We start from the raw sequence: 72089 nt of genomic DNA on the forward strand, positions 1-72089 counted from the left end.
TTTTAATATCTTTTTAGGTGTCATTTGATAACAATTTTTAGACCTTGAAGTTTGAAAACATTGCTTTTCAGACATCAGAGCTCTTTGGAAGTGCATTTGAATTTAGATCTGAACTAATAAGATGGGCTGGGCTTTGAATGCGGTCATATGTGTTTCAAACTTTGGCCAAAAGTCCAAAATACCCTTAAAACAAAACATATGCGTTTCTCGAGCATCGTTCAACTTCTCCACTTGATGTAGCAGCAACCCAGCGGCGGCGAGCTTTCTCCTGCAGCAGGCACCGTTCATCTTCTATTTCTTCTTCTTCCTCTCTAGTCTCATGCCTTCCGCCTTCTCTACTTTTTCTTTTTTGATCGTTGCTGCAACTTTCAACAACGATAATCTATTTTCTCCTATTCGGCAGCAACCTTCCTCCTCTTTGGTCCCATAGCTTCCGCCTTCCTATGCATTTTTGTTTACAATTGCTATTGCAACTTCCAGTAGTGGCAATCTATTTTCTCCTCTCCGATGGCAAGCTTCTTCCTTCGGTGGCGAGCTTCTTTATCAACTTGTTTTCCCGCCACCGTTGCTGCAACTCTCAACAGTAGTAGTCTTGTCTTTATCCATTGCTCTACAACTCTCGGGGCGTTTGATAAATTATTTTAATAAATAAATATATTTTTAGTTTTTATAATCTACTCATATTTTTCAATATTTTTTTTTGAATTTAATAATTTTTTTTTATGAAATAATGCAAATTGAACTCAAAATTACCAAATAGTCTATTTTAGGGGTAAATTAGTAAAATCAAGGAATTTTAGATCTAAAAGGGTTGATCTAACACAAACAATCTTATCTATTCAGAGCCTCTAAAAAGTAGGAAAGCATTTATGCCTCTTTTCAAATTTTAAACACTTTTAATATTTTTTTTAACTTTTCAGATTTCATATCTATCAAATGCCACCTTAACTTTTAAGATTTTAGTCACTCTAAAAAGTCAAAAAACAACTATGTCTCTTTTCAAATTTTAAACACTTTTAATCGATGTTCAAAGTATCGATACATATTGGCCCATATCAGTCAATACATACTGTACTGATGGCTTATTGATATGCCCCCTCGAGGGGTTGTATCGGGTCAGCCATTGGTTCAGAGGGTGGTCGGGCCTTAAACCAATCCCTAAAAAAAATAAATAAAATGTAAAAAAATGTACTAGCACGGGCATATCGATCTATATTGATATTTAGAACCATACTTTTAATATATATTTTTTTAACTTTTCAAATTTTAGATTTATCAAATGCCATCTCAGTTGTGGAGAGAGTATGAGCAGGAATGGGTCGTTAAATCCGTTAAATTTTAACTTTTCAAAATTGGAGCTAACGGCTAACACCATTCTGTTAAATCCGCACGCGCTGAGGGGGAATTCGTGCGAGAGAACAGGTGGTGGGCTTCCATTGTGTGGGGCGCAGATGTGAACTCGGACGATCGACGACATGGTGGGTGGTGGACGACTGGCGATGAGTGACTATCGTTAATCGTCTGTGGTCTCCCTACGCCACCTGTAGATTCCTTGACAAATAAAAAAAAAAATTTGCCATTAAATGAAATCCGTGTCTGTGGATAGATACAACTGCAGAAGATTCCAATCCGACGGGCTTCGAGAAGCTTACAAGTTTACGGTAGTAGTTGCTTCAATCACGTCGCCAACGCTACGAGTCCGAACATAAATTGGCTTTGACTTCAATCTCTCAGCTTGGTTTTTTCTCCCACGGGAAAGAGAGAGAGAGAGAGAAACCTTTCTTCATCTTTGTTTCGTGGTCTTTCTGTTCGATCTGTAATCTCTTCGAGGAATTCCGTGGCGTTTATGGATTCCGGATGCAGATGCTCTTCATTCTCGTCAATCGTCATTTCCCAATCGTGCGTTGCCCATCTGATGCTTTGCCAGCAGCCGTCCAATCTCGCCTTCACGACTCCATTGACACCTTGGTTTCGAGAACTCTGGTTTAGCGTTCCCAAATAGCAAAAGCAGCAGCTATTCACGGGGACATTCCAGAAAGGTTTAATTTTTCTTTGAAAACTTTTAATTTGTTTTGAAATTTGCATTTTAATGTTCTGTAATAGAACTGCTAAATTGCGGGTTTTTAGCGTATAATTCTTTGGAATTTTAATTCTTCTTGGGAGTAGCTTAGTGGAGTGGTATCTTATAAGATTATACCCTGAAAATCCTTTCTTTTTTTCCACAGTAGCTCCATTATTATGTGTAGAGAATCTGAAGCCCATTGACAAATACAAATATGTACGGTACAAATACAAGGTTTTGCACTGTGCATTTTTTCTTGTATTTGTACTCTTCCCAAACTGAGCCTTAATAGTCGAGAGTTCATGAAAAAAAATCAACCCTTCTGTTTATAATTTTGCATTTTGACGGTTCTGTGCTAAGTTGAGGTAGTCTGTTGGTAACGGCTGAAGTTGCTGAACTGAATGACTTATTGCTTTGTCTTTTAGTGGATAAACCAATTAAATAGTAAATATTCAAGGGTATGGTAATCTACCCAACTTCAACTTCATCCATTAAAGTGAAGGGATAGGAAATCCATCACATCGACGCCCAATATTGCGGAATAAAGGGGGCGAATTTCAAAAATTTTTCTTTTCCCTTCAATTGGGAATCGAATTCCCTATTTAGAAAATCATATTTTTAAGGATCATTCTTGAACCATAAACTGAACCAGATCTGAACCAAAAGGAGGAGAGAGAGATAATACCTGATACAGAGAAATAATATCTCTCAATGGAGGTGTTCACGCCCAAGGTAGAAACCAAAATCTGCTCCCACTGAAAATGGCGTAGTACAAGGTGGAGCAGAATCAACAGTGTCCTTCCCAAGAGCTTGATTCTTCCCAAGAATCACCTGGACGGCTTGTGAATACAACTCCTACCAATCTTTTCTCTAAAAGATTGGAATCAAGATCCAATCTTGATTTCTCCCAAGCAATGGAGATCGAACTGTTATAGGCGGCCGCTGCAGGAAGGAGGCGGTTAGAGAGAATTTGCAGGGTGCGGAATTCTCTCCTCTCTGATCTCAGCTCTGAAGACTAGACTTGTGTCTGTTGGATGTTGTGTCCAAAGGCTGTCGCCCCCTCTTCCTTTTATAGACTTAAAGGGATCAACTCCTAATCCCATTAGGAGTTGCTAACTCAAATCAAAGCTGGATTAGAAGTACCTTTAAGATAAGGGATAGTCCTTATCTTATCTGCAGATTAGATTAGCCAACTCCTAATCTAATTAGGAAGTTTCCAAATCTAAATCTCATTTAGATTTTGGACTCTCTGAGTGGATAGGGTGTGGGCCCAATCCTATTAGCTGATCTTATCTCAGAATTCGCCCCTTAAAGACTAATCAAATTAGCCAAGTTCGAAATGGGCTTAAGGCCCATTTAGGGTTATGTATTCATTTAGCCTTCCAAACTGCTGCCCAGTTGGGCTTCCTTGTATGGCGTGGGACCCAAACATTGATCTACACATTAGTCACATGGGTTCAGCCTAGCCTTTGTTACAAGGCTGGACCGAATACACTGTTATGAACAGTGCACCCCCTGAAACCCATCAGATGGGCTCTATGGGCCTAACACTTACCCTAAGTGGTCCCTGGGCCAAGCCACCTTGTAACACCCAGGGATTGTGGGCAGATGCAAGATTAACCCATTAGGTATTATCCTCAATGGCCTTACAGTTAACCTCTCAGCCCATAATGATCATACATTGCCCGACAAGAGAGGACCTCTCCCTCGGCTGTAAGGAACAATGTTGCACTCTCTCATTTATGAATCCCGGGAATTAAAACATTTTGCAAATCATTTCGAAACCATAATTTATATACTTTTATATCTTATATAAAATGTATTTTGCAAAACAAGTCTCAACGATTGAAATCGGCTGCCGACAGTCTTGGTTTCCATCAGTGAGCGTGCATCCCCGATCATTACCTTTGTCCGACAAAGGGGCTGATTCTATCACTACGATCACCCACTCAGATGAATTCTCAGACTGTCCCAACATACCCAGGTTTTGACCCCCGCTAAGGATCTCACTGATTGGTACATCAAAGACAGCCCAATCCGACACCTAGTGCAGTATCATAATCGAGTCTAGGGATCGGGTGTAACTTTCCAGTTTTGCCCATCAATGTCCAAGGTTCAGGGCGATACTGGAAATCTGGTCCAGTTCAAAGATTCAATTAATCTCACACTGTATGTGCCTAGGGTCTCACCCTGGTAGCTGAGACAAACCACCCCAACCGACTTGGTGGCACCACAGTGTCAGCCTTGTCAGGATAGGTCTCCCCAGATCGACCCACTGGCTGTGAACATTCTAAACTAACATGAGTCTCATTAAGTGTCCAGTTTAAGGGTATTACACAGAAACATACCAAGGGAACATGAATCAAATATGCACTTTTATTCATTTACAATAAATTCATAAAGTACATCATTTTGATTGAAGCTAAGGGCATACAAAACTGTCTAACATAAGGAGCCTATAACCTACTTAAAATCTTGTATTTTTCACTGAAAGGGAAAGAAATAAGCTTTTTCAGTTTTGCCACTTTAGTTGTTATTCAAACGCCCCCTTATTTTTTATACTGTAGCTGGATTTTTTCTGTTGATTGGAACCATGAGGTCTAGTTTTCATTTCCAGCTAACCCACAAAGAGAAGTCTTTAATTTTATTATATTTTCTAATTCAAAATATATACCGAGCTACAAACCAAGATGGCTGTTTTCTTTGTATCTTGCATATATACTATGTCTGGTTGTGCTTCTGCTGAACCACTTGTACCTGGAGACAATTGCACCAATTTGTATTCCTTATCCTTCATTTGGATCTCAAACAAACTAAAAAAGTATACCTGAAGCAAAAATGAACCGGAATCGCAACTTCCCCATTTGCACTTCATGCATTTGCACAATCACAACTGAGAATTTCATTCGCTGCAAAGGGAGCCCTAATTTTTTAGAGGGAAAAAACAGTTTGAATAATTATCTGTTTTCTGTAGATTATATAGTTAATACTTATGACTAGTATATTTAACATTATAGAATATAGATCTACTTATTTTTGTTTTACAACCTTGATTGTGCTGGTTATTGTTTGGGATAAAGTATTACATCAAAGAAAGAATGAGCTCCAGGTACTAGATTAATGTGAATTACTAATACAACATGAGTAATTAGCCTCATACTTGAAGAGCAACTCCAAAAAAAGAACAAAAAAGTGCTTTTTATTCAATATCCCAGACTGCGTTTAGTTGTTCTCAAAAACTTCACAACATGAGTAGTTAGCCTCTTAGACAGACTTGAAGATTTTCTAATTTCCCTTACATCTTGCAATTTAAAAATTAAAAAGAAATTCACAATTCTTAATTCAGTTTTGTAGAATGAACTACTTACTTTCTCAATTTGACCACTGCTATAATCCAGGTCTTCTAGGAAGGAGCATCCCTATCGTGGCATCTACAAGACAAATTTTTTGGTCACTCCAATCTTGGGATGCATGGGAGAAGAGAGGGATGAAACGCATGAAACATAACCACAATTATTTAGTTCATCATTCATTATGATCATACATGCCATTACCAGCTCTTCAAATTCAAAGATGTCGCGGGCGAGGGGAAGATCTCCTGGTTGGGCTGCTTTTGATCTCAAGCAGCGGCAAAAGCAAGGTCTTGAACCTGAATATAAAACTGACCCTTACCCTCCCATACCAAAAAAGATAAACTCCGTGGTTCCCTCTGAAAATTCAGTTTTAGAAAAGGGTTTATCAAGAAGGTCTTTCTCATCTGTACTCCAGACATCTGTAGATTTTTCAATTCTTGTAGATAAGAGTGATTCCAAAAGGGAATTACTAATTGGTGATTCTAGTAGGAGGCTAAGCAATGAAGTTGTCAAGGGGAATAATATTATTCCAGATACTGTAAAGCTTAAAGAACTCCATGGATGGGCTGATGATAGTTTAATTGAGGATATTTTAGCAGCAGTGAATAATGATCTTGGGCAAGCATCTAATGTATTGAAAGCCATTGTTTCCACCAGCAGTTCTCAAGATAATAAGACAATAGGACTTTCACATGAGAGTTCTACTCTTGGAGAAAGTTTCCATGCCTATAATAAAAACAAGGTAGAAGGAGGTTCTCCTATAGAAGAGACAATGGACCTTACCAAATTAAGATCTGTTCTGGAAAATGGTATCTGTGTCAATAAGACAGAGCACGTAGCTGAAAATGCTCCTTTTGAAAGTAAGTTATCTGATGCTGATAAACAAGTCAAACTAGTCTCAAGGCACTTGATGTCTGTACCTGCTGAGCCTGAGTGGGAGGAGGAGGATGTTTACTTGAGCCACCGAAAAGATGCTATTAGGATGGTTAGGTATGTATACTTGATACTATAACTTGTATATTTTATTTACTTACATGAATCAAATAAAAAATAAATTTGTTAATCATGGCTCTAGGGTTATTAGAACAATTTGGGTATATTTTTAACCTTCCTAGTTCAGTAAAGCTTTGGTATTCATCTTGGAAAGGTAAAGGAATTTGTTTTATAATGTTTGTCAAATCCATTAATCTTTCTTCTATCATCTATATTGTTATATGGAGTGGATATCTGGATCTTAGTAACTAGATCTGTTTCAAGGTTGGAGAATTTAACCGAAGGTTTTGTGATCATAGTTGTCAAGGCAACTAGGCGAGGCTAGGCGACCATGGGGCACCCAGGCGCCTAGGCAGGCACCTAGGCAATGGAATCTATAAATATAAAATCTATAGATTTCTACACTTCCTAAAGGACCTAAGCTATTTTATAAGTTATATTTGCTTACTAGCTACACATTACACTAAGCATAATCAATAAAACCTTTCATATAAGTGTAACTTTCACGTGAAAACATAAAAATTGAACATTTGAGTTAAAAGAAATAAGCAATCAAACAAGTGGCTGATAAAAGAAATGCAATCAAGCAAGTGAAGTGAGAGTAACAAGTCTACTAACATGGCAAGTTGGCAACACTAAAAAAGTAAAAAACTAATAATTTAAAAATTTAGTTTCATAGAACCATACCTTTTGGATGATTAAGTGTTGATCTTGAGTATTCTTTTTTCTGCAACTTTGCCTTCAATAAGAAAATGAATTAAAAGAATTAATCAATCAATAAGAAATTAACTTTGTCATTAACAAATGGAAGAAGCACTACAAGAACAATAAAAATTTCATAAGAATTCAATATCAATTCTATAAGGATTAAAATACATACCTTGGTTGATGCTTGGTACTTGGTAGTTTATGTAGGAACTAGGAAGCCAATTAAGAAAGTCATGAAACCATTAACAAATAAAAAGCATAATAGCATATAATGAAGTAGTAAAAATCATCAGTCATCTCCAAAAGTCCACAAAAAATAAATATGAAGTTTAAAACCATAAATTTATCACAGACAATCCTTAAAGAAAAATCTCTATTCTCTAATTAATTACAGTATCTAAGAAGTAAGAACCACCAACACTTCCACTGAATGCACCAACATCATTAGCACCATACTCAACGTCTTCATCCTCGTCATCATCACTGTCATCGTCATCATCATGATCATCTTCAACATCAACATCTTTTTCTTCATCGTCATTATCTTCCATATCTTTGTTCCACATCGAGTCTTCTTCTTCTTCTTGAACAACACATTTGCCTTTATCTTGTCTTCTAGACTCACCTCTCCCATGACCACCTCCACCTCCACCTCCACCTCTACCTCTACCTTTACCTCTACCTCTACTTGCACCCCTAGGTCCCCCACTTGCATTTCCACGCCCATGTCCACTTCTCCTTGGCCTATTTGAACCTTCAAGGATTTCAAATGCCCCTAATACTTCATCAACTTGAGTCCATGTAAGATCACACCCTTCATAGACCAAGTCACTTGAGGGGTCTTTCCCAGTCAACCACTCACTGGTTTCATCTATATCATCAAAGCAAATAAGGTCAAATTGCTTTGGATTTGTGCACTTTATTATAAATCTTTCTTTGAGGCGTTGATTGTATTGAACAAATACAAGATCATTGAGCCTCTTTTGATCAAGCCTATGCCTATCCATCTTTTTTGTATGAATCTACATTCACAACAAAATAAGAAAAATTATAAAAATAAGTATTTTTACTTTCATAAATAATTTAATCACAAATCCAACCATTAGGTCCGTTACTTAGAACTTACATGCTCAAAAGTGCTCCGGATGTGCTCACAAGCAGAAGAAGTGCATGTAAGACGTAATATGCGTAATATGCCTAAGGTTTGGAGTGCAATGTCCATATTTATGCCACCAATCAGCTACAAAATAGAAAAAAATGAATTAAGACAATATAAATTTAAAATAATAGGAATAAAATATAAATATAAGTTTCAAGAAAAGAGAGCTTATATTACTTGATTGTTTCGTTTCACGTTGCCTAATTGTTAATTCTTTAGAGAAAGCACCATGAGCGTGCTTATACTCTTCCAACTGGTGAGAGATCTTGTCTTGAATTTCAATATCACTGACCATTCTCTCAATGCAATCTAAAAAGCCCATTTCAAACTTACCAATCGAGGCTTAATTTTGTGCTTTAGCCTTATAATTAGATTGAGAAAAAAACCAGCAAGGTGCAACTGATGTTGCATCATTTTAGTCCAACGGCTATCAAAAATGTCTAAAATGGGCTTATACTCCCTTCCTTTCCAACTAAAATTTTCTTTTATTTTCTCTCTTGCTCGCTCATTGCATAGTCAAAATAACCCATTGCGGATTTCTCATCACCATCAACCAATTGTAAAACCTCCACAAGTGGTTGGGCAGCCAAAAGAGCAAGTCTTACATTTTTCCAAAATCCAACAGAAAGCACAATGCTTGATGCTCTTAGTCCATCTGATTTGCTAACCGATTTACTCTTGTTCCACAAATCACCAACAAATAAAGCACACAAGGGCTCCTTGAAAGTATACAAACTTTGTAAAGTTAGAAAAGAGGTGGCAAACCTTGTAACTGCACATCGTAAAGGATCTCTTCCATTTGTTTTTTCCCTCATGGGTGCAAGAAGAAGAGGATGCCTATAAATAAAAGCAGTTACTTGTCTTGCCCTGGCAATACAACTTTTTGTAGACCTCAATTCTCTAATGTCTTCTAACATAAGGTCTACATAATTAGCAACACAAAGAGTTCAAAATAAATTCTTTCTCTTCAATCTTAAAAGATAATCGACAACAACATAAGCAGAGTGGTTATTAGTAACCACTTGCACCACATGTTCCTCCCCTACATATTCATTTACTTTTTTTCCTTTTTTCCTTCTTCAAATGACTTTCAATGCTTGTTTGAACCAATTGTCTTTTATGCCTCGCTTCAACAACTTCTTTTGGAATTTGTCTCACAAAACCATCCATAGCTCTGACATTTTCCTTCTTTTTTGGTGGAAAGGAGGAATTTGAAGTTGGAGTGCTCCTCCCACTTGAAATGGAGACACCTACTTCTATGGGTTGATTACTTTGATTGTTAGAACCCCTTTTAGATATAATTTGCTTTCATGCTCCACGATTATTATTTTTTTTGATCATCAAAGGAAACTTTTATTTGAAATTAGATTTAAAAAGTTTTACAACGTTGTGTATGGAACTAGAAGTCCCACATGAATACATATTTCTGTCCCTTTTACAATGCAGCACAAAACAATTGTTGCCTCAAATCCCTTTGTTTAGCAAGATAATCAGCTAGCCCATTTACACTCTTTCTAACCCATTTGAATTCTGCCTCTACCTCCCTTGCAACCTTTTCCACTTCCCTTATCACTTGTTTGAAGGTACACGGAGTAGTTCTATTGTTATTAGCCCAAGAGATGATCACCTTGGAATCCCCTTCAACCTCAATTTGCCTCATTCCTAGTTGCTTGGCTATCTTCAATCCTTGTAGCAGTGCCATTACCTCAGCTTTTAGAGAGTTGCCCATGCCAATAGGTCCAGAGAATAATGTCAATATTCTCCCTTCAGAATTTCTTATTACTCCCCCAATACCTGACAATCCTGGATTTCCAAATGAACTTCCATCAAAATTCAGTTTAATTCTGTTCTCATCTGGAGGTTTCGGTTCCATCCTTACTCTCTCTTCACTCTTGAAGATTGTGCTATTTCTGTCTAGGATCTTGTAATGTCTGTGACTGAGAACTCTTGGAAGATATGCAAAGAGCTTACCCAATGAGCTACTTTAACTTGGATTGTGTCAATCACCTCCTCCGTGGTTCTACTCTTTTCTAAGAATATTCTGTTATTCCTTTCTTCCCATATCACCCAACAAATAACTGCCTTTGTAGCTTTTCACATAACCTTCCCTCTTTTTTTTGATTGCCTCAAAAAGTCTCGATTAAAAAGACCTGCCACATCTTGAGGGGAAACCCACCTGCAACCAAAGAGAAGACAAAAAGAATCCCAAACATGATGCACAAAAGAACAAGATAAAAATAGGTGTGTTAAGGTCTCACCACTTTCCTCACAAAGGGAGCACATGTGAGGAGAAAGGCAAGCAAAATGCCTTCTTTTCTGCAGCATATCACACGTATTGACCTTGCCAAGGAAAATTTCCCCACGATTATTTTCAATTGTAAAATCATCCAATAGTTTCTTCCTCTTATTCTTCTGCATATATTCTTGCATCTCCTTGGCAATACTTGCAGTAGTTTTGGGACATTTAGTCACATCTCCATATCCCCGATCAAATGTTGTTTTATCCTTTTTATTCCTCATTTAACAACTTTTCCACATAATGAGCATGGAATTGCATTTTTATCTTCTAAATCATGCCAAAATGCATATTGCCATGCAGGGTCCTTTGATTGAGCCTTACGCCTAACGTTGCCACTTCCCTCTCTAGTTGTCATTCTCTATTTCTATTGAAAAAAAAACCAATTAGCAAATAAAACAAATTAGAAAACAAACAAAAGTGTTAAACTAGAAAATAGTTAATGTATTTTATTCCTCAATTAAATAATTAATTGAGAAATATGAGTAAGAGACTAAGAGTCTAAGAGAAAAAGACTAATAAAAACAAATAATAATTTTTTTTTTCATAAGTACACAAAAACAAATAAATAAATGTTAAATCAGAAATCAATTAATCTAATCAATAATTCAGTTATTCAGTTAGAAATAGAAATTAAATAAAAATTTAAAGCAAGCAAATTTCAGCTATATCTATATGATATAATCAAATTTCATTCAATATTTGCAATATTCATATATTTCATAAGTATGCAAGCAACCATTAATGCAAATCAGCAAATGCAATATTGCAATATACAAATAGAAATAAAAAAAATCAACCATAATCAAATATCAGATTTTCAATTCAGCCATATAATCAAGTTTCAGACTTGTAGTTTAGCCATGTAAAAAAATTTCAGCCATATGCATATTAATGATATAAAAAACATAAAAAAAAAACTGATAAAAAAATAAAAGAGTAGTTCAGCCATGTAAAAAAACATAAATGATATAAAAAAACATTTCAAATCTCAGATTTTCAATTCAGCCATATAATCAAGTTTCAGACTTGTAGTTCATCCATATAAAAAAATTTCAGCCAGATAATCATATGTATTAATGATATAAAAAAAACATTTGAATGAGAAGAAGAATTAAAGAAGAGAAGAAGAGTAGGCCGACTGTTAAAAACTGAGAAGTGAGAACAATGAGTGAGTCAGTGAAGGAAGGAGAGGGGAGTATAGGGCGGAGGCCCTGTTTTTTCCAAAAAAAAAAACAAAAAAATGAACTAACTAGTGACTAGTGACTACTGAGAGTGACCGACTGAGAACAGTCGTGGACTCATGGGGCAGAAGAAGAAGAAAGGGATGATGATTATGATGATGAGTGGAGGAAGGGAGGACTGAGGAGTATGGGGGTGGAGCCCCTGTTTTTTCGAAGAAAAAAGGAAAAATGTCTGAGAAGAGAAACTCAGGACTGAAATCTGGAAGAAGAAGAGAAGAACTTACCTGCTGAAGCTGAGGTGCGATGGAATTGGGTTATCCTCTCTCTCCATTCGAACCAAAAAAAAAACCATTATGCATAAACAAAAGAAAAGGCATTAGTTGTATTGTTGTCTTAATAATAAAATGATAGCTTGTAACCAGTTTTATTTTAAAAGAATAAAATATCCAATAAAATATCAAAACAATAAATTAAAAAAAAAGTTTCTTAGATGTATCTGGGTGGGTGCCTAGTATACAAAACCTGTGGCATTTGGGCGAGGCAACCATGGAAAACCGCCTAGTCACCTTGACAACTATGTTGTGATTCTATGCTTCTAGCAATAAAACCATTTTTGAACTGCAATTCTAAAAGACAGGATTTTGTTTCTTCAAAATTTTGAATTCTGTTATACCATTATTTCGAGGACCCTTATATTGGTTTGGCTGGGTTGAGCTTTTTCTTAGTTGTAAAGAGAAAATTTATTAAAATGAAAAAAAGGAAGATATATACTCAGGTAATAAGAAATCATGAAGACTAAGAGAAAAAGAAGAAGCACCCCTACTACATACGCCTTTTGTTTTTTCTTGGGTAAGTTACTATAAGCTTAGGTAATAAGGAATCTGATTATGACACTGTTGTGTGGAAGGATTAAGTTGTTATCTCACTTTTGGATAAAAGGTTTGATTTGATATTTTCATAAGCTTAGGGTTGTATTACAAATATATTATTAGGCCTCTTTGCATGATGATATACCAAATTGTTAGGCTTCTCTAGAGGAGATTGACATGCTATAGGGAGGCAACCTCACCCCATTAGTAACAATAAATTAAAAAAAAAGTTTCTTAGATGTATCTGGGTGGGTGCCTAGTATACAAAACCTGTGGCATTTGGGCGAGGCAACCATGGAAAACCGCCTAGTCACCTTGACAACTATGTTGTGATTCTATGCTTCTAGCAATAAAACCATTTTTGAACTGCAATTCTAAAAGACAGGATTTTGTTTCTTCAAAATTTTGAATTCTGTTATACCATTATTTCGAGGACCCTTATATTGGTTTGGCTGGGTTGAGCTTTTTCTTAGTTGTAAAGAGAAAATTTATTAAAATGAAAAAAAGGAAGATATATACTCAGGTAATAAGAAATCATGAAGACTAAGAGAAAAAGAAGAAGCACCCCTACTACATACGCCTTTTGTTTTTTCTTGGGTAAGTTACTATAAGCTTAGGTAATAAGGAATCTGATTATGACACTGTTGTGTGGAAGGATTAAGTTGTTATCTCACTTTTGGATAAAAGGTTTGATTTGATATTTTCATAAGCTTAGGGTTGTATTACAAATATATTATTAGGCCTCTTTGCATGATGATATACCAAATTGTTAGGCTTCTCTAGAGGAGATTGACATGCTATAGGGAGGCAACCTCACCCCATTAGTTTACCTTCCTTTCCTTGTTTGTTACAATTCCTCCTAATCAGGGGGTTATGGCAAATTTCCCTTTTTATTTTCCTTCAATTTTATTGAATGCGTTATACTTGCTTTGACAAGTAGTACATGGTTTTAGAATTCATCTTCAAAGTACTGCTAGTCTTCTGCCGTATTATTTTTGCCTTGATTTCCATACTATGCTACCTGGATAAGGTGTGGGATATAGAATTTAGACTAAAAATTGAGGTACCCAAAAACATATACCCCTTGCATAGGTATCTGGGTATCATATTTGCCAGATATTTTAATAAGATCTGTTAAAACACCCTTCAAATTGAGAGCTTTAAAATTAACTTTTTCAGTTGATATTGAAGTTCATTCATTATTATCGTTGTGTATTTTAATTATCATATTGTAAAAATTTGGCACTCATCCTTTTCCATCAAACAGGTTAGCATCTCAGCATTCAAAGGCATCCAGTAATTCCTTTCTAAAAGGTGACAACTTTTCTGCTCAACAGCTCTCACTAAAGGCCCGTGAAGAATGGAGGCTTGCTGAAGAGTTGAATATGAAGGCAGCTGAGGAAATTTTAAAGATTTGGAATAGCCAAAATGACATGTGGAAGTTGGACTTACATGGCCTGCATGCATCTGAAGCTGTTCATTTCTTACATGAGCACCTTCAGAAGATTGAAACTCAGATGCCTTTAAAACGCTCACTATCACCCAAGAGGGTCAAGCCAGAAAAAGGGATAATGTGGTCCCCATCTCTCGAGTCTGTTAACTGTATGGGCATGGAGTGGCAGGTGGACAAACATCAGGCTTTATCTAGCCACAGACAGACAGTGTTACAGGTTATAACTGGTATGGGGTTTTCATTTCTTATACAAAAGTATTTTTTTTAGCCACATCCTCCGCTTAACTAACCAACACTACAAGATAGAAATTAAGAAAAACAGTGAACTGAACAAGAATACAAGTCTGAAACTCAGGAAAAATCCAAAAGCTCTCTCCCAACTGACAAACCATTGCACTCAGCTCCAGCTACACCCCACTGCTCCATCCCCAATCTCATACTTCAAATCCAAATTAAATGATTCCAGCTTCCACTCTTGAAGCAGCACAACTGCGGACTATGACTCCTAATTAAGTTATCACCATTCACCATCACCCTTTTCTCCTCTTTCAAGTCCCTTACATTCCAGATAATCACTCCCATCCTTCTTTTCCTGCCTGTTATAACAAAAAAGGAAGCTTTGCTTCAGTCCTCCCCACTCCTCTCCCCCTTCTTCGTTCCATTCCTTATCCTTCCCAATTTTTTCTTTGTTCAAAAGCCTTTCTTGCAAATTCTTCCCCTCCCCAGAGAAATACAAGCCCAGGAATTTTCCGACAGCAACCTCCCACTCTACTAAGTTGTCAATTTCCACCTTTCCATTTCGAGTCAGATCCGAAGCCTGAGCTGCCACCCCTCTCCTCCTGTCCTTCCCCTCTCTTCCCGTCCAAACACCCTTCCTGTCCCCTCTCCTCAACTTCCCCTCCTTCCACACCCTGAACAGATTCTACAACTCTCTTTTTCCTATTGTAAACCTTCTCCTTCCTCTTGCCCCTTTCTAACTCACCGAAAGACCTTTTTTTTCCCTCCTTTTTGTTCCCCGGACAACTCTACTTCGATCCCGCACCCTCTCCCACCTCTGATTGGGGTTCATTCCCTTTCTCCAATCTCCGATCATTGTTTGAAACAGGGGTAGTTACCTTTCGTTCAAACTGCTTATCGCTGAGATCTGGGGCACCATATAAATCCCCCCTCATCGAACTCTACCGTGCAAATATTGGTTGCATTGTCCTGGTCTTCTTCCCCCAGTGAATGGACTTCCAGAACCGAGGAATCTTTAGACACCTGCTGGGAGCAGTTGAGCTTTGCCAACTCTAGTTGATTTTCCACTCCTAGCCTCTCTTTCTCCCCAGCCTTCAACATCTGTGTGCTAGGCTCTTGTCAATCTCCTTCCCTTTAGGGTGACAAAGCTCCTCGAGGAGCACTTGAGGTTCTTACAGTGTACCTGCTACCTCTTTTTTGCTGGATCTCTTTGATCCCTTCTTCTTGAGAGTTTTTTCAAAAGACCCCTCCCAAGTTGCCTTTTACCAATAACACCTCTAACTTTCCCAGCTCAACACTCCTTCCACTGCCCCTCGTCCTGTAGGCCCCACTTGCTGAAAAATCAAAATTAAAACTTCCCGCCACCTGTGTCCCTCCATGTTCCCCTAGTTCCACATGCGATTCAAGCTCCTCCTTTCTTTTACCCTCCTCCCTCACCACGTGTCCCTTGCTGAGAAAATCAGAACCTAACTCTTCCTCTGAAATTCCAGAGTTGCCCTTCCCAACATCCACCTCACTCGTGTCTTCCTCCTTTGACTGACTCTTCGTCTCCCTAACACTACTCTCCTGAAACTGTATGCCTGTGTTGCTGGTGTATTTAGCTATCTATTTTTGCACCTATGAAACCGTTTTAAAGGAAATTGGTGTAATGTATAGTTGTCAAGGCGCCCAGGTGAGCCTAGGCAACCACAGGGCGCTCAGTCACCTAGGTGACGCCTAGGCAATGGAATTTGAAAGTATAAAATATATATATATATATATATATATATCCTACTCCTCTTAAGCTACGTTATTGGTTTTTTATACTAACCAACATATCTGTACGCTAGCTATTAGCAATAAAGTCATTCCAATAAAACATAAAATGCCATAACTGGCATCCAGGCAAAAAAAAAAAGGGGGATTGCAGATAAGAAAAGAGTGAAAAATAAGGGGGCGGAGCCCCTGTTTCGTTCACAACATAAGTTGTCCAAGAGGACGATGTGGACTGTGTTTAAGGGGGTGGAGACCCTGTTTCAGGCTAAAAAAAATGGAGGAGGATTGTTAAGAAGAAGGAGGAGGAGGCGGAGCCCCTGTTTCATCCCAAAAGAAAAAGGAGGAGGAGGCGGAGCCTCTGTTTCATCCCAAAAGAAGAAGAAGAAGAAGAGGAAGGAAAAAACGAACCAGGTCTTCGACTACTTGGAAACTTCCTGTCATCATTTTCTCTTCTCAGCTCTCGTTTTCTCTTCTCTAAGACATGGACAACCACTTTATTCTGTTCTATTTGGTTAATTTGTTTTCTATACAAAAAAATGCTAGGGATGCTTTTGGAATAAACAATCATGGATCCATGGCCTTGAACATTTTCCACTCATTTCAGGGGTACTTTTGGAACAAACAACCATGGGTCCATGCCCTTGAACATTTTCTACTTAGTTTAGGTGATCATATTACCATTTTCAGACGGCAAAACAAATAGTTCTTATTGAAAGGTCGATTAAGTAAATAGGTTGCAAACTATAAGGGGTGTTTTAGTAACATAAAAACTATAGGGTAGGTTTAAGGAAATCCATGAAACTACAAGGGGTGTTCTAGTAAATGACCCTGTTTTTTTTTTTTTGGAATAATATTATTTTATTTGAAATTCATTATTTATTTGATAATTATATTTAATTTAAATAAGGTTTAAATTAAGTCTTTATAGTGACTCTTTTATTTGAATTAGGAAATTGAATTACAAAGATAAATATGGGCCCCACATTCTTTGGAGTGGATACTTTTTTCTATGGGTAGTCATGCGTCCAGTTATAAAAGAAATGTATAGTCATGCGTCTAAAGTTAGCACTTTAGGAGAGTGGAGTTAACCCTCATTTTTTCTGAAAGTGGGTAGGCATTGATAGGTCCCATTTATTTCTTTACAAATCAGTCCACTATCTGTACGTGGGTCCCCAATACAATTGATCCCTGCCGGTGCCTTATCTTGCTAGTGTATCTTACATTTCATTTGCTGATTCCTGAGTCCATGTAAAGCTTGCTCTTTGTTCTCTCTGCAGCTAAACTCTTTCATAGTGTTACTGAAGGGTTAAAGAGAGTTGGACATGAGAGATTTTATTATCTCCAATTACCCTGTATAAGCTGTATGTGTTGTACTCTTCCTCTTACTTTTAATGATGTTTTCAGTTATTGATAAAAAAAAAACCTCATAGTGTACCTATAGTGCCATGCTGCTTGAGTGTTGTTATTTTTAAGCCATCCATTTATTAATTTGGTATCCCCCTTATTCTTTTTCTTTTTTTCTTGATAGTTGTATGATAATTTCATTAGCAAAAGAGAGAATCTGTTACAATCATCCCAAAACTAATAAAATAAAATAAAATAAAATAAAAGTAGTATCGTTCAAAGTACCGATACACAAACGTGTATACTTTGAACCTTGCTTAGAACCACCATTCTAAGGTTACTCTGGTGAGGAAGAAAGTGTTTCTGTGCGATTTTCAAGGCTATCTGTCTGGTGACTGTTGTCTCCTCCACGGCTCCACTATGAACTGCTTAGCTTCCATTTTGAAGTTTTTCCTTCCACTTAGTCTCCTGCACAAACATCACCATCCTCTCTCTCTTCCATTTTGTGATGCAACTTTAAAACCAGATCACTATGAGTTTTTTTGCTATTAGATAGGTTGTTATCTAGATAGACTAAGATTTTGTAAATCCAACATGTTTTGAGAGTCATAGCCCTTGAGCCATACTACTGACTAATAGGGGGTAAGTTTTATTACAGGATTTGGTCTTTTCACTTCTTTCGGTTAATGTTGGAATTGTTTTTTGTTTGTTGAGTCATAGTTGGATCAGTAATAGATATTTAGTTTTGTTCTAAGAGTTGGTCTTTATTTCATTGTCTTTATGGGTTATTCATTGACTTCAGTCTTAGTGCAAACTGCGAAGTACAATAAAAAATTGTTTTAGGCAAGGTTCAAAATTTTGATACATATCATATTAGGGGCTTCCGGATACGCCCCTATGGAGGGTGTTTCAGGGTTTAACCCGGTTCAGGGGGTAGATAGGCCTTAAACTGACCCATCTGAATCAGGTTTAAAAAAAACTAAAAAAATAGGGGAGCGATCCCCGATACAGTCCGAATTGTAACCATTGTGGTACTAAGGAAAGTTGGAGCCTTTGTATAGGATTGATGTAATTTAATATTTAATGGAGTAATAGATTGTTTTTGAAATTAGAGTCCAATTATGGTACCAAAAAGGTATGGTACCTAAAAGACTGATAACCAATCAATAGCTTTCATCCAAATGGTAACCAATCAACTGGTATTCATTCAAATTCATGTGGGTTTCTGATTGAATTTTTTCAATTACCATACCTTTCTTTCTGGTGCCATAAAAATAGCCTTGAAATTATCTATGAGGATTGTTATTTAGAAAAATGAAACCCAAAATGGGCCAAATGGAAATGAATCAATGATTTGTTGGCATGTTAAGAGTATGACTCCTTGATCTTTCTTTTAGCTCTCTTGTGGGAAAAGGGGATTATTATATAGTTATCTGCACACGTATAACATTCTTGCTATTTTCTCAACAGGGACAGGTAATCATAGCCGAGGACAAGCAGCACTCCCTGCAGCAGTGAGAAGTTTCCTCATTGAGAATGGGTGAGATTCACCTTCTCCAGTAGTAGTACCCATAAAACATGAATGAATTTATGGCTAGTGTCGTTTCTCTTTTCTTCTGTTCAGAGTGCACTGTAGAATGTGAAGTAGTTATCTAGAACTAGATTATCTGACCAATTAATTTCATTTTGTTGCAGATACCGTTTTGACGAGACACGGCCTGGGGTAATTGCAGTAAGGCCCAAGTTCCGTCATGGGTAAAGTGCTGAAATATGCAATTCACCATGAGTTACGTTGCTTTGTTGTAAAGTTAAATCTTTTAAGTGTTTGTGTTGCAACGTTGTGCTCCAAATCAATGTCTAATTAATCTGGTTATGTAATTTTGAAATTAATTCAAATATTTAATCAGTTTGTCATTGCAAACATTGGATAATTTTGTTGGATCAATGTTTTAATTTTTTTTTTCCAAACCAACAGGGAAATTATCTTTTTTTTTTCCGCCTCTTTTTAGGATATTTTATAAAAACACCATTTTCTCACCTATGAAGAACCACTGGGTCTCTCTTGCTCTCGACTCCGGACCATCTTCCCACTAGAACTCTGCCCATGTCTACCCACAACACACTACCCCATGCATTGGGAGCATCTCCCTGTGAAAAACACTATATAAGAGGATGAGATGTTCTCCATGTATGGCTGTGATGTTATGTGGGTAGAGTTTTTGTGGGCAGGAGATCCGGACTCCTCTTCTCTCTCTATACTTCCAACCCAAACCCTAACCCTAACCCAATCTGACTTTGAGATTGGGTTGGTCCATGGTAGAACCAATAGTGACATTTGACCTCACCAGCCTTCAACACATCATCAGCATGGGAAATTGAAACACCTATGCTTAATCCATAGCCAGGAATTCATTCCCACAGACTTGAGATGAGTTTATAAACTTTGTATGAGTTTTCCTACCTTTCCCTTCCTTTCCCTACATTTTCCATCAAACCAAACATAGCCTGTACAAGTGCTTGAACATCGAAAGTTTCCATCATGGTTGCTGTGTAAGAGATGCAGGATTCAGGGCAATCTTGCATTCATGCTCAAGCTTACACAAGTTTAGGGTGCTTCGTGGGGCCCAACTCACTGATGATCTGGTGTTTAATGATATTACTGTCACTTCCCTTTCTTTGATTAAGATGGTGCAACCTCATAACCATTCTGGCAGTTGTACGCTTGGTATCCAACATGGATCTCAATTATCTGGATTACTTGAGAGTTTGTCAAAACCTTGGGGATGAGGCATTGCAAGCTATCAGCATTCTACCCAAGTTGAAGACGTTGCTTTTGGATGGCTCTGCTGATATCAGTGATATTGGTTTGTCATACTTACTTGAGACATGGGGTAATGCATTCACTAACTAGTCTCGTTATCTGTTAGAGCGAGGCTGCAAAAGACTGACACAGATGAATGCATTTCTGCTATATTTGATGGTTCTTCTGGCAGCAGTTGAAAGATTTGGACATTGGCTTCAATGCAAGCTGGTGATGGTGGGTGCCAAGGGAGCAGTTTGAGTTTGCTCTGGATGTTTATTGTTGAAAAGTAAGATGGTAATTTTGTAATTTTCTTTTATGTTTTATCTTTTGTATTAAGTGGGAGTTGGAATTAACTGTAAAAGTAAAACCCCTTTATATATCTTGTAATCTGAAACATTTTAAAAGAAAGACCTCAATAAGCTAAGAACAAATTAAAACCTAGAACTGTACGTTGGCTTTCCATCTTCTTCACTTCATTCTATATCATTTTTTCTTATACAGATTTTTTGGATTTTCTTTTGTTTTTTACCACCACACTTCCGTTGCTCTAACATTTATAGATGCGAAGGCATGCATTGCAGAGCTTGCAATCCAATGGTTACGTTGAAGAAACCTTATTTTCCATGGTTAAGATGGTTAGGACTGACAGGAATTATGAACAGGGACATGGCTGAAGCTGATACTTTGCGCATAGTGATAGCTATAAATATATAACCCTAGCAAGTGCATTAGTTATCAAGTAGTATAAAAAATATCATTCCCACGGGGATTTAACAAAATAAGTATTAGAACCACAGTCTTCCCTAATTATCTGGACAATCGAAATTCAGATTTGAGCAAGAACTATTGAAATTAAAAACTAGAAGCAAGGGTGATCACTAATCGAATATGCAATGGATGAAACCGCTAGGGCTTTTGGTCCACCTAACCAATGTAATGAACATTAGTGCATTCGATTAATCAAGATTATTTGTCATTTCCATAAGCTGATGTCTTTCCAATTTTATTCAATATTCTCTCTTGAGATATACTAAAACTACGTCCATCAGGTAATCCTTTGATCTTTCGAGTAGAGCTCTCAAGATGGAAATGCATTAAATAAAAAAAAACCATTAAATTCAGATGAATCATGTATATATATCTCTATATACCATTCAGTTCACACTATGAATTATTCAATCGATTATGTGAATTCCTCTCTCGATTCATTCACATAACACAAATCAATTAAGAGGTGGCCGAGCTCTTAATTGCATTAAGCACAATAACTCATAGACTATATGGAAATCACAATCTTGGATAAATCATAAAGATAAAAATATATTCATTAACATGGTTATGCTTTCCACAGCCCTAGCAAGAAACAAATCAGTTCATGATAAGAGAATTAAAGTAAACAAAGGGAAAGAAAGAACTCTTGAATTCACCCATGGTGCTGAGATCTCCTCTTCTCGCCGCCACCTTCTTCTTGAGATTTCTTGAATTCTTGATCTTCTTCCCTCTGTTTCTTGACTTCTTTTCTCCTCTCTTGACTGATTTCTCAATGCAATTCGTGATCCCCTCCAGAGATTGAGTGATTCAAAAGCTGGTCTGCCCCCTCCTTTATATAACTTAAAGGGGAGGGGGTGGTCTCCTACTTCCTCTTGAAGTTTATCTTACAAGAATAGAAAGTCTTATTCTAATCCTACTCTTATCTCTTTATCTAATGAATTCAATCCCTTTATCTTTCTAAGATTACATCAAGAATTTAGATCTTGAATGAATCTTCTCAGTTTCTTGTTATTGGATTCGTATTAGACCTCCTCTGCGAATTGGGCTTTAGCTGCGGATTGGGCCTTCCTATGAATTTGCCCCAACTTCGGGCCCGGATTTGACCTTGATGCAGGCTGAATCTATGAAATCCCAAAACATGAAAGTTGTGCTTTTCTTCTTATCTTTCCAATGGGTCTTGAATTAGCCCAATCAGAGTTCATATACGCGAGTTAGGCCCAGATTACTGAACAATGTCGAAACTGTGAAAAATCATCCGATTTGCCTTTCTTTGTTCGTGATGCCTTCTTTCATGTCCTGAATCAAAATACAAGAAATATGAGTCTAATTAAGTACTAATTCAGTATAAAAGACAAAATATTAGGGGATAAAATATGATAGATTTTATTCTCATCACTAGCATGTTGTGGTGAGGAGCTGGGAATGAGTGGTCCTTGGGGTAGATCGGATGGTGTGTACTTGTATGTATATATGGTCAAGACGATGAAGAATTGGATGATGAAATTGAATAGTTAGTGTTCGGATCATGGTTGAGCTGGCCTTAAATGCCAAGTGGATGCCTAGTCATCACCCAATCAGCTCGGCTAAGTCAGCACCGCCCGGCCAGCTCTGCGGCATACACCGACTCTCCAGCCATGACCACGCCACACTATCTCCGTAGCCCCCCACCTTATCCTCTCAACCACGTCAGTCCCACATCACGCAGATAAGCATGACCAAGGACAGGAGGAGGGATGAGGACAACTCCCCTGGGGATTAGGATTCTATCCCAAAAACCTAGTGGTTAACCTCATCCCTACAGCCCCGGAAGCCTAATCCGACCAGGACATGGACATTCGGCTATAGAAAGGTATCTCCCACTCAAGGTAAGTGATTCCAACTTCTAGCATCTGTACTGTTACTTTGCTCGAACCAGCACTTTCATTGCTCGGCCCGACAATCCACCACATTCTATTGACTTAAGAGTCGGAGTGCCTGAAGGGATGAGAGATCCATCATATGGATGGCCGAACCCTGCAGGTGGGTTGGGCAAAATTTCAAAAATTTCTCTCTCTCCCATGTGAGAATCACATTCCCTATTTTAGAAAACTGCATTTTTAATGATCAATCTTGAACTCAAACCAAATCAGATCTAAAACCAAAGGGAGTGGAGGGATATACCTGATACGAAGTAGTAATAACCTCCAATGAAGGTGTTCATGTCCAAGGAAAGATCCAAAGACTGCTTCCACCAAAGATGACACGGTGCATGATGAAGCAAAATCAGCAGGATAGCTCTTCAGCAAGAACCAAATTCTTCAACAAGAATATGATGGAGGGCTAGTGAGCACGGCTTCAGATTACCTTTTCTACCAAAAGATAATATCAAAAACTCTTCTTGATTGCTCTCACAGGTGGAGATCGAACTGCTATGGCGGCAAGAACAGGAGAGAAAGAGATAGTGCAGTCAAACTATGTTGTCTCTCTCAGGAATTCAACAGTCTGTTAGATGATCTGGAGGTTCGCCCTGCTCTTCTATTTATAGCCTTAAAGAGAGGTTCTCCTAATCCCATTAGGAGTTTCCTAATCCACATCTCTTATTTGGATATGGACTCTCTTTAAGAGATAAGGATAATCCCTTACGTTATCTGCAGATAAAGATCAACCTTCCTAATATAATTAGGAGTTTCTTGATCCAAATCTTAATTTGGATATTGACTCTTTGAGTGGATATGGATAATCCCTTATTCTATCTGCTGATCTAAATCCCAGAACCGCCCTCTTTTAATTAATCTCATTAAGCCAGTTCGAGATGGGCTTTAGGATCATTAAGTCCATGTGCTCACTTATCCTCCAAATTGCTGCCCAATTGGATATTCTTGTATGGCATGGGACCCAAACATTGATCTAGAGTTCAGCCACATGGGTTCAGCCCAGCCTCTGTTACAAGGCCTGGCCGAATTCACTGTAGGAGATAGTGAACCCTCGAGTCCATCACCATGGGCTCTTAATGGGCCAACATTTACACTAAATGGTCAATGGGTCAAGACACCTTATAAAAACCCAAGGACTGTGGGAAGATGTAAGATTAGCCCATCAGGTATTAATCTTAATGGTCTTACACTTAACCTCTCAGCCCATAATGATCAAACACTGCCCGACAAGAGATGACCTCTCCCTCGGCTGCAAGGTACAGTGCTACACTCTCTACTCAAATGGATCCCGGGAATTAAAACATTTTGAAACCATAATATATATGTATTATCTCTATATAAATATATTTTACAAAACAAATTTCAATGGTTAAAATCAACTGCCGGCAGTTTAGGTTTCCATTAGAGAGAGTGCATCCCTGATCACTCACTTTTTCCGACAAAGGGCTGATCCTGTCACTATGATCACCCATTCAGACGAAGTCTTGGACTGTCCCAACATACCTAGGTTTTGACCCCCTCAAGGATCTCATTGATTAGCATATCAAAGACAGCCCAATCCGACACCTAGTGCAGTAACATAATCGAGTCTAGAGGTTAGGTGTAACATTCCGGTTTTGCCCATCTATCTCCAAGGTCCAAGGCAATATTGGAATTCTGGTCCGGTTTAGGGTTTCAAGAAAACCCACACTGCATGTACCTTAGGTCTCACATTGGTAGTTGAGACAAGCCACCCCAACCAACTTGGTGGCACATCAGTGTCAGCCTTGGCAGAATAAATCTTCCCAGATCTATCCAACGACTGTGAAGATTCTAAACTAACACGAGTCTCATATGTGTCCAGTTTTAAGGGTATTACATAGAAACACACCATAATAACATGAATCAAATATGTACTTTATTCATTTACATTAAATGTCATAATCTACATCATTCTGATTGGAGCTAAGAGCATACATTGTCTAACAGTTCGCACTTGCACTTAGGTCCAATTTGGTATAAGCTAGAGTCCCATGCTTACAATGTGTTTCTCAAACACTTTGTGTGTCAGTGGCTTTGTCAATGGGTCTGCTACATTTTCCGATGATGCTTTCTTCTGAATTAGGACGTCCCCTCTTCCAACTATCTCCCGCAGTACATGGTATTTCCTCTCGATGTGCTTTGACTTCGAGTGGGCTCGTGGCTCCTCAGCTAGAGAAATGACTCCAATGTTGTCACACAACAATGGAATGGGTGATGCGTTGGATGGAACTACTCCCAATTCGTGAATGAACTTCTTCATCCATACGACTTCTTTGGTAGATTCACTTGTGGCAATGTATTTGGCTTTGGTTGTGGATTCCGTCGTGGACCCTTGTTTGCCACTTTTCCAGCAAACGACACATGATCCTATTGTGAAGATATAACCAGATGTAGACTTTCTATCATTGGGATCTGACTAGAATTCGGCATTAGTATACCCCTGGATCTATAGTGAACTAGCACCGAATACCAGACAAAACTCTTTTGTCCTTCGAAGGTATTTTAGTATGTTTTTCATAGCAGTCCAATGCTCCTACCCTGGGTTTGATTAGAACTTTCTTACCACACTCACTGCTTGAGAGATGTCAAGCCGAGTGCACAGCATGGCATACATGATGCTCCCTACGGCTGAGGCATAGGGAATGACTTTCATGCCCTCAATCTCTTCGAGAGTCATGGGAGACATACCCTTGGAGAGAGTGGCTCCATGCCTGAAAGGAACATTTCCTTTCTTGGAGTTCTCTAGGATGTATCTCTTGAATATTTTATCAATGTAAGTAGATTGGGATAATCCTATTATCCTCTACGATCTATCTCTATAGAGTCGAAGACCCAGTATGTAGGAGGTTTCTCCAAGATCTTTCATGGAGAATTGCTGTGAAATCCACACTTTCACCGTAGTAAACAATCCTACATCATTCCCAATGAGTAGAATGTCATCTACATATAGAACCAGGAATGTAACCTTATCCCCACTAGATTTTCTATAAACACAGGGCTCATTCGGGTTTTGCTCAAAGTCAAACTGTTTGACGGTAGAGTCAAACTGGATGTTCTAACTCCTAGAACACAAGGCCTATACCATATGCGTATGCTTTTTTTTCTTCTTTTTTGGATATGGATCAGTTTAGTTTACATACCATGTGTTCCTGACCTGTAGCTATGAAACCTTATGGTTGTTGCATATATATATCTTCACTAAGATCTCCATTCAGGAACATAGTTTTGACATCCATTTGCCAAATCTCGTAATCATGGTATACTGCTACAACTAGTAGGATCCTAATGGATTTAAGCATGGCCGCAGGTGAAAAGGTTTCCTCATAATCGATTCCTTCTTTCTGAGTGTACTCTTTCGCCACTAGACGAGCCTTGTAGGTCTCAACCTTACCTTCAGGGCCCTTCTTCCTCTTATAGATCCATTTACAACCAATTGCTTTTACCCTAGGGGGCGGATCTACTAGAGTCCAGACTCCATTGGTATCCATTGAGTCCTTCTCTGCTCTCATGGCATCTACCCACTTCAAGGAATCTATGTCCAACATAGCTTCCGTATAAGTCATGGGATCATCCTCACTGGTCGTGGCTACCACCAAGTAACTTTCTTGGTCATAGCCGAAATGAACTGGAGGCCTGGAAACCCAAGTAGATCTCCTAGGTTGGTCATTAACTGGAGCTTGTGGGACATCTCCCACTACCCCTGAGCTCTCCTCATCAAGAACAACTTCTTGACGATGATTGTTCAGGATGTAATCATCTTTCAAGAAATGGCTATTTCGACTATAGAACACCTTTTGTTCTCCTAGGTCATAGAATAAGTAACCCACAGAACCTTTGGGGTATCTTATGAATAGGAAACGATTGGTCTTAGATTCCAATTTGTTAGCACTCATTATTTTAACATGTGCCGGACAACCCCAAATCTTCAAGTGTCTCACACTTGGTTTCTTACCGGTCCAAAGCTCATAGGGAGTCTTCGGAACTGATTTGGTTGAAACTCGATTCCACACGTATATCGTAATCTCTAATGCGTAACCCTAAAAGGATGTGAGTAATAGGAGGAGGTAGCTGTGGTGTAGTAGGAGGAGCTAGCTATTATTCTATCCCATTATCCTTTTAAGTAGTCACTGAATTCGTTAGAGAGATACTCGCCACATCGATCTGATCGAAGGGTCTTAATTTCTCTCCCTAACTATTTTTTGACCTCTTGTCTGAATTCTTTGAACTTTTCAAAAGATTTAGACTTATGTCTCATTAGGTACACGTAACCATATTGTGAAAAATCATCAGTAAATGTTATGAAGTAAACGTGCTGGTTATGTGTCCTAACATTCATGGGACCACATACATCAGTATGTATAAGGTCCAGTGTGCCTGTCAATCTTTCAGGCTTACCGTTAAATGGCCGTTTCGTCATCTTACCCTAAAGGCAAGGTTCATAGGTTGGAGGATCTTCTATAGTTGGAAAATCTAAAGGACCATCCTTTACCAACCTTGTGATACAATCTATGTTAATGTGGCTAAGTTGGTAATGCCATAGGCATGTGGGATTGACTGTATCACATGTTCTTTTCTTGGGGTTATTATCCGATGTAGTTTTGGTTATGCTTGTTTCTAGAGAATGATGGAGAACATAGAGACCATTCTCAAGTTCTCCGTATGCGAGGAATTTGTTATTTCTTTTGACAATAATCATATTACTAAAGAGAACAAAATATCCACCCGCACATAGTTTTGAAACAGAAATCAAATTTCTTCTCAAATTGGGTACATAAAGACAATCTTTTAATGTAATTGATCATTCTCTGAAATACAATTCTACAGGCCCTATGGCTATAGCTGCAACACTTTCAGAAGTCCCCAAGTAAAGAATCACCTTTCCGTCACTCAGTCTTCTACTTGTCTTGAACCCTTGCAGAGAGTTACACGCATGAGTTGAAGCTCCAGTTTCAATACACCAGGAAGCAAAAGTTACCAATAAATCGGTCTCCCGATACTGAGGACAATTCCTCTTCTAGTGGCCGGCCTACTTGCAGAAGTGACAAGCATCTGATGCTTTGTCCTTCCTCTGCCTTTTGGTCTTGCAAACTTTCTTTTGAGGCTTCTTCTTTGCCTTCCTCTTCTTCTGGCCCAATTTTCCACCCTCATCAAGCATGGCAATGGGCTCATCCTTCTTTATCAGTTCCTTGGCCCTCTGCAACATATTGTTGAGCTCCCGGATGCTAACATTTAGCTTGTTCATGTTGTAGTTCATGATGAACTAATTGAAGGAAAGAGGCAAAGAATTTAGGATGTCATCAACTTTAGTGACATGATCAAGCCCAGATCCAAGAGACTCAAGTTCATTAATGTATCCCGTCATCTTAAGGCAATGGTCATGAACTTGCTAGTTCTTGGACATTTGGGCAGTCATGAACTGTTTCAAGACCTTTTGACGAGTAGAACGATTCTCCTCCTCATACATTGTCCTCAAACTATCCAAGATATCTTTAGACAATTTGATCTGATCGAATTGTCGCTATATCGGATTATCCAAGGAGGCTATGATGTAGCACCGGGCAAGAGAATTTTTCTCTTCTCATTCTTGATAGTCCCTCATACGGGTCTCAGAAGCCTTATCACTTAGATGTTCCAAAGCAGGGTTTTTAGTTACCTTGTCCAATTTCTCGGACGTCAGGACCAGCCTAAGGTTACGATACTAGTCAGCATAATTTGGGCCCTTAAGCTTGTTGTTGTCCAACAATTTGACGAATTGTCCATTTGCCATTTCTGATAAAGGGCAAAGCAAATACTAGTCCACAAACTTATTTGATTCTTGTTATCTACATAGATATGACTTTTAATCTATGTTCCATTTCCATTTATTCATCTTTGAGATTTCTCTCATATCTCAATGATGGAGATTGCAAATTATATCTCTAGAAATGTGGGAAATCACATAGGGTGCATGGAGCCAACTGTTTCAGTTGCATAACCCCACCACCTTTCTGTGAAGGATCATATCCATACATCTTATGAGCTTTCCCTTTGGCATCTATCAAACAAGGTTCATTGCTATTTTAGGTTAAACATTTCTATCCAGTGAGTGCTCACCCATCATATTCATGAATGCCAAGGTACCATGAGAGAGTCTTCCATTTTAGGATAGGCCCCTCCCACATCGGTCTATGACGCCTCTATCATCTTGTGAAACAATGCAACAGATCCAACAGCAAATGGATAACCCAATTTTATGGTGCGTTTCCTCATTACTGAAGGACCCATCTTCTTGTTAATGATGGAAGGCCTTTTGAGAGTTCATCATATGAATCTCCCTATCACATGCACTCATGTTTTAATGAAGGGAATGAAATATTATGCCCTAATTTAATTTAGGTCAAACCAAAGTGGCTCCCACTGACTTTCATAAGGCCAGATTTAGATGGTTCCTAAACGGCTAGGGTTTCCGCAAGATTCCTCTTGGGGAGGAAGCTGGTATGGGGCTCACAACGAAGGGAGATCATCCAGTGATCTTAAGGACACCATGGCAATGATGTGCATTCAGCCATGGTGTGCGCAAGAGCCACTATCGAATCAGCATGGGCCATGTACTTATGGCCCATGAATGTTGCACATCACATATCCATACATCACATGCATGAAAATTATAATTGATCCAATCAATTAAATAACTATAAAACCCATGATTAAAGCCCATAAAAATTCATAATATTACTGATTAATATTATCTAGTTATATGGGCTGAATTGCAGAGAGCAGTTCAACCCATATAGCTTTTATGCTGAAATGGGTTAAAGCAGTTTTAACATATTAAAACTGGGTTTTACAGATGTGTGCTGAATTGCATCTTGCAATTAACCATCAACTCCTATACTCATGAGTGAAAAATTAGGGCTGAGAACAGCCCCCGTCGAACCACAGATTCGGTCCAACTATTTTGGTCCAATCTAGTTCAAATGGTCTAGGGTTTGATTTTTAATTCAAGATTTAATTCAAGAACATGATCTGAAATTAAATTACCGATACAAGACAATAAAGAATTAGTAGGAGGACTGTTTGTAGGATTGCTACCCTACAAAACAAAAATTAGATCGCAGTATGCAGTTTCCAAAACTGTAAATCGTAGATGACCGAACCCTAATCTATGAAATTCTCCTCCTTGCACTTTCTACTTTGACTTTGAATGGAATAAAATAGAAAAACCTATTTTCTATTAATATTACATCAAAATTGAATTCCTATACATTCTATCTAAAAATTAAAAAATAATTAATTACAGACCAAGAATGAAAAAGAACAGTAAATGCACAGATTTCTTGCGCCGTTCAAGATTTCGATCTCCACCGTATGAACAACCCAAAAATCAAGAAAAATATGTAGAACAATACTAAGTATAATTCAGATTTATAAATATTTAATTTTAGATCAATTGCCCAAAATTTGGGAACAAATTTCCTAGAAAACTCTAATCTGCGCAAATCGGGTAGAACACCTCCTACCCATTTGCATAGACCCAGATTTGGTTAATTTTGGTTCAAGATTTGAACTTGGGATCTGATACCATTGAAGGTATGAGAGATCCATCATATGGATGGCCAAACCCTACAGGTAGGTTGGGAAAATTTTCAAAAATTTATGTCTCTCCCATGTGGGAATCATATTTCCTATTTTAGAAAACTGTATTTTCAATGATCAATCTTGAACCCAAACCAGACCAGATCTGAAACCAAAAGGGAGTGGAGGGATATACCTGATACGAAGCAATAATAACCTCCAATGAAGGTGTTCACGCCCAAGGAAAGATCTAAAGACTATTTCCACCCAAGATGACACAGTACAGGATGAAGCAAAATAAACAGGATGGTTCTTCAGCAAGAACCGAATTCTTCAACAAGAATTTGATGGAGGGATAGTGAGCATGACATCAGATTACCTTTTCTACCAAAAGGTAATATCAAGAACTCTTCTTGATCGCTCTCATAGGTGGAGATCGAACTGGTATGGCGGCAAGAGTAGGAAAGAAGGAGATAGTGTAGTTAAACTGTGTTGTCTCTCTCTAGAATTCAGCAGCCTGTTAGATGATTTGGAGGTTCACCCTGGCTCTTCTATTTATAGCCTTAAAGAGTGGTTCTCCTAATCCCATTATGAGTTTCCTAATCCAAATCTCTTTTTTGGTTCTGGAGTCTCTTTAAGAGATAAGGATAATCCTTTAGCTTATTTGCAGATAAAGATCAACCTTCCTAATCTAATTAGGAGTTTCCTGATCCAAATCTTTATTTGAATATGGACTCTTTGAATGGATAGGGATAATCCCTTATCCTATATGCTGATCTAAATCCCAGAACCACCCTCTTTTAATTAATCTCATTAAACCAGTTCAAATTGGGCTTTAGACCCATTAAGTCCATCTGCTCACTTAGCCTCCTAACTGCTGCCCAGTCGGTTATCCTTGTATGGCGTGGGACCCAAACATTGATATAGAATTCAGCCACATGGGTTTAGCCTGGCCTATTTTACAAGGCCTAGTTGAATTCACTGTAGGAGACAGTGAACCCCTGAGTCCATCACCATGGGCTCTTAATGGGCCTAACATTTACACTAAATGGTCCCTAGGTCAAGCCACCTTATAAAACCCAAGGACTATGGGTAGATGCAAGATTAGCCCATCGGGTATTAACCCCAATGGTCATACACTTAACCTCTGACGGGTTTGTCGAAGCCCTCAAAATTAGTATTAGTCCCACAATAAAATGTTTGCAGTAAAAGTGGTTCTAGGTCGAATCCCACAGGGAGCAAATCAATAATCTCTTAGCCGAATGGGTAAAGTAATTGTGTGGGATTAAATAACTAAAATTAAAAGAATAACAAACTAAACAAACAAGAGAAAACCAGTCTTACCGAATTCTGGTTCAAGGGTTCGGGTTAAATCGATTGGCCATCAATCCTAGGTAGAATTTAGCATTCTTGCAATTCAAGCATTTAACCTTAGATTTATTAGGATAGCCATAATAAACCTTGTGTTTTCCTAATTCAGTTGACCAAACCCAGCATTCGATCAACACTTATCACCACTCAACTGGGTACGATAGCGTTCCATGTTAAACAGTGATAGCATTAAGATTTGTGAAAACAGTTAAACCAAAATAACAATAATTGAGATAGCTGCAATTACTGAATTTTGTTCCATCGATTCTTTTAGGTTGAACCATGTTAAAACATTGGTCAAAGGCTGCCACGAACAATTGACCCAAAAAGATATCAACCTAATTGCTACTTGTACCATTATTCGTGACAATTACGGATCACCGAAATCATGGATAGCAGTAGGAAAATCAACATTAATTCAGTTTGTCAGACTAATTAACATTAATATCCAATAAAAAATGTGCATAAGAACCAATGAATACTTGAATTAAAAAAAAAGAAAATAAAGTAATTACAGAACCTCACAATGACACAATCGAACCTCCCCCCTTGAACCAGAAAAAGAAGCTTAGCTGCTCATGATCTACGCAATCTCCATGCTCTTCTTCTCCATAGCTGAACTGCTTTCTTGCTTCTTGGTCTTCTTGATGATCTCTTGGATCTTGGAATGAGTGATGTTAGAGCTGGTTCGCCCCCCTCTTTATATAGCCAAAGGAGAGGGCTGTTTTCCAACTCCTTCTAGGAGATCATCTTATCCTTAGGGAGTTTTGATCTTATCTTGAACTAATCCTATCCTATCTCTTATCTAATGCTCTAATCTCAATCTTCTTATCTCTCTAGGATTACATTCAAGAATTTAGATTTGATAAAACTCTCTCCTTGGAGATTACATTCGAAATTCGGACTCTTAACTCTTGAATTCGAGTTGGGCTGCTTCAAGGTACTTCTGCGAGTTGGGCTTAAGTTGTGAAATGGGCCTGGCTGCGAACTTGCTCCGAATTTGGGCTCGTTTTCGTACTCGATTCGGGCCGAATCTGTCAAAACCCAAAACATAAAAGTTGTGGGCCTTCCTTTCATCTTTCTAATGCTTCTTGAATTGTCCAATTCGGTGTCCGGAATTGAGAGTTAGGCCCAGATTACTGACTGTCGCCGAAACTGTGCAAAATCACCCGATTTGTCATGTTTTCTTCCAATTGCCTTCTTTATTGCCCTAAATCGAAATACAAGAGTAATGAGTCCAATTAAGTGATAAATAAATGTAAAAGAATGAATATTAGGGGATAAAATTAGGGTTCATTTTGGTCTCATCAACCTCTCAGCCCATAATAATCAAACACTGCCCGAAAAGAAAGGACCTCTCCCTCGGCTGAAAGGTACAGTGCTGCACTCTCTACTCACATGTATCCCAGGAATTAAAACTTTTGCAAATATTTTGAAACCATAATATATATTTATATGTCTATATAAATATAATTTGCAAAACAAATTTCAACGGCTTAAATCAATTATCGGCATATTAGGTTTCCATCAGAGAGAGTGCATTCCCGATCATTCACTTTGTCTAACAAAGAGGCTGATTCTGTCACTATGATCACCCTCTTAGATGAATTCTCGGACTATCCCAACATACCCAGGTTTTGAGCCCCTCAAAGGATTTCACTGATTGGCATATCAAAGACAACCCAATCCGACACCTAGTGCAGTAACAAAATCGAGTCTAGGGGTCAGGTGTAACATACCAGTTTTGCCCATCTATCTCCAAGGTCTAGGGCAATACTGGAATTTTGGTCCAGTTCAGGGTTTCAAGAAAACCCACACTGCATGTAGCTCAGATCTCACCCTGACAGCTGAGACAAACCACTTCAACCAACATGGCAGACATCAGTGTCATCCTTGGCAGGATAAATCTCCCCAGATCTATCCAACAGATGTGAAGATTCTAAACTAACACGAGTCTCATTTGTGTCCAGTTTTTAAGGGTATTACACAGAAACATACCATAATAACATGAATCAAATATGTACTTTATTCATTTACATTAAATGTCATAATGTACATCATTCTGATTGGAGCTAAGGGCATACTTTATCTAACAGTGCTTACCCGAGGATAACTCCTTGGGCCTCTGAGATCCTTTCTTGATCACAAGTTATGAAGCACGGCTCCGTCCTTCCACCTCGGCTCAGCCCGGTTGGAAAGGGCTATTTGATTGCATCCTCGATTCGTGCATAACCTCGGATGGAGCAGTATCAGATTGGCGCCATCTATGGGAAACACACAAAAAGCCTTCCCTAAATTTCACTCTCATCGCGCATTCAAGAAAGTAATAAAGATGCCCAAAAACAAGTCCGAACGATCAACATGCCGATCCCCATCTTGGGAATCTTGCTACCGCAGCTCCCCGCACCAAGAAACTCAACAGCCTCCAGCCACGGTCGAGCCTGTGCAGTTCTAGGCAGTGCAAGAAAAGGTCGATAAGATCTTTGAGATGATGCAGATGCTAGGGTTTGCAGCACCACCCAATCAGGTAGTGCCCCCTCACCTCTCGTTGGGTACGAAGGATGATTCTTGCCCCAAGGAACCCAAAACGTGCCGGCTAAACAAGAAGGGGGCGCGGTCCTATCTAGAAAAGCAAGATATAGCAAGAAAGTCCGTCTCCTCTGCCCACTCTTGCGAACCTGACAACTGTAGTAGGACACATCAAACTACACAGTTCCCTGCTAGAAGAAAGGCTAGGAAAGCGAACACCACCCTGTGTGGTCTCCATCACCGAGTCCAGCTTGGTAAAAGACTATCCTACACAGCCCAAGAAGGAGAGAGCCATGCATAATGCAATCCTAGGCAAAAGGAACACCGAGATTCAGGAGTTTTGACAACATTTGGAGGGGTCGCAGTGCTGCCAAGTTCAGAAAAGCGTGGCACTGCCTGTAGACCAGCCTGTTTAGCTAACCATTCAACCTATTAGAGAGCCACCCTTTGTCCAAGAGATAGTGGATGAGATACCTCCGGCAGGGTGGTGGGCACCTCAGTTCGACAAGTATGACAGAAATACCGACCCCGCCGACCATATTAAGGCAATGAAGGCTCAAATGATGTTTCATGGATCTTTCGAGGGCCTGATGTGTAAAGCTCTCATGGCCACACTCAAGGGCCTGGTCATGATCTAGTATTCCTCTCTCCCCCCGCGCTTCATTGCCTCATGGGAGCAGTTAGAGACCCAGTTCTTGGTGCAGTTCATAATGAGCCAGAAACACTAGAAAACTTCGGCCAGCCTCACCATTTCTTGGGACCAGTCCGTGGCCGTCACCGCCTTACAACATAAACTCCGCTCCTCACCATTCAACTTCTCCATCTCTAAGAACCCTCGGCAGACACTAGCTGCGCTGATGAACCATGCCTAGAAGTACATCAATGTAGAAGAATCCTAGGCACACCTACGGGATGAGGAAGAAAGGCATGACAAGAAGAGGGACACAGAGGAGCAAACGGTAGAAAGATCGGATCGGGATCATAAGAGGCAAGGTCGCTGGCCTGACTGCATACCACAAACACCTCCGCCAACCTATCGTAATTTCATGCCATTGAATACATTGCAGCCTAAAGTTCTGATGTAGATTCATGACCGCAGCTATGTCTGATGGCATGAAAAGATGAAGACACAAGGCAATAAGAGGAACCATGACAAATATTGCAAGTTCCATAGGGACCATGGCCACGACATGGACAACTACTTCGACCTCCGTAACCACATCGAAGACTTGATTAGGCGCAGGTACCTCAGTGGATTCATTGACAAGAATGAGAAGCCAACATAGGAAGAACTGCACGTAGAAAATGCTCGGATACCGCGCCGATCCAGGTGGAACAGCTTCTGCCCATTTGCATAGGTTCATAAATGATTTTCTTGGTTCAAGATTCGAACCTGACTCTGATACCACTGAAAGGAAGGAGAGATCCATCGTATGGACGCTGAGAATGCAACAGAATAGGGTGGGAAAATTTCAAAAACTTCTCTCCTCCCTTCCAATTGGGAATCATATTCCCTGATTTTAGAATACAATATTCAAGGATCTAATCATACCAGAACTGAACCAGATCTGAACCAAAGAGAAATGGAAGGGTTATACCTGATACGGAGAGTTGGTATCTCCCAATGTTGGTGTTCATGCCCAATGAATACTCCCAAGATCTGCTCCAACCGAAGATGATGCAGTGATAATGGAACATAACCAGCAGTGTTCGTCCAACGAACCAAATTCTTCACAAGAATTCGATGGAAGTGAAGAGCACTATAGACAATCAGCCTTTTAGCAAAACTGATATCAAGAAAACTTTCTTGATCTTTCCCTCTCAGAGAGATCGAACCAGGTAGTGAATGGTGGAGGCTAGAGGAGAACTCTAGAGATGAAGTTGGCGTATTTGCTTTTCTTCTCTCTAGGGTTTCTGAGATCCTATCTCAAATTGTAGGAGGAGTTTCTCCTAAACCCTTGGTTCGAATTCTTGTAATTTAAGATCAGGGTTTCTCCTCTTTCTTAGTGATTAAGAAACCTTCCAATCCTATTAGGAATTATCCAAATCCAAATCTGTATTTGGATAAAGAATTCTCTTAATCCTGTCTGCAGATTAGGTCAGCCATCTCCTGATCTTATTAGGAGGTTACAAGATTCAAATCTTTATTTGAATCTCAGATCCGCCCCTTTAAGCGGGTAATTAAATTAGCCAGTTCGAATACCTACCTGAAATCTAAGAAAGGTAATGTCAAAACTTGTGTCATAGAAACTAATATGTTAGTTACTTCTGTGTCCTGGTGTGTTGACTCCGAGGCTTCAACTCATGCGTGTAACTCACTGCAGGAGTTCGAAGTTAGCAGAAGATTGAGTGAAGGTGAAGTGATACTATTCTTGGGAATGACTGCAAGTGTTGTAGCTACGGCAATAGGGACCATAGAATTAGTCTTTAGAGAAGAGTGCTTGTACTTAAAGATTGTCTTTATGTCCAGAACTTGAGAAGAAATTTAATTTATGTTTCTAAACTGTGTGCTGCTGGATATACTGTTTATTTTAGTAATATGATTACTGTTAAATGGAATAGTAAATTCATCACATGCGGGGAACTAGAGAATGGTCTCTATGTTCTATATCATTCTCTAGAAACTAACTTAACCGAAACTACGTCGGTTGAAAATACCAAGAAAATGAATCGTGATATAGTAAATCCCACGTGCCTCTGGCATTACCCACTTGTGAACCTTGCCTCCAACATAAGATGACTAAGCGGCTATTTGACGGTAAACCTAAAAGATCTGCAGGCACACTTGACCTAATACATACTGTTGTATGTGGTCCCCTGAGTGTTAGGACATGGAATCTACACATGTATTTCATCAACTTTATAGATGATTTTTCACGATATGGTTTAGTGTACCTAATGAGACACAAGTCTGAATCATTTGAAAAGTTCAAAGAGTTCAGACAAGAAGTCAAGAAACAGTTAGGGAGAGAAATTAAGGCCCTTCGATTAGATCGAGGTGGCGAGTATCTCTCTAATGAATTCAGGGACTACTTAAAGGTCAACGGGATAGTGTCACAATTAACTCCTCTTGCTACACCTCAACTCAACGGTGTTTCAGAGATGAGGAATAGGACCTTGTTGGACATGGTCTCGTCACTTCTCATATGCTCAGAATTACCCACATCCATTTGGGGATACGCATTAGAGACTGCTATCTACGTGCTGAATCGGGTTCCAACCAAATCAGTTCCGAAAACTCCATATGAACTATGGACCGACAGGAAGCCAAATGTAAGACACTTAAGGATTTGGGGTTGTCCTGCACAAGTTAAAAGAACAAGTGTAGACAAGTTGGAGTCCAAAACCAGTCGTTGCCTATTTATAGGCTACTGAAAAGATTCGGTGGGTTATCTATTCTATGACCCAAGTGAGCAGAAAGTGTTCTGTAGTTGAAATGCCCAATTCTTAGAAACTGAATACATCTTGGACACCCATCTACAGGAAATAGTTCTTGATGAGGAGAGCTCAAGAGCAGTGGGAGATGTCCTACAAGTTCCAAGTAGTGACCAACCTAGAAGATCCACTCGAGTATCCAAACCACCAGTCCGATATGGTTTTGACCAGGATAGTTACCTGGTGGAAGCCTTGACTAGTGAGGAGGATCCCGTAACTTACGCAAAAGCTATGTTAGACATAGATTCCCAAAAGTGGGTGGAGGCCATGAGAGCTGAGATGGACTCGATGGAGACCAATGGGGTCTGGACTCAAGTAGATCCGCCCTCCGGGGTAAAAGCAATTGGTTGCAAATGGATCTACAAGAGGAAGAAGGGCCCCGATGGCAGGATTGAGACCTATAAAGCTCATTTGGTGGTGAAAGGGTATACTCAGAAAGAAGGCATCGATTATGAGGAAACCTTTTCGCCTGTGGCCATGCTTAAATTCATTAGGATCCTGTTAGCTGTAACACCATACCATGACTACAAGATTTGGCAGATGGATGTCAAAACCGTGTTCCTTAATGGAGATCTTAGTGAAGATATCTACATGCAGCAGCCACAAGGCTTCATTGTTGCTAGTTAGGAACACATGGTATGTAAATTTAATAGATCCATATATGGACTTAAGTAGGTTTCTTGGAGTTGGAACATCCGTTTTGATTCTGTAGTCAAAACGTTTGACTTTGAGCATAATTCGGATGAACCCAGTGTTTACAGGAAGTCTAATAGGGATAAGATCAACTTTTTGGTGTTGTACGTGGACAATATCCTACTCATTAGGAATGATGTAGGAATGTTGACTTCGATCAAGGTATGGCTATCACAGCAGTTCTCCATGAAAGATCTTGGAGAAGCTTCATACATATTGGGTCTTCGACTCTATTGAGATATATCGAAGTGGATAATTGGATTATCCCAGGCTGCTTACATTGACAAAATAGTCAAAAGATACAACATGGAAAACTCCAAGAAAGGAAATGTTCCTTTTAGGCACGAAATCACTCTCTCCAAGAAGATGTCTCCAAAGACTTCTGAGGAGATTTGAGGGCATGAGAGACGTTCCCTATGCCTCAGCCGTAGGGAGCATCATGTATGCCATGTTGTGCACTCGCTCGGACATTTCTCAGGCGGTGAGTGTGGTAAGCAGATTCCAGGCAAACCCAGGGCAGGAGCATTGGACTACTATGAAGAACATACTCAAATACTTTCAAAGGACAAAAGAGTTTTGTCTGGTATTCGGTGGTAGTTCATTACAAGTTCTAGGGTATACTGATGCCGATTTCCAGTTGGATCCACGATAGGATCGTGTGTTGTTTGTTGGAAAAGCAACAAACAGGGGTCCATTGTAGATTCCACAACCGAGGCCGAGTACCTTGCTGCAAGTGAAGCTGCCAAGGAAGCTGTGTGGATGAAGAAATGCATACATGAATTGAGAGTGATTCCGTCCAACACATCACCCATCCCGTTGTTGTGTGACAACAATGGAGCGATCACCTAGGCTAAAGAGCCTCAGGCCCACTCGAAGTCAAAGCACATCGAGAGGAAGTACCACGTACTATGGGAGATCGTTGGTAGAGGGGAATCAACGGATAATGTTGTAGACCCATTGACTAAGCCACTGACATAGAAGGTGTTTGAGAAACACGTGGAAAGTATGGGACTCCTGCTTGTACCAGATTGGACCTAAGTGCAAGTGCGAGCTGTTAGACAGTTTTGTATGCCCTTAGCTTCAATAAATAAATAAAATGCATGTTTGATTCATGTTATAGAGACTCGTGTTAGTTTTAAATATTCACAGCCATTGGATAAGTCTGGGGAGATTTATCCTGCCAAGGCTGATACTGGTGTGCCACCAAGTGTTGGGATGGCCTGTCTCGGCCACCAGGGTAAGACCCCAAGCACATGCAGTATGGGATTACTTGAATCCTTGAACCGGACCAGATTTCCAGTATTGCCCTGGACCTTGGACATAGATGGGCAAAACTTGAAAGTTACACCTGACCCCTAGACTCGATTATGACACTTCACTAGGTGTCGGATCGGGCTGTCTTTGATATGCCAATCAGAGAGATCCTTAGCGGGGATCAAAACCTGGGTATGTTGGAACAGTCTGAGAATTCATCTGAGTGGGTGATCATAGTGACAGGATCAGCCCCTTTGTCGGACAAAGGTAATGACCGGGAATGCAGTCTCTTTGATGAAAACCAAACTGCGAGTAGTTGATTTCAATTGTTGGAATTTTGTTTTGCAAAATTAATATACATATATATATTTGTACGGTTTCAAAATGTTTGTAAACGGTTTTAATTCTCGGGATCCATGTGAGTGGAGAGTGCGGCATTGTTCCCTATAGCCGAGGGAGAGGTCCTCTCTTGTCGGTAGTGCTTAATCATTAAGGGCTGAGAGGTTAAGTGTAAGACCATTTAGGATAGTACCTAATGGGCTAATCTTGCACCTGCCCACAGTCCCTAGGTGTTTATAAGATGGCTTGGCCCAGGGACAACTTAATGTAAGTGTTGGGCCCATAGGGTCCATGTGATGGGCTCAGGGGTTCACTGAGCTTTTTCAGTGAATTCGGCTGCGCTTTGTGATAAAGGCTGGGCCGAACCCATGTGGCTGGTGTGTAGATCAATGCTTGGGTCCCACGCCATACAAAGAAGCCCACTAGGCAGCAGATGGGAAACTAGTTAAGCATTGAACACTTAATGGGCCAAAAGTCCATTTCTAGCTGGGCTGATATGATCACCCATCTATGCGGCGTATCTGGGATTAAAGTTAGAAAAGGATTGGGCCTTTAACCTTATCCACTCTAGGAGACTAAATTCAAATCAGATTTGAATCTGGTAACCTCTTGATAAGATCAGGAATAAGCTAACTTCATCTGCAGATAGGATTAAGATCATCCCCTATCCAAATACTGATTTGGATTGGAATAACTCCTAATTCAGAGGCTTGAAACCCTATGAGAGATCATAATCAGATTTCTAACCTAGGGTTTTGTGAAAGAAAGCATCCTGCGAATTGAGATTGGATCTCATACACACTCCAGAAAGAAGAGAAGCTATTCAGCCATCTTTGTTCCAGGAGTTCTCCTCCAGCCGCCTCCATTCTTTCTGACAAGATTCGATCTTTGAAGAAGAAAGAAATCAAGAAATCAGTTCTTGACATCAGTTTTGCAGAAAAGACTTAAAAAGATTTGGTGCTCAGAGTTTCCAGACGATTCTAGCGAAGGATCCAGTGTGTAGGATGCACTATACTGGTTCCAACTGGGAATCATATTCCCTAAATTTAGAATACAATATTCAAGGATCCTATTTGAACCAAAATCAAACCAGATCTGTACCAAAAGATAAAAGGGAGGAATATACCTGATCCGGAGAAGCAGTATATCCCAAAGTTGGTGTTCACGCCCAAAGAATGCTCCAAGATCCATTCTTGCTGAAGATGACACAGCTGTGGATGGAACAGAACCAGCAGGGTGCGTCCTACACAATGGATCCTTCACAAGAATCCTATGGAAACACTAAACACTGAATCCTTTTAGTCTTTGTTGCAAGACTAATGTCAAGAACAGATTTCTTGACTTTCTTTTCTGCAAAGATCTAATCTTGCAAAAACAGATGGCGGTGGCAGGAGGAGAACTGTAAAGGTGAAAAGGCTGAACTGCCTTTTTTTTTTTCTGGAGTATGAATGAGATCCTATCTCAATTCGCAGGAGATATCCTATGTCTCTTCAAGGTGGTTCAAAATCTGATATTTCTCTTTCTTGGTTAGGGTTTTTCCTCCTTTCTTCTTGATTAAGAATCCTCCTAATTAGGAGTTATCCCAATTCAAATCAGTATTTGGATAGGGGATAATCTTAATCCTCTCTACAGATAAAGTTAGCTTATTCCTGATCTTATCAGGAGGTTACCAGATTCAAATCTAATTTGAATTTGGTCTCCAAGAGTAGATAAGGCTAAAGGCCCAATCCTTTTACTAACATTAATCTCAGATTCACCCCAAGGATGGGTGATCATATCAGCCCACCTCGAAATGGGGTTCTGGCCCATTAAGTGTTTAGTGTCTAATTACTTTCCAATCTACTGCCCAGTTGGGCTTCTTTGTATGGCGTGGGACCCAAGCATTGATCTACACACCAGCCACATGGGTTCGGCCCAGCCTTTAAAACAAGGCCCAGCCGAATTTACTAAAAAACTCAATGAACCCCTTGAGTCCATCATATGGACCCTATGGGCCCAACACTTACATTAAGTGGTCCCTGGGCCAAGCCATCTTATAAAAACCCAGGGGCTGTGGGCAGGTGCAAGATTAGCCCATCAGGTATTATTCTCAATGGTCTTACACTTAACCTCTCAGCCCTTAATGATCAAGCACTGCCCGACAAGAGAGGACCTCTCCCTCGGCTGCAAGGAACAGTGCCGCACTCTCCTCTCACATGGATCCCGGGAATTAAAACCATTTGCAAACAATTCAAAACCATACATATATATATATATATATATATATATATATAAATATATTAATTTTGCAAAAAAAAATTCCAACGATTGAAATCAACTGCCGGCAGTTTGGTTTCCATCAGAGAGAGTGCATTCCCAATCATTACCCTTTGTCCGACAAAGTGGCTGATTCTGTCACTATGCTCACCCACTCAGATGAATTCTCAAACTGCCCCAACATACCCAGGTTTTGATCCCCACTAAGGATCTCACTGATTGGCATATCAAAGACAGGCTGATCCAACACCTAGTGAAGTGTCATAATCGAGTCTAGGGGTCAGGTGTAACTTTCCAGTTTTGCCCATCTATCTCCAAGGTCCAGGGCAATACTGAAAATCTGGTCCGGTTCAAGGATTCAAGTAATCCCATACTGCATGTGCCTCGGGTCTTACCCTGGTGGCTGAGACAGGCCATCCCAACACTTGGTGGCACACCAGTATCAGCCTTGGCAGGATAAATCTCCCCAGACTTATCCAACGGCTGTGAACATTTAAAACTAACACGAGTATCTATAAATGTCCTGTTTTAGGGTTTTACACAAAATTAAACCAAACAACATGAATCAAACATGCACTTTATTTATTTCCACTAAATAACAAAAGTACATCAAATCAGATTGAAGCAAAGGGCATACAAAAACTGTCTAACAGCTCCCACTTGCACTTAGGTCCAATCTGGTTCAAGCCGGAGTCCCATACTTTCCACGTGTTTCTCAAACACCTTCTGTGTCAGTGGCTTAGTCAATGGATCTGCCACATTATCCGCTGATGCTACTTTCTGAATCAGGACGTCCCCTCTACCAACGATCTCCCGCAGTACATGGTACTTTCTCTCGATGTTCTTCGACTTCGAGTGAGCCCGAGGCTCTTTAGCCTGGGCGATCGCTCCATTGTTGTCAGACAACAACGGGATGGGAGATGTGCTGGATGGAATCGCTCCCAATTCGTGTATGAACTTCTTCATCCACACGGCTTCCTTGGTAGCTTCACTTGCGGCAATGTACTCGGCCTCGGTTGTGGAGTCTGCAGTGGACCCCTGTTTGCTGCTTTTCCAGCAAATAGCGCAGAGGACCCGAAAGTGCATTGCAGTTGAAGAGGCTTTGGCTGGTGATGCTCAAGAAAGGGGCACGGAGCACTGGGACAGAGCCCCAACAAAGAAGAGAAAGAATGGGGACCATGGTCGCGACAACGACAACAACAACAACAGCAAGAAGCCACCGACCTCAGCCTTGGCTTACGACCAGTACACGCCACTCAACACTACCCGCATGCAAATCCTAATGCAGATCGGGGAGGAGAAACTCATGAAGTGGCCCGAGAAAGTGAAGAAGAATCCTTGAAGGGGGAACCCAAAAAAGTACTAGAAATTCCATTGAGGCACTGGCCATGACACTGAGGACAGTTACGATCTCAGGAATGAAATAAAGTCCCTCATACGTCGAAATCACCTCAAGCAATACGTTGGAGGCGAGGCTGGCGCCTCGTCCTCCCAGCAATGGCAACATCAGCAAGTAGCCGACGTCATCGACATCATAACCGGAGGCACAGTCTCGGGCGGAGCCTCAGCCTTGGCTTGCAAGGCCTACGCTAGGCAATTAAACATCCAAGGGCTGGCCTTCAAGAAGCAGAAGCAGGAAGAGTCCTTCTCCTTTATGGATGAGGATTTGAAGGGGGTAACAGTCCCCCATGACGACGCTTTGGTGGTTTCGGCCATCATAGAAAACTTCGTAGTCAAGAGGATTCTTGTTGATAGCAGCTCCTTGGACAACATCCTCTTCTGCGAAGCATTCGAGAAGATGAAGATAGCAATGGAGTGCCTTCAGCCAGTAGATGTCCCACTAGTGGGCTTCTCTGGCAACATTGTTAAACCAGAGGGCAAGATCACCCTACCGGTCACAGTAGGGGCGAAGCCCGAGCAAGTGACGAGGATGACAGAGTTCCTGGTCATAAGGATTGGCTCACCCTACAACGCAATCATGGGAAGACCAACCCTTCATGCACTATGGACAGCCATCTCCTCCAATCACCTCGCTCTCAAGTTCCCCACCGAGCACGACGTTGGAGTTGTTCGAGGGGACCAGCATGCCGCCCGCCAGTGTTATGTGGCAATGCTAAAGGACAAGAATAAAGAAACCTTGCCTCTAGAGGGCTTTGACCTTAGGGAGGAACCAGCGAGCCGAGGCCAGCCAACCGAGTACCTCATCTCTGTCCCCCTAGACAAGGACGAGCTTGAGAAGGTAGTCCGCATCGGGTCCAACCTTCCCTCAGAGAGCCTATCTGAACCGGTAAGTTTACTCAGATTTAATGTTGACGTCTTTGCTTAGTCTACCGCTGACATGCCTGGAATTAACCCTTCGGTCATTACACATAGGTTGAGCATGAACATGAGCTCTAGGATAGACTGGTAGAAGAAGAAGAACTTTGCACCTGAATGATGGAATGCCATAGAAGAGGAAGTTGGGAAACTACTCAACATCGGCTTCATCCGAGAGGTACACTACCCTAACTGGTTGTCAAATGTGGTTATGGTAAACAAAGATAACGGGAAATGGAATATCTGTATTGATTTCATAGACCTTAATCAAGCCTACCGCAAGGATAGTTTTCCTTTGCCAAGGATAGACCACCTCGTTGACGCCACTGTAGGGTACGAACTACTCAGCTTCATGGATGCCTTCTCCAGATATAACCAAATAAAGATGCACCCGAGTAATGAGGAGAAGACTTTGTTCATTGCCGAGCATGGCACATACTGCTACCGAGTGATGCCCTTTGGCCACAAAAATGCTGGGGCCACCTACTAACGACTTATTAACAAGGTGTTCAAAGAGTAGATAGGAAGGAACGTCGAAGCCTATGTAGATGACATGGTAGTAAAAAGCCTGAAAGCTGAGACCCATATCTCAGATTTAGTTGAGACCTTTGACACTTTACAAAAGTACAACATGAAGCTCAACACCGGCAAGTGCACTTTCGGCATCACATAACTCTAGGAAGGTACAAGCCATACTGAATATGGCACCTCTTCGGACGGTGAAGAAAACATAGAGACTCATAGGAAGAATAGCAGCCCTCAATTGCTTCATGTCAAAGTCAGTTGATGTTGCCTACCCTTTTTCCATGCCATCAAGAAGCTGAAAGATTTCCGATGGATAGAGGTGAAAGAAAGGTAAGATCCATCTAATGGACGCCAAGAAGGGTGTGGAATGGAGGGCGAATTTCAAAAAAAATTTCCTACCTTCTTCCAACTGGGAATCATATTCCCTAAATTTAGAATATACATTATTCAAGGATCCTACTTGAACCATAAACAAACCAGATCTGAACCAAAAGGAAACAATAGGATTATACCTGATCCGGAGAAATAATATCTCCCAAAGTTGGTGTTCACGCCCAAAAAGTAACCAAGATCCGCTCATGCTGAAGATGACCCTGCTGTGGATGAAACGAAACCAGCAGGGTGCATCCTACACACTGGATTCATCACAAGAACCCTCTGGAAACCTTGAACACCGAATCCTTTTGTCTTTTTTGCAAGACTATTGTCAAGAACTGATTTCTTGACTTCCTGTTGCTGCAAAGATCCAATCTTCCAATAGGGAGTGGCGGCGGCGGGAGGAGGAGAAGTCCAGGGACGAAGAGGGCAGAACTGTCTCTTCTCTTTGGAGTCTGTGAGAGATCTGATCTCAGATTGCAGGATGTGTTTCTTCCTTACTCAAAACCCCTAGTTCGAAATTTGATATTTCTGCTAGGGTTTTCTCCTCTTTCTTCTTGATTAAGAAACCTCCCAATATTTTGGGAATTATCCCAATCCAAATCAGTATTTGGATAGAGAGTGCATTCCCGATCATTACCATTGTCCAACAAAGGGGTTGATCTTGTCACTATGACCACTCACTCAGATGAATTCTCAGACTGCCCCAACATGTCCATGTTTTGACCCTTACTAAGGATCTCACTGATTGACACATTAAAGACAGCCCGATCCGACACTTAGTGATGTGTCATAATCAAGTCTAGGGGTCAGGTGTAACTTTCCTGTTTTGCCCATATGTCTCCAAGGTCTAGGACAATACTGGAAATCTGGTCCGGTTCAAGGGTTCAAGCAATTCCATACTGCATGTGTCTTGGGTCTTACCCTGATAGCTGAAACAAGCCATCCCAACACTTGGTGGCACATCAGTATCAGCCTTGGCAGGATAAATCTCCCCAGACTTATCCAATGGCTGTGAACATTTAAAACTAACACAAGTTTCTATAAGTGTCCGGTTTTAGGGTCTTACACAGAATTATACCAAACAACATGAATCAAACTTGCACTTAGGTCCAATCTGGTACAAGCCGTAGTCCCATACTTTCCACGTGTTTCTCAAACACCTTCTGTGTCAATGGCTTAGTCAATGGGTCTACCACATTATCCGCTGATGCTACATCTTAATATCATCCTCCCGTACGTCCAGTGTTGTCATACAATTGTGGAATGGGTGATGTACTGAATTCCAAATTCAGGAGTGAACACATTCATTCATAAGGCAACCTCACTTATGGCAATGCGCTCGGCTTGGGTTGTGGATTACTAATTTGCTACTCAGGACCCCTATTTGCTGACATTCAGGAAACGACACACGATCCTATCGTGAAAACTTATCCAGACGTAGACTTTCTATCATCTGGATCTGATTGGAAATCGGCATCTGTATACCTCAGAACTTGTAGTGAACTACTATCGAATACCAGACAAAACTCTTTTGTCCTTCGAAGGTATTTAAGTATGTTCTTCAAAGCAGTCCAATGCTCCTACCCTGGGTTAGCCTGGAATCTACTTACCACACTCACCGCCTGAGCTATGTCTGGGCGAGTGCACAGCATGGCATACATGATGCTCCCTACGGCTAAGGTATAGGGAACGTCTCTCATTACCTCAATCTCCTCAGAAGTCTCGGGAGACATCTTTTTGGAGAGAGTTACTCCATGTCTGAAAGGAACATTTCCTTTCTTGTAGTTTTCCATGCTGTACCTTTTGACAATTTTGTCAATGTAAGCAGCATGGGATAATCCAATTAGCCGCTTCGATCTATCTCTATAGAGTCGAAGACCCAATATGTATGAAGCTTCTCCAAGATCTTTCATGGAGAACTGCTGTGACAACCATACCTTGACCGAAGTCAACATTCCTACATCATTCCCAATGAGTAGGATATCGTCCACGTACAATACTAAAAAAGTAATCTTATCCCCACTGGACTTCCTATAAACACAAGGCTCATCAGGATTCTGCTCAAAGTCAAACGTTTTGATGGCAGGATCAAAATGGATGTTCCAACTCCTAGAAGCCTGCTTAAGTCCATATATGGATCTGTTAGGTTTACATACTATATGTTCCTGACCAGCAGCAATGAAGCCTTGCGATTGCTACATGTAGATATTTTCACTAAGATCTCCATTTAGGAATGGGGTTTTGACATCCATTTGCCAAATCTCGTAGTTATGGTATGCTTTTACAGCTAGCAGGATCCTAATGGATTTAAGCATGGCCACAGGCGAAAATGTTTCCTCATAATCGATGCCTTCTTTCTGAGTATACCCTTTCGCCCCCAAGTAAGCTTTGTAGGTCTCAATCCTGCCATCGAGGCCCTTCTTCCTCTTGTAGATCCATTTGCAACCAATTGCTTTTACCCCGGAGGGCGGATCCACTAGAGTCCAGACTCCATTGGTCTCCATCGAGTCCATCTCAGCTCTCATGGCCTCCACCCACTTTTGGGAATCTATGTCTAACATAGCTTCCATGTAAATCACGAGATCTTCTTCACTAGTCAAGGCTTCCACCAGGTAGGTATCCTGGTCATAACCATAATGGACTGGTGGTCTGGATACTAGGGTGGACCTTCTAGGTTGGTCACTACCTGGAACTTGTGGGACATCTCCCACTGCTCCTGAGCTCTCCTCATCAAGAACTATTTCCTGACAGTGAGTGTCCACGATGTATTCGGATTCTAAGAATTGGGCATTTCGACTACAGAACACTTTCTGCTCACTTGGGTCATAGAATAGATAACCCCCTGAATCCTTTGGATAGCCTATAAATAGGCAACGACTGGTTCTGGATTCCAACTTGTCCACACTTGTTCTTTTAACGTGTGCAGGACAACCCCAAATCTTCAAGTGTCTTACACTTGGCTTCCTTCCGATCCATAGTACATATGGAGTTTTCGGAACTGATTTGGTTGGAACTCGATTCAGCATGTAGATAGCAGTCTCTAATGCATATCCCCAAAAGGATGTGGGTAATTCTGAGTGTACGATAAGTGACCGGACCATGTCCAACAAGGTCCTATTCCTCCTCTCTGAAACACCATTGAGTTGTGGTGTAGCAGGAGGAGCTAGTTGTGACACTATCCCATTGCCCTTTAAGTAGTCCCTGAATTCGTCAGAGAGATACTCGCCACCTCGATCTGATTGAAGGGCCTTAACTTCTCTCTCTAATTGTTTCTCAACTTCCTGTTTGAACTCTTTCAACTTTTCAAAGGATTTAGACTTCTATCTCATTAGGTACATGTAACCATATCGTGAAAAATCATCTGTAAAGGTGATGAAGTACACGTGTTGATTCCGTGTCCTAATACTCAGGGGACCACATACATCAGTATGTATTAGGTCAAGTGTGCCTCCAGATCTTTCAGGCTTACTGTCAAATGGTCGTTTAATCATCTTACCTTGAAGACAAGGCTCACAAGTGGGAAGATTTTCTATGGTTAGAAAATCCAAAAGACCATCCTTTACCAGTCTTGTGATTCGGTCAATACCGATATGGCCAAGTCAGTAATGCCAGAGGCACGTGGGATTAACTGTATCACGATTCCTTTTCTTGGGATTTTCGACCGACGTAGTTTCGGTTAGGTTAGTTTCTAGAGAAGGATGTAGAACAAAGAGACCATTCTCCAGTTCCCCACATGCAATGAATTTATTATTCCGTTTAACAGTAATCATATTACTAAAATAAACAGTATATCCATCCGCACACTGTTTAGAAACAGAAATTAAGTTTCTTCTCAAGTTCTGTACATAAAGACAATCTTTAAGTACAAGGACTCCTTCTCTAAAAACTAATTCTACGGTTCTTATCGTCGCAGCTGCAACACTTGCAGTCGTTCCCAAGAAAAGTGTCACTTCGCCATCACTCAATCTTCTGCTAACTTTGAACCCCTGCAGTGAGTTACACACATGAGTTGAAGCCCCAGAGTCAACACAATAGGACACAAAAGTAACTAACATATTAGTTTCTATGACACAAGTTTCGATGTTACCTTTCTTAGATTCCAGGTAGGCATGACAATTCCTCTTCCAGTGGCCGGTCTATTTGCAGAAGTGACAGACATCAGATGCCTTGTCCTTCTTCTGCTTCTTAGGTTTGGCAGCCTTCTTCTAGGGATTCTTTTCCTTTCTCTTTTTCTTGCCCGATTTGTTAGCTTCAGCAAGCATAACCACAGGCTCATCCTTCTTTAAAAGATCCTCGGCCCTCTGCAACATATTGCTGAGTTCCTGGACGCTGACATTCAACTTATTCATATTGTAGTTCATAGTGAATGCATTGAAGGAAGAGGGCAAAGAATTCAGGATGGCATCCACTTGCGTGCCAAGATCTAGCCCGGATCCAAGGGCTTCGAGTTCGTTAATGTATCCCATCATCCGAAGACAATGGTCATGAACTTTCTGCCCCTTGGACATCTGCACGGTCATGAACAATTTCAGGACCTTCTATCAAGTAGAACGGTTCTGCTCTTCATACATTGTTCTTAGACTGCCCAATATGTCCTTGGCTAGTTCGATCTGATCGAACTGCCTCTTTATTGAGTTGTCTAATGAGGCAATGACAAAGCAGCGGGCTAGGGAGTTCTTATCCTCCCAATCTTTGTAGTCCCTCTTACGGGCCTCAGAAGCCCTATCACTTGGACGTTCCAGGGCAGGATTTTTCACCACCATTTCTAACTTTTTAGAATTTAGGACCAGCATAAGATTTTTGTACCAATCGGCATAGTTTGGGCCCTTAAGCTTGTAATCGTCTAGAAGCTTTGCAAATTGACCGTTTGCCATTTTCTAAGAAAACAACAAAGACGTTAGTCTACAACCTTAGTTTGATTCATGTTATCTACATAGATATGGCTTTTAATCTATATTCTGTTCCCATTTATTCATCTCTGAGATTTTTCTTCCATTCTCAGTGACGGAGATGACGGAATGTCTCTGGAAATGTGGGAAATCACATAGGGTGCGTGAAACCAACTGTTTCAGCTGCATAACCCCACTACCTTTCTGTGACGGACCATTTCCACTCGTCAGATGAGTTTCCCTTTGGCCTCTGTCAGACAAGGTTCAGAGCCGTTTTCAGGTAAACCTTTCTGTCCAGTGAGTGCACACCCATCATATTTAGGTTACGCCAAGGTACCGTGAGAGAGTTCCCATTTTCTGGTGAAGCCTCTCCCACATCGGTCTATGACGCCCCTATCATCTAATGAAACACTCTAACAGATCCAACAGCAAATGGATAGCCCAATTTTATGGTGCGTTTCCTCATTACTGATGGACCCATCATTGTGCTAATGACGGAAGTCCTTTAGAGAGTCCATCAAATGGATCTCCCTATCACACACACTCATATTTGCTTGGAGGGAACAAAATTACGCCCTAGTTCTAATTTAGGTCAAACCAAAGTGGCTCCCTCTGACTTTCATAAAGCCAGATTTCTGGTGGGCCTCAATCGGCTAGGGGTTCCGTACACATCCCTTTTCAGGGTTATGGGACCCACCAAGTAGAGAGGGGTCATCCAATGACCTTAAGGGACACCATGGTAATGATGTGCATTCAACCATGGTGTGCGCAAGAGCCACTAACGAATTAATCATGGGCCAAGTGCTTATGGCCCATGGTCGTAGCACATCATACATCCAAACATCACATGTAAAGGAAGAATTGATCCAATCAATTAACTGCTGTAAAGCCCATCGAATAACCCATTTAAAAAAAACTAAAGAATTAACAATTAATGTTTACTAGGTGTATGGGCTGAATAGCAGTTAGCAGTTCGGCCCATACAACTTTTCTCACAACAATGGGCTTTTGCAGTTTTAACCCTTTAAAACTGGGCTTTACAAGTGGGCCGAATTAATCACTGTAATTGAACATCAGATTTGGAATAATCATTGTGAGAAATATGGACTGAAAAACAGCCCCTTTCGAATCTCAGATTCGGTCCAAACAATTTTGGTCCAATCTAGTCCGAAATGGTCCAAAACTGATTTTCAGTTCAAGAATTAATTCAAGAGAGATCTGAAATTAATAATTTTTTATTTTAGACAAACACAAATAAAAAATATGGACTGCTCGTACCACCTGCAAAACAGAGGTTAATCACAAAAGTTACAGTTTCATAAACTGTAAATCGCAGTACGCGATTTCTCCATCTGCAAATCTCCAGCGCCACCATCTTCTTCCTTCTTCTTTAATCAAGAAAATAAATAAAAAACAGAAATCCTATTTCTATTAATTAATTACATTCTTGATCAAATCCTATACATTCAGTGTAGAAAAATTAAAAAAATATATATTTACAAACCAAATAATAATAAAAGGAAGAAAAAGGGTGCGTAGACTATCTGCGCCAAATCTGCACTGCGATCTCCAGGTTCGAACAATCCATAAATCAAAAATAAATAAAGAACAATTCTAAATGAATTTTTGGATTTAACAAAATTAATTTTAGATCAAACGCCCTTAACAAGAAACCATTTTTTGAAAAAAAAAAAAAGAAAGATAGCAATCTGCGCAGATCTTAGCAGAACATTTTTTGTTCATCTGCACAGGGTCAGATCTGATTTTCTTTTGGTTCCAGATTCAAACCTGGCTCTGATACCACTGAAAGATAGGTAGGATCCATCTAATGGACGCCAAGAAAGGTGCGGAATGGAGGGCGAATTTCAAAAAAAAATTCCTACCTCTTCCAACTGGGAATCATATTCCCTAAATTTAGAATACATAATTCAAATATCCTACTTGAACCATAAACAAACCAGATCTGAACCAAAAGGAAACTGGAAGGATTATACCTGATCCGGAGAAATAATATCTCCCAAATTTGGTGTTCACACCCAAAGAAGTAACCAAGATCCGCTCCTGTTGAAGATGACCCTGCTGTGGATGGAATTAAACCAGCAGGGTGCATCCTACACACTGGATTCATCACAAGAACCCTCTGGAAACCCTGAACACTGAATCCTTTTGTCTTTTTTGCAAGACTATTGTCAAGAACTGATTTCTTGACTTCCTGTTGCTGCAAAGATCAAATCTTCCAACAGGATGTGGCGGCGGCTGGAGGAGGAGATGTCTAGGGACGAAGAGGGCAAAACTATCTCTTCTCTCTAGAGTCTGTGAGAGATCTGTTCTCAGATTGTAGGATGTGTTTCTTGCTTACTCAAAACCCCTAGTTCAAAATATGATATTTCTGCTAGGGTTTTCTCCTCTTTCTTCTTGATTAAGAAACCTCCCAATATTTTGAGAGTTATCCCAATCCAAATCAGTATTTGGATAGAGGTTAATCTTAATCCTATCTACAGATAAAGTTAGTTAACTCCTGATCTTATCAGGAGGTTACCAGATTCAAATCTAATTTGAATTTGGTCTCTTACAGTGGATAAGGTTAAATGCCCAATCCTTTTACTAACACTAATCTCAGATTCGCCCCATGAACTGGTGATCATATCAGCCCAGTTTGAAATGGGCTTTTGGCCCATTAAGTGTTCAGTGTTTAACTAGTTTCCAACCTACTGCCCAGTTGGGCTTCTTTGTATGGCATGGGACCCAAACATTGATCTACACACCAGCCACATGGGTTCGGCCCAGCCTTTATTACAAGGCCCAGTCGCATTCACTGAAAAACTCAGTGACCCCCTTGAGCCCATCACATGGACCCTATTGGCCTAACACTTACATTAAGTGGTCCCTGGGCCAAGCCATCTTATAAAAACCCAGGAACTGTGGGCAGGTGCAAGATTAGCCCTTCAGGTATTATCCTAAATGGTCTTACACTTAACCTCTCAGCCCTTAATGATCAAGCACTGCCCGACAAGAGAAGACCTCTCTCTCGGCTGCAAGGAACAGTGTTGCACTCTCTACTCACATGGATCTCTGGAATTAAAACCTTTTGCGAATCTTTTGAAACCGTACATATTATATATATATATATATATCTTATTTTTGCAAAACAAAATTTCAACGTTTGAATTCAACTGCCAGCAGTTTGGTTTCCATCAGAGAGAGTGCATTCCCAATCATTACCATTGTCTGACAAAGGGGCTGATCTTGTCACTATGACCACTCACTCAGATGAATTCTCAGACTGCCCCAACATGTCCAGGTTTTGACCCCCACTAAGGATCTCACTGATTGACACATCAAAGACAGCCCGATCCGACACCTAGTGATGTGTCATAATCGAGTCTAGGGGTTAGGTGTAACTTTCTAGTTTTGCCCATCTGTCTCCAAGGTTTAGGGCAATATTGGAAATCTGGTCTGGTTCAAGGGTTCAAGCAATCCCATACTGCTTGTGCCTTGGGTCTTACCCTGATGGCCGAAACAAGGCATCCTAACACTTGGTGGCACATCAGTATCAGCCTTGGCAGGATAAATCTCCCCAGACTTATCCAATGTCTGTGAACATTTAAAACTATCACAAGTTTCTATAAGTGTCCAGTTTTAGGGTGTTACACAGAATTATACCAAACAACATGAATCAAACATGCACTTTAATTTATTTCCGCTAAATAACAAAAGTACATCAAATCCGTTTGAAGCTAAGGGCATAGAAGACTGTCTAACAAGAGGAATGCCAACACGCTTTCAACGTGCTCAAGGCGTACCTTACCTCACCTCTCCTCCTCACCCGATCGGCCGAAGGAGAAACCTTGTACCTATACCACTCGGACGGGGACGAAACAGTCAACTCAGTCCTTATTAAAGAAGACGGCGTGTAGAAGCCAATCAACTATACCAACAAGATACTCTACGACACTGAAATCGGGTATCTCGAGATAGTGAAATTGGATTTCACCCTTGTGGTTTTGGCTAGAAAGCTCAGACCATATTTCCAAGATCACTAGATAGTGGTCCTAACGAACCAGCCCCTCAAAGCTGTCCTTGCCAAGCTCGAGACCTCGGGACACCAGATGAAGTGGGCCATCGAGCTTTTCGAGTTTGATGTTCGGTACCAACCCAGCCCCGCAATCAAGGCACAAGCATTGGTAAACTTCATAGTGGAATGCACCTTCAGTCGAGCCCTCCACCAGATCCCAAAAAATGTTGAAAGGGATCATGTGGATGATGAGGCTCACCCCCGATGGAAACACTTTGTTGAAGGCTCCTCCAATACTAAAAGGAAGTGGAGCGGGCCTCATCCTTCTCACCCCCGACGATGTTGCTATAGAATATGCATTGAGATTTGACTTTCCGGCATCAAATAATGAAGCTAAGTACGAGGCCCTCCTCGTTGGCCTACAGCTTTCTAGGGAGCTCAGCTCCTCACACATTGATGTTAGACAGTGTATGCCCTTAGATCCTGCCAAGGCTGACATTAATGTGCCGCCAAGTTGGTTGGGGTGGCTTGTCTCAACTGCCGAGGTGAGACTTGAGGTACATGCAGTGTGGATTTTCTTGAAACCTTGAACCAGACCAATTCCAATATTGCCCTGGACCTTGGAGATAGATGAGCAAAACTGGAATGTTATACCTAACCCCTAGACTCGATTATATTACTACACTAGGTGTCAGATTGGGTTGTCTTTGATATGCCAATCAGTGAGATCCTTAGAGGGGGTTAAAACCTAGGTATGTTGGGACAATCCGAGAATTCATCTAAGTGAGTGATCATAGTGACAGGATCAGCCCCTTTGTCAAACAAAGTGAATGATCAGGGAATGCACTCTCTCTGATGGAAACCCAAACTACCGACAGTTGATTTCAACCGTTGAAATTTGTTTTTGCAAAATATATTTATATAGAGATATACATACTTACATAAATATAAATATATATACATATATATATATATATATATATATATATATGTATATATATATTATGGTTTCAAAATGTTTGTAAAAGGTTTTAATTCCCGTGATCCATGTAAGTAGAGAGTGCAGCACTGTACCTTGCAGTTGAGGAAGAGGTCTTCTCTTGTCGAGCAGTGTTTGATCATTATGGGCTAAGAGGTTAAGTGTAAGACCATTGAGGGTAATACCTAAAGGGCTAATCTTGCATCTGCCCACAGTCCTTGGGTTTTCATAAGGTGGCTGGACCCAAGGATCATTTAGTGTAAATGTTAGGCCCATTAAGAGCCCATGGTGATGGATTCAAGGGTTCACTATCTTCTACAGTGAATTCAGTCAGGCCTTGTAACAAAGGTTGGTGTGTAGATTGATGTAAGAGTTCCATGCCATACAAAGAGGGCCAACTATGCAGTAGGTTAAGGAGTAAGTGAGCAGATATGCTTAATGGGCCCAAAGCCCAATTGGAACTAGGCTTAAGTTAGTTAATTAAAAGGGGAAAGATATGATTTATAATTTGATTAGGGTTAGATGAAGGATAAGATAAGTCTTATCCATTTAATTGGATTAGGAGGCTGATCCAAAGAAGACTATAAATAGGGGTGAATTCCTTAGTTTAAACACATAGCAATCTGTAGAGTTCTCCCCTGTTCGTTCCGCCCCTACCTAGTTCGATCTCCACTTATGGAAGTGATCAAAAATTGTTCTTGATATTGCTTCTTGGTAGAAGAAGCAATATGAAATCGTCCTCACCAGCCCTTGTTCAATTCTTGCTGAAGAATCCTGGTTCTTGCTGAAGAGCCATCCTATTGACCTTGCTTCAACATGCACTGTCATTTTCAGTGGAAGCGGGTTTCGGTTTTCTCCTTGGGCGTGAACACTTTCATTGGGAGTTACTACTACGTCGTATCAGGTATATCCCTAACTTCCTATTAGTTTCATATCTGGTCCAGTTTTGTTTCAAGAATGATCATTGAAAATGTAGTTTTCTAAAATAAGAATGTGATTCCCATATGGGAGAGAGAAAAATTTTGGAAATTTGCCCAACCTTCCTGTAGGGTTCGGCCATCCATATGATGGATCTCTCATCCCTTTAGTTGAAGCCTTCAGTGACTATCAACTAGTGGTGAATCAAGTAAACGGAGGGTACGAGGCCAAAGAACAAAGCAGGTCCAAGTACCTCGCCAAAGTCCAAGGTTTAGCTCACCACTTCCAACGCTTCTCCTTGTAGCAGGCTCCGTGATTTGAGAATGCAAGAGCTGATGCCCTCTCCTGACTGGCAAGCACCTCGAGCGGAGTCCTCAGCCAGACCATGCGTGTAGAGAAGCTACTTTGGCCCTCCATTGAAGAAGTCCAAGTGCTCCCAATAAAGGCCAAGCCGTCATGGATGGATCCTATCATCATTTTCCTATCAATAGGACAGCTGCTCGAAGCCAAGAATGAGGCGAAGCGACTCAGACGTCAAGCAACCCACTATGCCTTGTTAGAGGGAAAAATGTATCAAAGATCCTTCACCTTCCCCTACCTCTGATGCCTCCATCCAATGGAGGGTGAGTATGTACTGTGGGAAATTCAAGAAGGCATCTGTGGCAATAACCTTGGTAGAAGGGCCCTAGCCCAGAAAACTCTAAGGCACGAGTTCTTCTGGCCGACCCTCCACAAGGATGCTGCCGAGTTATTCCACTGACCGACCACCACTCTCTCGGCCCTCAACAACCCTTGGCCCTTGGCCAAGTAGGGGATGGATCTCCTTGGCCCTTTCCTGCAAGCCACAGGGGGCAGAAAATACTTTGTCATCATTGTAAATTACTTCACCAAGTGGGTAGAAGCCAAGCCCTTAGCCACCATCATAGCTCGAGCAATCTAGAACTTCTTTTGGAAAAACATTATCTATCACTTTGGCCTACCCCACATGCTGGTCACCAACAACAGGGAGCAGTTTGATGACACCAAGTTCTAGGAGTGGTGCATCTCCCTCGGCTTCAGGCAACAGTACACCTCAATAGACTACCCCCAAACCAACAGCCTAGCCGAGGTCACCAACAAGATGATACTAGATGGGCTGAAGACCAGATTAGACTAGGCAAAAAGCCTATGGGCTGATGAACTAAATAGTGTACTCTAGTCCTACCGAACCACACCTCGAACAACAACCGAGGAAACACCCTTCGGCTTAGCCTACAGCATGGAAGCAGTGATCTCAGCAGAGATCGACCAACCAATACCTCGAGTTGAAGTGTACTATGAAGCCAGAAATAGCGAAGCCCTCAGAGAAAATTTGGATCTGCTGGAGGAAGCCCGAGAGCAAGCACAAATAAGAGTGGCCACCTACCAACAGCGAGTGGCCCGCTACTACAACTCTAGGGTAAAGGAAAGACACAATCAAAAAGAAGACATCGTCCTCAAGAAGGTTATGGTCCTCGAACCTGGAGTGGGAAAGTTGGGTCCCAACTGGGAAGGCCCCTACAAGATTAAGCATGTTGTCTACCTCGGTACCTTTCGCATGGAGCATCTAGATGGAAGACCCGTCCCTCGGACATGGAACTCGAAGAATCTCTGGATGTACTACAAGTAGTTGTAATATCTTTTTAGAATGATTGAATGAATGAAGCAAAGTTCCCCTTCGGCTCAATGCTCAGCGTGTATACCTACTAAGTTCTTACAATTCTTTGGCTTCGTGACTGGTAGGGGTGTATAGCCTCGCTAGAGGACCGTGCCCTCTCGCTGAACCGATGCTAAGATTTAAACAACTAAGTAGTGAATACCCTAGCCAAGCGATGTGTCAGAATATACCAAGACGGCCGAGGCCTTTCGTTCCTTAGTGCCCCACCTCGGCGGCGGCTGGCCTCTGGGATGTTTTCACCTAGCACTATTAGTAAAGGATGACGACGCCCTCTGAATGATAAACGAGACCTTGTTGAAAGGAACACACAGGGAGACAGAAGCCAGGTGAGCCTCAGCTCTGCCTCGGCCACTCCTCCGCGCGGCAAGCAACCTTGGCCTTGCTGAAGGCAACACTTGGGGAAATGGTAGCCAGGCGAGCCTCAGCTCCTCCTCGGTTCCACCCATAGCTTGATGGGTCAGCTTACCTTTGTTAAATAGTTATGCCCTTTAGCTCCAATCAGATTGATGTACCTTTTTGACATTTATTGTAAATGAATAAAAGTACATAATTGATTCATGTTATTGTGGTGTGTTTATGTGTAATACCTTTAAACTGGACACTTAATGAGACTCATGTTAGTTTAGAATCTTCACAACCGTTGGATAGATCTAAGGAGATTTATCCTGCCAAGCCTGACACTAATGTGCCACCAAGTTGGTTGGGGTAGTTTGTCTTAGCTATTAAGATGAGACCTGAGGTACATGTAGTGTGGGTTTTCTTGAAACCCTAAATTGGACCAAAATTCCAGTCTTGCCCTAGACCTTGGAGATAGATGGACAAAACTGAGACACTTGGCCCATAGACTCAATTGTGGTACTTCACTGGGTCTTGGATTCGACTGTCTTTGATATGCCAATCAGTGAGAACCTTAGAAGGGGTCAAAACCTAGGTATGTTGGGATAGTCCGAGAATTCATCTAAGTGGGTGATCATTGTGACAAGATCAGCCCCTTTGTCAGACAAAGTGAATGATTGGGGATGCACTCTCTCTGATAGAAACCTAAACTTCCAGCAGTTGATTTCAACCGTTGAAATTTGTTTTGCAAAATATATTTTATATAAAGATATAAACATATATTATGGTTTCAAAATGTTTGCAAAATGTTTTAATTCCCGGGATCCATGTGAGTAGAGAGTTCAACACTGTACCTTGCAGTCGAGGGAGAGGTCCTCTCTTGTCGGACAGTGTTTGATCATTATAGACTGAGAGGTTAAGCGTAAGATCATTAAGGGTAATACCTGATGGGCTAATCTTGCATGAGCCCACAATCCTTGAGTTTTCATAAGGTGGTTGTACCCAAGGACCATTTAGTGTAAATGTTGGGCCCATTAAGAGCCCATGGTGATGGACTCAGGGGTTCACTTTCTCCTACAATGAATTCGGCCAGGCCTTGTAACAAAGGCTGAGTTGAACCCATGTGGCTGATGTGTAGATCAATGTTTGGGTTTCACACCATATAAGGATAGCCAACTGGGCAGCAGGTTAAGAGGGCTAGTGAGCACATTGATTTAATGGGCCTAAGCCCATTCGAACTGGCTTAATAAGATTAATTAAATATGTGGCAGTTTTGGGATTTGTATCAACTGATAGGATAAGGGATTATCCCTATCCACTCAAAGATTCCAGATCCAAATAAAGATTTGGATCAGGAAACTCCTAATTTGATTAGTAAGGCAAGTTTTTATCTGTAGATAAGATAAGAGATTATCCTTATCTCTTAAAGAGAGTCCAAATCCAAATATAAGATTTGGATTAGGAAACTCCTAATAGGATTACGAGAACCTCTCTTTAAGTCTATAAATAGGAGAGCAGGGCGGACCTCCAAACACACTCATAGTCTGTTGAATTAAGAGAGAAGACAACACACAGTTTGACTGCTTCTATCTTCTGCTCTTTTCTTCCTATTCTTGCCGCCCCTACCCTGTTCGATCTCCACTAGTGGGAGTGATCAAGAACCATTCTTGAAATTGCTTCTTGCTAGAAGAAGCAATCTGAAGTTGCGCTCACTAGCCCTTTACTACATTCTTATTGAAGAATTCGGTTCTTGCTGAAGAGTTGTCCTACTGATTCTGCTTCACCTCACACTATGTCATCTTCAGTGGGAGCAAATTTTGGTTTTCTCCTTGGACGTGAACACCTTCTTTGGGAGTTATTGTTACTCCGTATCAGGTATATCCCTCTCCTCCCTTTTGGTTTTAAATCTGGTCCAATTTATTTCAAGATTGATCCTTGAAAATGCAGTTTTCTAAAATAGGGAATGTGATTCCCAAATGGGAGAGAGAAAAATTTTTGAAAATTTGCCCAACCTTCCTGTAGGGTTCGGCCATCCATATGATGGACCTCTCATCCCTTCAACCTTTGCCTAAATTCCTGTAGGAGGAAGAGAGCCAACCAATCTCCTGCTTCGCCTCGGCCTCCTCCCCCATTGTAGACCACCTTGACCTCGCCTAAGTGAACACTTAAAGGGAAGTTAAGCTAGGCGAGCCCCAATTCGATTGTATGGCTCTGCCTCGGCTGCCCTCCGTCACACACCTAGGGCATGAACTCCTGCTTCACCTTGGCCTCCTCCCCTGTCGTAGGCCACCTCAACCTCGCCTAAGTGAACACTTAAAGGGAAGTTAAGCTAGGTGAGCCATGATTGTATGGCTCTGCCTCGGCTGCCCTCCGTCACACACCTAGGGCATGCATGTAACAAACCGAAGTGAACTATTTTATGTTGTGATCTTTCCACTTATTGGGGGGGGGGGCAAGGGCCCCTCGGCTAAAAATAAGACAGCTAAGCAAGCAAAAGGAAAAGAACACAGCAGAAAGCAGAAATCAATTAAAAAAATGCCACCGATTTCCATTAATTCCCAAAAAAGGGCTTTACAAAAATTTCATTCACGACCTCCAAGGCTGGACACATGTATAGTATTAAGAAAGAAAAACAAAAGCAAAAGAAAACATAAACCTAGCTTAGGCCTCGCCGCTTGTCGGAGGGGGAATAGCTGATTAGCAGCCTCCTTGGGAGAGTTGGGGATCACCTTCAAGGATTCGACGTCAAAGTCAGGCAAAGCCACCGCGAGTCCCTTCTTGGTGTCCTCGATCCTGTTCAAGTAAGCCTCGGAAGCAAGATTGGCCAACTCCTCGGCTTCCTGGGCCCTCTTCTCGGCATTGGCAGCCTTCTTCTCGACCTCCGCAGCATGCTTCACTGCCTCCTCAGCCTTCTTCTCCGCCTTGGCAACTTGTTTCTTCGCCTTGGCAACATCCCCCTCGGCCTGGTTGAGGTGTCGTTCAGCCTCAGAGAGAAGGCTTCCGATGTGTGCCCTCTCCATCTACTCCTTGGATAGGCTCTCCTGCGCCTCCTTCAGTTGCGCCTGAGCCTCCATCCAGAATTTTTGCTTGTCGATGAGGCTCTGCCATAACTTGTGGTACTTCTCTTCGGCAGCGGTAGCAACTTGCTGGAGCTTCCCCTTCTCCTCCTCCAGCTTGTCCATTTGGGCCAAGGTCAGCTTCAACTGATCTCCAAGGCCAATGAAGTGAAGGTAACTTGTAGTGAAGGAACAATCGTTATTCCACAAAAAAGCAAGTAACCATGAAGGAAAAGGGACAAGTGTTACCTCAACCAAGCTTCCCAAAGCCTGGGTGTAGACCTTCTCGGGAGCGTTCCCAGCATCTGAAAGCGATCCCTCAAGAGAAGGGCTCCACTTACCAGGGCTTGACCTACCCCCTCCTCATGGATGGAGTCCCCCTCACGGATGTTCCACTGGGGATGGAAGATCTGGTTGGACTGCTCGGCGAGCTCCTCCAAGGGTGTTGGGGCAAAAAACAGCCCCATCCGTTCTTTATGGGACCCCCTTGGGGCATCCCCCGTTGAGTTCCCTGCATGGGCCATCTTCTACAGTGGCTGATCCCCCACGGCCTCCTCGGTCGGCCTCTTCTGCCCCGCCTCGGTCTCCTGGGTGGGCTTCTTCGACCTGTTCATCGGCTTCGGAGGAACCTACTGCTCCCGCCTTGGCTAGACCTCCTCGACGTGCCTCTTCCCCTTAGCAGGGACCTATGAAGTTGCTCCCTTTGTGGGAGCTGCTGGAGTGGTCCCTTTGGTAGGGACCTGTGGAACTGTCCCCTTAGTAGGGACCTGGCGAGAGGACCCCCCTTCACAGGGTAGGGACCTTCTCCTTCTACGTCAATGCCCCATCAGAAGGTCTCTGAGGTGTTTTCGCCCGCTCCTTCTACATTACGCGAGAACGTTCTAGCATGGGACATCCATCGGCACCTCTACAAACAAAACAAAACTGTTAGTAATGCAATGCAAAAAAGAGGACGAGGGAACGTGTTAAGGGATTGTAGGGCCTCTCCTAGCAAGGGGAGTAGGGCTGAGCCCTGCAGAGACTAGTGGGACCTCCTCCTCCACCAAAGGCTAGCCTCGGACTCTCCCCAGGTCGAGCAACCGCGCGAGATCATCATTCTCCTCACTCATGACCAGGGGGACACTCTTCTCCGCAGCCTGGCTAACCTCTCCCCATCCCAACCTGAAGGACCAGCCCTCGGGATAGGACAAAAATAAAAATTTACCCTTTCGGTTATGCATGGAAGAGGGGTTGTCCACTAGCTTGGTCCTATGGGGTTGAAGTTAGTACGTGTCATCTTCGGAAGAGTGCTTCCTCGGCATAAACAATGCTCGAAAGAGCTTCGGTGTCAATTCCACCCCTGGAACTGAGCCACCACCAGCATTGCCACTATGGTCCTAACGGCGTTGGGCACCAACTGGCTAAGGGTGATCCCATACGTCCTCAACAGTTTAGAGATCCATGGATAAAGGGGGAATTGAAGACCGAACTGAAGAAAATGTTGGTAAACGCAAATCTCCCCCTCCTTAGGAGTCCATGGCCGATCACCCACCTCGGGTACCCTCATACCGTAGGACAAGGGGATGAAGTACTACCTCGCCAGAGCTTTGACCTAATCCCCATTGGGAACAGGGTCTAGGGTCTCCTCCCCCTCAACTTGGGAGGACCCCTTGGCCTCCCTTGGTGTCATGGAGGTAGCATTCTCATAGGGAGGGTCATCGCCTCGATGGCTGCCTTCGGCACCCTTGGAGGCTACCCTCTTCAGAAGCACCTCAACCTCTTGTTGAAGGGGAGAAAGGGCAGAAGGAATCAAAGGAGAAAGGGGAGAAGGGGTTCAGGTGGGGCTCCCCTTCGACTCATTTGGAAGATCATAGCACTCAGGTCCAAAACTTGAGAAAGACATTGTTTGAGATTACCTAAAGGGATGTGGAGGAAGAAGAAGTGAAAACGAAGTGTTGATGGTTGGAGAATCTAGGAGTTGAGTTCACTCAAAAGCAATGGCACTTTGAGGCAAATAACATGAATGCTGCCATCAAGGCCCCTATTTAAAGGATAATGAATGGCCTAGACATCTTGAGATCCAACGGCTGAGAAGCCAATGCCTCCACAACCCAACTGATGCGCTAGCAACGACTTGAATCGTCTCAGATCTAATGAATGCAAAACACCTCCACACCTGCGATCCAGCTGCGCCGCACCCCTGAGTGCTTGTCCTAGGAAGGCGAAACGATGCTCAAGGTGAACCAGTGCATCCGCCCGCTGCAACTCACTAGTTTATGTGACTCGATCGCGTGAACGCACACACCGGTTTGACTAGAAAGGCATTCCGTACACGGGGTGTTCTCCCAACGCATAGACCCATGCAGAATATGGCCCCCGATCTCTTGTTCGAAGTAGTAGTGCCGCAGATCACTCGCAGCTTTGGCCCAACTTATGAAGACAAACTAGGCGGAGACGCGAAAGAGAATGCCATTATAGGGTACACCTCGGCTGCTGAACCCACTGGCGCTCACCATTACTACTCCCATAAGCTGAAGCCGAATTCTTCACCTCAGCCTCAAGAGTCGGGGGCAAGTGATGTAGGGTGGCCCAACCCAGCCCATTTTGGACTGGGAGGCCTAGTCCATGAACACCAGAACCAGGGACGCGACTAGCCATAGCAGGGGCTACCCTACACCCCTCGTACGAAGCCAATCGCGAAGTGCCCACTTGTCCCCGCAAAGCTCGCTGACTACCCTTGTACAGCTCCCATCTCAGGCGTTCATCTCCACCAACCTCCAGGCGGCTCAAGTATAAATAGGGGGTACCCCCTCCAGGTGAGGGATCCTGATCCTAAAATCTGGTCCTACAACAAAACTTAAGCATCCTCACTTTGGGAATTTAGTATCTACGAGTAGCCTCATCAGAGCCCTCGTCTGTACTTAATTCCCCTCTTTGTACCTTCGTATTGACTTTGACCGTCGGAGTCTCTGCCTTGTGTTCTTACCCGAGGCCTCTGACATCCTTTGCTTTGCAGCACCTTAGCTATCAGCCCTCGGCTTCTACGGAACTCGGCACACCATTAGCCTTGGCCTTCAGTCTCCGGCCTCAGCACCTCATCCCCGAATCCTTCGAAGCCCTCGGCCCACCATCAGAGCTTAGGGGAAAAATTACTTTATTGTCCTTGGCCATTCCGAATACCAACAGATCACATTGAAGCTATCCACTCCAGTTATTGAAGACCAATTTGAAGATTGCTTGGAGGTTATTCTGATCGTTACAAACTAAGTATTGCTTTCTTGGAACCTTGCCATTCAGGTTGGACTTTTCTACTTTTCTCTCTATTTCTCGGTCCAATCACTTTGTGCTCCTGGTTTCTGGGTCACCCTAGGCTCTTTTATTTATCCATTCCTTTGGATAGAAAGAAGTACAATTTGTTTTTGGAGGATTATGACCCGTTTCTTCTCTACAGTAGTCCTGCAACTTACCTTATTGCTACATATTGCATGAAGGTTTTCTTGAAGGTTAGGATCCTTCTTTATTGCCCTAGCATCTATTTTCTCCATATATGTTTGGATTGGTGATTGAATCAATTGTTTTAGAGGGTATTGATCCCATATTTCTGGGTTTTTGAACCTGCTCTTCATTTCTGGACTTCTGAGTTCTTCAGGCATTTTCTTCTTAGTGAAGACAATTATCTTTGATTTGGACCTCGCTTACTATTTGTTATTCATATTTTTTTTATTTGTTTTGATTAGTTTCCGGTAAGTTTTCTTCCTATTACTTGGTGCAGTACTTACTTCCTTTCTTGGGAGTTTGGCCTACTTGGTGTTTTCTATGCTGAAATGTGGCCTTGGGCAAGAGAGATATTTTTGCCATAAGATTTGATAGAAGTAACTATTTACAATGGAAGTTTCACTTATAGTTTTAGAGTAGGGTCTTTGAGATCATATTGATGGTTCGCTTTCCTTTTTTTTTTTTTTTTTTGCACACAAAAAATACATGATTTTGGGTAGTAGAATGATATGCTAGAGTGAATAAGCAAAAAGATGGGCCATTGGATTTAACTGTCTATTTACGTGAATAAGCGAGAAGGATTGGAAACTAAGCAATTGACAATGCCAAGATTGTTTCCTAGATCCTTCGATCCATTAAGACTGATATAGCTATTCCAATGAGGGGGTTGAAGACAACAAAAGGAGATGTTTGAATACATGGAGAAAGTTTATCAACGATCTAATCTCTCCAAACAGTATCAGATATAGATTAAAATCTTTTCTTATAGACAAGGTGAGAAGAAAATTCAAGAGTAGTATGCAAGCTTTGTGAATCTATGGATAAAGTATGAACTAATTCGTGTGTGAATCCTTGATGGCATGTTGTGTCAAGGTTATGAAAAAACATTTTGATAAAATAAAGATCATGCATTTTTTTATACACTCTTGCAACTTGAATATGAGGTGATCAAATCAAATATTTTGAGTCAAGATACCACTCCATGCCTAGATGTGATTCGGGAGAACTTTTAAAGGAGACAAGACTTGTAACTTAAGTAGTGTTTGATAAATCTAAAATATGAAATATGAAAAGTTAAAAAGATATTATTTGTGTTTGAAATTTGAAAAGTAGTATAGATGCTTTTATACTTTTTGAGGTTTTGAATAGATAAGGTTGTTTGTGTTGGATCAACTCTTCAATATCTAAAATTGCTTGATTTTACTATTATACCTCTAGAATAAAACAAATTATTTGGTAATTTTGAGTTCATTTTGCACTATTTCATAAAATACTTAATAAGTAATACGGATAAAAAATAATAGAATATTTAATAATTAATATGAATAAAAATATAAAAAATTGAAATCAATTTATTAAAATCAAAATAGTATTGAAAACTATGAATAAATTTCATGAAGCCATGAAAAGTAATAATTAATAAAATAATATCTTAAAAAGTAATAAAATAGTTAATAATTAATAAAAATTAAAATATGTAATAATTAATAACAACTAAAATATTTAATAATTAATACATATAAAAATTTAAAAATACAAAAATTAAAATGAATTATAAAAATTAAATAATATTCAAAATTACAAATAAATTCCATGAAGTAATGCAAAATATGTAATAATTAGCAATGGAGTGGAGATGGAAAAGTTACTTTGATGCAGGCGGTGCTATGTTTTACATCAATTGCAGTGACAGAATGGGGCGAAGATGATGACGATGGTGGAGAGTGGAGAATAGTTAAAGAGATGGAGTGAGAGGGAAGAATGGGATTTGACAAAACTGTTGCTTCAACAATACTTCACTAGCAAATTCATCAACATGAATTGTCATCCATTATAAATGAAATTTGACCTGTTTTATAGGAACTCCAACATGAAACAGTAACAATCAAATTCCTTCAGAATTTGCACTTTTTGTAGAAATAGAAACAAAAGAAATGCACTCACAAGAATCCCTCCATTCAGAACCAAAAACATTTATAGAACATTTGACAACGAACCCAAACTTGCAGATTTAGCCGATAAGACTTGCTTCAGATGGAACCCGATATGATCACAATCACCACCCAAGATCCCATTTCTGAAACCAAGCCGCAACCAACAGTACAAAAGTAGTCCATTCAAACATGGTTATAAGTTGTTCTCATGGGGCTCCCAACAATCAAAAGCAATCCCCGTTCAGCAGCTTCATGTTTGCTGAGGAAATGGTACTGACCATAGCTCCGCCATAGCTATACGGGGCACCCAAGTGTGGACGGATCTACGAGTTCCCTCCATGGGCACCGTGTGGTGTAGATCGGTTTCCCTCTTTGCTTGGGATATGAACTAGATCGCAGAGGTTGAAGTCGAAGTTGTCGTTGAAGGGATAGTGTCGTAAGGCCCGTAACCAGTTTGTGGAGGAGGAGAAACTAGGGGCATGACGAGTCATTTACAAAATTATAAATGGGTGTATTTGTCTTTCAATATGATCTGAAATGCACCTGACTGCATTAAGTTAGTGGCCCGATTCTTATAAGTTCAGATCTGGAAATGCATTTATTCAAAACCAAAGGTAGGTGATATCTGAAAAACAACATTTTTAGACTTCAGAGGTTTGAAAAGTATTATCATACACTAGCTTAGTTAGCAATTAGTTGAAAGCGGGCAGAAGCTGTGTTTTTGGCAAATAGGTCCAAGCCTAAAAAAATCTACCCGAGGTACAATGCTATGAGTGCAAGGAGTATTGTTATGTAGCTTCTCATTGCAAAAAGAAAAATACAGGTGCCTACTGCAAGCAAAAGGGACACATGATATTTGAGTGTTCTACATGTCCACCTAAAGGAAGTACTTCTAGCTACACAGAGGGACAACACAATGTTTTTCACGGATACAACCTGTTTCAGTTAAGTTCTCCTAGCTAAACAGGCTTGGAGACTGCATGGAGGAAAATAGTCTAAGCAAGGTAATCAAGGCAAAATACCTAAGGCGGAAAGGTTTCCTAAATGACAGCCTCTAAAAAGCGGTTCTTGGGGTTGACAAAGCCTGTTGGCAGGAAGAAAGATTCTAAAATGTGGGGTCTATTGGGATGTTGATTCAGTTGAAAAAGTTAAAATCTGGCCCCATGGCTAAAGGATCTTCCAAATTTTAGACTAATGGGTCCTAAACCCATGAACAGTGGTCCAGTCTGGGTTAAAGACTTGATTGATCAGGATAATAGATGCTGGAGATTTAATTTTCTTAGAAATCGTTTTACTAAGGAAATTTTGAATCAAATAAAAAGAATCGGCCTAGACAATGGGAACTGGGAGGTCAGACTAATCTGGACAGGAAATTCCTCTGGAAAAATTACAGACTAAACAGATGTTTCTTTCTTGCCATCAGTTCGAGGACGAGGGTTGTCGTGAAAAGGGCTGATTTCATGTTTTTCTTATTTGGGAGTATCCTTTTATTGTGTATCCTATGTACCATATCATTGTATAGTTCTTTTATTCTTTCTTAAACTAGAGAAGGGCACAATGGTCCGTAAGTGCATCATTAATTGCATTGGTTAATTATAATTTATAACAGCCATTAATTACATCATTTCCTTAAGTGCAGGTAGGTCAGTTTTGAAAAAAAAAAGGTAGGCTTTTTTTGTTTATTTGGATATGTTTCATTGATTTCTTTTACTATTAAGCAATGCTATTCATTTTTATCCTTTTTTCTCTGAAAAACATCTCTTAGGCTCAATTTGGAAATACTACAAATACATATTTATAAAGTACAAAACCTTGAATTTTGTATTATTTTGTATGTAATAGTAAGAGTATACATGCAACGTGGGAAGTTATAATAATAAAGATTAAGTATGAAAAAATAAAAGAAAGTAACTTTGGAGGTTCAACGGTTGGAGTAAGAGAGAAATCTTTAATAATGTTTTGTGGCAAATGAGGATATTTTCAAATAAACAAAAATAGAGGTTAACTAATATATATATGATTGAATAAATGAACTGTTTTTTTACAAAATAAAATAATAGGCTGGTGATGGATGGAAGGTAATTCAAAAAATACAGACCCAGTTTCTAAAGGGTATTAAATAACAAGTGGGAAATGGTAGAAGGGTCTAATTTTGGAAGAATGACTGGTGTAAAGGAGGCCCCCTATGAAAAAGCAACAGTTACTGAATACTTGGAAAGACAGAATGGACAAAGCACTTGAAACCCCCGGTTCAGATAAATTTAAATGATTGGGAGGTATCATCCCTAATCAAATTATTCTAGCTATTGTATGACTCAATCATACTAAAGTTGTGATTAGCAACTTGTGATGAAAACAGGGCCCACTTGTTAAAGAGTATTTCACTTCAATTAACAAACTGATCACTGGGTCACCCGTTCAACCAACTAGGTGGGTCCAACACTTACGATTCTGAAAAATCATTCATCAATTTCAATGTAGTCCACTGATCATTGTTAACATGTCACCCGTCCGAAACTTGCCTCAAGCATTGGAATGGATCCCTCTGTATTTCAATCACCTTTCCCCAGTGTATAATTCACAACTTGCTAAAAGGTTTTGTAATGTCTAGAAATTCATAAACATCTAGAGTCAGCCGCCCCTCCTTGGACAGGGACACAATTAATCAAGAGAACATTTAAGCTTAGGTTTTGACTACAATCTTCATCTTGTTAACGTGTTTCTTGAACAGAGTATACAATATTGTTGTTTCTAATATAGTACATTAGATCCTGTATAAGAATTTCTAGAAAACAAAGTAAAAATTATCCAATTTATCTATCAAGATCCTTGTGCTACAATATTGTTTTGTAGTCATTTCGAATTTAGGCAGTAGAAATTCGAATTAATTGAATACAGTTCTAGGTGGGCACATCCAACATTGAACATCCATGAAAATTAGCCAAATAAATCCTTTAATTTTTTGTCAAAATTCAGTCTTCATTAATGGTTTGCCGATTGACATTTAGGCCCCGTTTGATGTGTGGAAAGAGGGTCTGAAATCGGAATCGGAATGGGTTATTCTGATTTAACTGTTTGGTTGGGCAGAATCAGAATCACATTCTCATTCCTATTGGAATGGCATTTTCCATTTAAGGGAATGAAATCTTATTCCTGCTGATTTCAATATTTTCATTCATGTTTGAACTAAAACAGACTATGAGAATAAACCATTCCGATTCCGATTCCGATTCCGAGAATTTCAATTCTGATTCTGACTATAAATCAAATGGACCCTAGAAAAATGTTGAAAGGTTCGTTGTAGAGACCGAACAAGAGTCAAACCTGCGAGAGAGATATGAGAGACGTTGTACACTCTCAAAGTGGAGGAAGAGATGAACAGGAAGGACTATGGAGTTGGGAATTCGAAGCTCGAAAGTCGTGGCAGAAAACAACTACACAGAGTGCAATTCTGTGCTGTGAGCCCAGAGGTGAATCTAACTCCAGGCCTTGTGATTAAACAGAGACTTACGTTCTCAGGTTCAGCCGTTCTATTTCTTCTACTTCCAGCGAAAGTTCCCACTCTGCTCCATCAATGCTGGTTGTGCACACCTAGAACTGTATTCAATTAATTCGAATAGACACAGAGATTGAACCCGACAACAAAATGAATCGAAATGCAATAAATAATGAGTTGCAGTTATTCAAACCAAACATTTGGCTTCATGTTTGAGAGACTTTCAAAGAAGAGGTGGTTGATCCATGAATACCGAAGAGTATTTTAATTATGTTCATTCTTTATTGAGTAATGTCATAGAACATTGCTTCGGTGTTCTTAGGGCAAGATTCTCAATACTAAAGTTGATGCCTCCATACTCACTTCACAAACAGATTAGAATTGTATTTGCTTATTATGTGCTACATAATTTCATTCGATTATCGAGAATATAAGATGTTTTTTCGAGTGGTTTCCTTCAAATTGATGTTCCTGTTAAAGGAGAGGGAGGAATATTTCATGGTACAATACCAACAACTATCGACGTAGGATCCCTAGCATTTAGATGGATGAACAGGTTCGTGATAAAATTATGTTCAAAATGGCTGATCATTACAACTTACGTGTCAATTGCACCCGCCCAAGAAGTATAGGTAAGAGGCAATCAAATTAATTAGGGATTTCAATGAATTATTGAACAATTAATGGTTATATGTTTTTTTAACTATAAAATTATGGCATTGGTATGCTCTCGACTAGTGATCATGTGCTTGTTGAAAATTTCACAAATCAGATGTTAGGTCAAAAACAATTTTATTGTGATGTAATGTGATGTTCAATTGTTTTGTTATTTAGTGATGGCAACAAATCGAAGGGGGCTGATGTGTCCATGTGGCCGTGGATGTATGTGGATGGAAAAAACCGAGAAAAATTACGGAAGATGGTTTTAGAAATGTCCAACCGATGAGGTATAAGTCCAATACCCAAAAACCCATATTGATCAATATTTGTGTTTGAAGTGGATTGAAAATTATTAACATTTTTTTTCTTCTAGCTACATGAATATGACTTCATGTGGGCAGATAACTACACCCTAGAAGAACCCAAAATCCGCGTCATTGAACTTTAGTATTGGGGCTTATGCTTGTTGTTGTGCCATGATGTGTTTGATCCTGTTTTTGCTAATTTTGATTATCATTTTGTTGGTCTGGAAGTAGAATAGATACCACTAGAAGTGGGGTTAGTATACCCCTATCATGAACTAGTGTATGGATTTTTCATTTCGGATATGCTTTGTAGTTGCACAATACTAAAGTTGTAATATTAAAATTAAGGTTATTATGCTACTCACATGTACAAAAAATTTGAATGTGTAAGTGGGCCCACTAATGGTATATATAGGTGGGTCCCACATTATGTATTATATATATGTTGAAATGTATGTGGGGCCCACATTATGTATTAAGCATATGTTGAAACATATGTGGGGCCTACATTGAAAAAATAGTTTTGGACTCCGTAATGAGGGATATGTAGTTGGAATTGCATGTGGGGCCCACACTAATATGCATATGTTGAAATATTTGTGGGGTCCACATTACATATTATGTATGTAGATATTTATGTGGGGCCCACATTGAAAAAATAGTTTTGGATTCTATAACGAAGAATATGCATATGTGGGGCTCACATTGGAAAAATACACGTGGGGCCCATTTATGGTGATTGTGTTAGACAGTTGTATGC

The 72089-nt window shown here is 40.7% G+C and overlaps 1 protein-coding gene across 1 annotated transcript; it reads left to right on the top strand.

Annotated features, from left to right (window-relative positions):
- Positions 1-1712: 1712 nt before the first annotated feature.
- Positions 1713-19334, top strand: LOC148852850 (smr (Small MutS Related) domain-containing protein). Its single transcript, XM_088946840.1, has 5 exons — positions 1713-2039; positions 5461-6405; positions 13892-14304; positions 18884-18953; positions 19109-19334. The coding sequence occupies exons 2-5, from the start codon at positions 5597-5599 to the stop codon at positions 19170-19172; spliced, it is 1356 nt and encodes a 451-aa protein (XP_088802966.1). The 5' UTR covers positions 1713-2039; positions 5461-5596; the 3' UTR covers positions 19173-19334.
- The last annotated feature ends 52755 nt before the right edge of the window (positions 19335-72089 follow it).

Source organism: Nelumbo lutea, chromosome 5, assembly GCF_056320005.1.
Source record: "Nelumbo lutea isolate HS-2025 chromosome 5, American lotus-T2T, whole genome shotgun sequence".
In the NCBI taxonomy this organism is placed as follows: Eukaryota; Viridiplantae; Streptophyta; class Magnoliopsida; order Proteales; family Nelumbonaceae; genus Nelumbo; species Nelumbo lutea.

Coding starts and splice junctions, on each gene's coding strand:
- LOC148852850 (XM_088946840.1), top strand. CDS start 5,597: ATGATCATACATGCCATTACCAGCTCTTCAAATTCAAAGATGTCGCGG. Junction 14,305..18,883: donor AGTGTTACAGGTTATAACTG/GTATGGGGTTTT, acceptor TTTTCTCAACAG/GGACAGGTAATCATAGCCGA. Junction 18,954..19,108: donor AGTTTCCTCATTGAGAATGG/GTGAGATTCACC, acceptor ATTTTGTTGCAG/ATACCGTTTTGACGAGACAC.